The sequence below is a fragment of the Lactuca serriola genome, chromosome 8, assembly GCF_051521515.1.
Source record: "Lactuca serriola cultivar US96UC23 chromosome 8, Lser_US96UC23_V15, whole genome shotgun sequence".
NCBI classification, from domain to species: Eukaryota; Viridiplantae; Streptophyta; class Magnoliopsida; order Asterales; family Asteraceae; genus Lactuca; species Lactuca serriola.
In genome coordinates, this window is record NC_136415.1 from 220638621 (window position 1) to 220710709 (window position 72089).

Sequence of the window (72089 nt, forward strand, 5' to 3'; positions counted from 1 at the left end):
CATAACTATATTTGGTATGTACTTGACCCGACCCGGCATGGTCCATTTGGGTTGCACTTCACAGGCACAATTTATATGGATAGTCTTTTTGAGAATAGTATATTTATGATTTATATTAATATATTATAAGTTCTAATATATTAATATAGAATCATATTATTTAATTAGTATTGATCAAGAATTAATTCAGAATTAATTAAGTGATCAACAGGAACTAATTAAATATGGACTATATATATATATATATATATATATATATATATATATATGGAATGGGCCAAGTTCATTAAGGTTGCGCTAAGCTATCATGGATAGTCCATTGAGTTTTAACCCATGGATCCTATGAAATGAAAGGTCATGGGTATTCGGGTTTACATGAATGTAACCCTAATCCTCCATACTATATAAAGAGGCCTTTGGCACAAGAAATGGAACTTGTGTGTGAGGACATAAGACTGGGCCGATTTTAGTGTGCATACATTTTCCCTCAAGTTCTTCCAAGGTGTTTTGGTGATTTGTGATTCCACTTGAGGCTTCCACAATATTGGGGCTAAGCTCTTAAAGCTTGAAGACATAAAGCTACATCGAAAGGTATGTCATCTACCTAGAACTTTGTAGTATAGGTGCTTCATAGTATGCTAGTTAGGATGAAACCTTGGAATATTTAATATTTGCATGTATAATAGAGAAAACATAGATCCAAGGTTTATAGGGTTGCATGTTCACCATAGGACTGTTAGAATGCTCAAAACCTATCAGGGACCGCTGTGGGAAATGCGGTAGGTCACATGAGGTACTTTACCGAACTGGGTCGGGATCAGGCTGCTATAAGTGCGACAAGACTGGGCATTTTGGCAGGGATTGTGTTGCTCCAGCCCCCACTATTCAGATGTCAGACCTGATTTGCTTTCATTGCAATCAGAGGGGCTATAAAAAGGTCAACTGCCCTAGGTTGACTGTGTCAGCAGCAGCGCCAGTGGTGGCGCCAACTTCAGCGACTACACGGGTTACGGATAACCGAAAGGTCAAGTCAGACGCTCCAGTGGTGAGGAGCCGAGCTTTCCAGTTGACAGCTGAGGAGCGCTACTTGGTAGATTTGGTTCCCATACCATTGCGGCGGAACAAGTTTATTATAGGGATGGATTGGTTGAGCCCCAATGGGGCAATGATTGATTGTGCGCAACATTTGGTTCGGATCAAGACCCCAGGTGGGGGAGAGTTGGTGATTCATGGAGAGTGGCAACAACACAGAACGACTTTATGTTCAGCAATGAGGGCTAGGCGCTACCTCCAACAGGGTTGCACGGGGTATGTTGCCTATGTTATGGATACCTGAGAGGCGGGTAAGGTGACGGTGAGTGATGTGCCAGTGGTACGGGAGTACGTAGATGTATTTCCAGAGGAGCAGCCTAGGATACCTCCGGAGAGACAGGTAGAGTTTAGGATTGACCTGGTCCTTGGTGCGGCTCCAATAGCCAAAGCATCGTATCGGTTGGCTCCTCCTGATATGCAGGACTTGTCTACACAACTACAGGAGCTGTTAGACAAAGGATTCATCAGACCAAACAGTTCACCTTGGGGAGCCCCGATAATATTTGTGAAGAAGAAGGACGGGTCGCATCAGATGTGTATAGATTACCAGGAGCTGAATAAGGTAACGGTGAAGAACCGTTACCCACTCCCGAGGATTGATGATATCTTTGACTAGCATCACAGAGCATCTTGGTTCTCCAAGATTGATTTGCGTTCAGGATATGATCAGATGAGGGTCAGAGAGGATGATGTGCAGAAGACTGCCTTTCAGACATGATATGGTCACTATGAGTTTGTGGTGATGCCTTTTGGGCTCACCAATGCACCAGCTGCGTTCATGGATCTCATGAACCCTGTGTGCACACCGATGGTAGATTGATATGTGATAGTTTTCATTGATGACATCTTGGTCTATTCCAAGACTTGGGAGCAACATGAGGAGAACTTGCGGGAGGTGTTGGATACCCTGAGGAAGGAGAGCTTGTATGCCAAGTTCTCCAGGTGTGAGTTCTGGTTGTGCGAGGTGCAATTTCTTGGGCACCTTGTCAACCAGAACGGGATTTTGGCCGACCCGACCAAAGTGAAGGCTGTGATGAGCTGGGAGGTCTCGAGGCCTCATCTGAGATTCGGAGCTTCTTGGGACTGGCAGGTTATTATCGGAGATTCATTCAGGACTTCTCCAAGATAGTCATGCCCTTGACCCGGTTGAGAAGGAAGATTGTGGTCTTTCGTTGGGGGCCTGAGCAGTAGGCCGCATTCGACATATTAAGACAGAGGTTGTGAGAGGCACCAATATTAGCCCTACCAGAGGGCGTGGAGGATTTTGTTGTGTATTACGATGTATCCATCTCAGGCTTGGGCGCAGTATTAATGCAGAGGGGCATGTTATCGCCTACGCTTCGAGGCATCTGAAGCCTCATGAGGCGAACTATCCAACTCATGACTTGGAGTTGGGGGCAAATGTTTTCGCCATCAAGATTTGGCGTCATTACCTCTATGGGGTCCACTATAATATTTACACGGACCATAACAATTTGAGGTACCTTATGCATCAGCCGAATTTGAACATGAGGCAGCGTCGGTGGCTTGATGTGGTGAAGGAATACAATTGTGAGATCCTCTACACCCCGGGGAAGGCCAATGTCGTGGCCGATTCGCTTAGCCGCAAGGTACCACCGATCAGAGACATCTGCATGAGGATGACCGTGGTGACTCCGCTGTTGGAGCGGATTCGAGAGGCCCAACAGGAGGCCATGAAGGAGGAACATCGTAAGAGTGAGCGTATTGTCGGCCAGGTTTCCTCCTTTGATTATGATAGTCGTGGATTATTGACTCTACACCATATAGTGTGGGTCCCATATCATGGAGGTATGCGCCTGAAGGATTTTGAGCATTCTAACACTTCCTAAGTGTACATGCAACCCTAATAACCTTGGATCTATGTTTGTCTAATTATCATGCAAAGTTGAATTCCAAGGTTATATTCCTATCTAGCAAACATGGGGAACAATTTTAACTTGAATCATAGATAGAATAACTTACCTTGTTGTTGCTTGTGTTCCTTGAAACCTTGTGAGCCTAGCACCCCAAGTGTGATGCCTCAAATGCTTCACACAACACCAAATGCTCTTGGAAAGACTCTTGAGATAACACACACTTCTCAAAATCGGCCAAGCCCTCTAGTTTCTTAGTGTTCAACTTGTGTAGCCAATTTTGTGGAGAATGGGACTCTTATATAGTGTTGGCACATCTAGGGTTACACCATGTAAACCCTAATGTGTCATGACTCTTCATTTCCATGACCCATGGGTTTGTAACTCCCATGGAGCATCCATGGAGCATCCTATGGGTAGAACCTAACTTGATAATCCATGGAGCCTCTTAGTCCACTATACAAGATATGGATGATTTACATAACCAACCCATATATTTAATTAGTTATCCTTTGATCACTTAATTAATTCCAAATTAATTCTTTGATCAACTAATTAAATAATATTATTAATATATTAGAACTTATAATATATTAATAATCTCCAAGTGTTATTTCTCTCATTTAGTCTATCCAATTGCATGGTGCCATGCAACCCAAATGGACCATGCCGGGTCGAGTCAAGTACAAGCCCGAAATAGTTATGGACTTAGACACCTTATCCAACAGCGCCAGGTATTGATGGAGGATGCACATAAATCCAGGTTTCTATCTATCCCGGGGCAACGAAGATGTATAGGGATCTTCGTCTTGATTATTGGTGGCCCCGCATGAAGAGGGATGTAGCTTGGTTTGTTGAGAGATGTCTGACCTGTAAGAAGCTCAAGGCCGAGCACCAGAGGCCACACGGCAAAACCCAACCGTTGGATGTTCCACTGTGGAAATGGGAAGAAATCAATATGGATTTCATCACGAATCTTCCTAGGACAACGCGGGGAGTGGATTTGATTAGGGTCATTCTGGATCGATTAACCAAGAGCACCCATTTCATTCTGATTTAGGAGAGCATTTCGGCCGATAAGTTGGCCGACATTTATATCAGAGAGGTTGTGGCTCGACATGGGGTGCTAGTTTTGGTGATTTACGACAGGGATGCGCAGTTCACTTCCAGGTTCTGGAAGATGTTTCATGACGAGCTGGGTACTCATCTACATTTTAGCACTGCTTTTCACCTGCAGATGGATGGTCAGAATGAGCGAACCATTCAGACTTTGGAGGATATGCTGTAGGTGTGTGTTTTAGACTTCGGAGGTAGTTAGGATACTTACCTTCCTTTGGCTGAGTTTTCCTATAACAACAACTATCATATGAGTATCGACCATCCTCCCTTCGAGATGGTGTACGAGAGGAAGTGCAGGACCCCGATATGTTGGGGTGAGGTTGGCCAGAGGGTCATGGGGAGTATCAAAGTGCAGGCTTCAGACTGCTCAAAGTTGGTAGAAAAGTTATGCCGACAGGTGTCGTTTAGACTTGGAGTTCTAGGTCGGGGATATGGTGCTCCTGAAGGTGTTTCCTTGGAAAGGCATCATTCGGTTCAAGAAGCGGGGCAATTTGGGCCCCAGGTACATTAGACCTTTCAGGGTCGTCGCCCGGGTGGGCAAGATGACGTATAGGCTGGACCTGTCAGCTGAACTCAATCAGACTCATAGCACTTTTCATGTCTCCCAGTTGTGGAAGTGTTTGGTGGACAATTCAGTAGTGGTGCCTTTGGAGGATATTCAGGTGGATGACATCCTGAAATACATTGAACGGCGTATCACGATCCTCTACAGGAAGTCGAAGGATCTAAGGAACAAGAGGGTGGAGCTGGTGAAGGTGCAATGGCAACACCACAAGGGCTTGGAATGGACTTGGGGGCTGGAGGACGAGATAAGGGAACACTACCCCGAGCTTTTTTAGGACGCAATAACAGACTTCGAGGATGAATTCTAAAATAAGTGGGAGAGATTTGTAACACCCACTTCCTAGTATGTATTTAAATTCAAGTAACTCCATGTTTTGCTCTGAGACTCGGCGAGTCGGAGGCCTAACTTGTCGAGTAGACTCGACTTTCTATTGGGGGGTTAAGTGACCTACTCGACGAATCGAGAGACCGACTCGACGACTAGGACTGTCTGGATGAAACCCTAATATTTGTGTTTGCACCCTATTTAAACAACTAACAACACCACAAACCAACCTCCATTGTCCCTCCCAACCCAGAGAAAAACTTAACTCGAAACCCTAGCCATTATTGTGTGTTCTTCAGCTTGTTGGTACCATTTTGTGTGTTTTTAAACTTGGAAAGGAGGAAGGAAGCTTGGGAGTTCAAGTAGAAGGAAGATGATCCAGAGGTTTTTCTCCATTCTCAGCGCATTCAAGGTAAAATGCAGGAAACTTAACCATCTATCTCTAAGAATTTGATTGGAGGATATTTCTACCCTTTTTATGAGTTTAAAGAAGCTAAAATAGGATTTTGTGGGTGTGCTTGGAGTTGCATCGGGTCTGGAACTATTGGGGGTCCTTATGGCATAAATGTGCGAACTTTGTTGCCATAAGCACCCCATGCATCTTGTAGACCTCTTTTTATGGCCTTTTGAGGCAAAGTCCCCATACATGGACATCAAGTTTGTAGATTTACGTATAAAATGGACCCTAGGAGGTCAGATCTATGCTTTTGATGCGTTAAGACCCATTATGATCGACTGAGTTGTTGTGGACAAAGAAGGACTCGACGAGTTGCTTGGGTGACTCGGTGAGTCGGGTTGTAATTTCCCCCAAATATCTTCTGGTAATGGTCTTTGGTTGAGTGGGAGGAACACTCAGTCTGTAAGGGGTTTGTCATGGACTTGAAGATCGAAGGACTCGACGAGTGGATGAACAGACTTGGCGAGTTCAAGACAATATCCCAACCACATGAAGATGAACTCGATGAGTTCAAGGAGAACTCGGCAAGTCATAGACTGTGACAACCCGATATTTCAGCTCTTTGTGATGACCTAAAAAGTCAAGTATTGTAACCACTTTTGAGTTAATAAAATTAACTTTGATAATAAAATGTCCAAAAAGTTCTATTTAAATTCTTTCTATGTTTAAATGTCATTAAACCATGATCGTATGTAAAAAGAGCGCCCAAATCCGACTTCATGTATTGAAGTTATGATTTTTTTTCAAGTTCAGCTTAGCAACAGACAGCTAAAAACTCGAATCGGAGATCGAGCGACTTTTGGCCGGAATGACCTAAACGAGAATCGAAGGTCTCATCAATGGTATTTCAGCGGTAAAAAGTCTGGCAAAAACCGACGTCAGATAAAGAAGTTATGAATTTTTGAAGAAATTCATTAGTCACGTTATTTTAATAAATAAATAATAAAAATAATATCATAATTTGCCAACGGAATCTAAATGAAAGTTGTAGATCTTAGTCTCACCTTCGCGTGGATATCAAGAACGTCGAAAACGGAGTTCGTATGAAGGAGATATGAATTTTAGAAGTTTATTTAAAATAAATATAAATTTAATTATAAGCTCCTGGTATTATCCGAAGGGGAGTCATCGGATAGGACCGGAGTACGCCCTGCGTACCTTCGTACGCCCCGCGTACTCAGATCAAGGGCCTTAGATCGTCCACGTCCCCCTATGCGAAGCTTCCGACCCGCCCCATTCCGACCCGCCCCATCCGACCCGTCCCATCCGAAGCCGAGGCAGTCGAGGACTCGCTCATGCATGACGTACGCGTACGCGCTGCGTACGAGGCTTCTCAAACCCCCCTATAAATAGAATGTGAGGCTTTCTAAAAAAAATGCTCATTTCTCTCCTTTCTCTCACGATCTTGCCTCGATTTCCATGCATGTTCAAACCCGAAGCTCTGGTCTTTTTGCTCAAGTCCCGAGGGTCGGTTTTACTCCAGAGATTCCTGAGAATCCCGAGAAAAATCCGTTTCCCGAGATGAAACTCTGCCCGGTTTTCCATCTCGCTATCTTCAAACTTTCAAGTGAGTTCATACCCCTAATCAATGTTTTAAATGATTCTAAATGCTTTAGTAGGGGGGGAATACAAGTAGAAACAAACATGTTATTAAATAATTGATACGTAATTTTATAAACAGTTTTCACATACTACAAAATGTGATGCATGAATTGGTTTCAAATCTTAAGAACACATTGTTATCAAAGGTTTTACCTTGAAGTGTATATTGAAATGACCTCAGGTTATTGTTAATCATTGTTTCAAAACACATAAGATGTCTTACAAAACCATTTTTCATTCTTGAACTAAACTATGCATATACACTTATACCCTTATATATGTATTGATGTTATAAGTTGCATCTTTCATTTAATTTCCCCACACCCTTGAGTAGTAAGAGTGTGTAAACTTACATGATCAACTAGTTAGATTACAGTAAATTATCATAGGGATAATTTGAAATAACAAAACATTATTACAAGGAATCACACAAGAGTCAGTTCATTCATGAGTCTTTACTAGTACCTTACCTGATACATGAGTACCTTTACATATGTTTACCTGATACATGAACACATTACATGAGCACCTTTATGTTGATACCTTTACCTGTGTATACTTATTTGAATATTTGTATCATAAATTGCGAGGATAATTTATTAGTACCTTATCTGTAAATTATCCTGCATATCCCCAGTACCTCGGGATATCTAGAATAGGGCTCTATCCCCAGTACCTCAGGATATATGGACGGGACTAACCATTCCGGAACCCATCTGTTAGCAACAGTGGGTAATGAACATCTAAAGATGCCTACGGTTATTACTTATACTAGGAGTATCTTTACAGGGACTAGCCCTTCCTCCCACCTGCTGCTGCTACAGAGGACAATTGGACAATCTTCGGATGTCCATTAGGTTATATGTCATATGTTAGCCCTAGTACCTCGGGTCAACATTTACATTCATCTTGTTAGCACCAATACCTCCGGCTAATACTTACATGATTATATTTTTCCTGTTTACTTTATTTTGTGATATCTTTCACATAAACGAGGAGTTAGACTAAGTACTTTGGTACTAGTCAATAGAAAGGAAAAACTATCATTTTACATAGTCATAACAAAACATTCAGGTCTTGGTAGAAGGCTACACTTCATACCTACAAAACATTCGGGTCTTGGTAGAAGACTACATTTCATACTTATAGAAAATAAGGGTTTTTCTAAGGATTTCATACTTAACACAACATTTTCATTCAAAGGTTTACATGGCTTTCATAACAGATTTTCACAACCAAGGCAATGACACTTATATACTTATGAATTCACCAGCTTTAAAGCTGATACTCGCTTTCAAAATAACTTGTATTCTCAGGTCATCAGTAGACAGGTACAGAGGCCAGGTTTTGAGAAGACGGAGCAGACAAGTCTCATCTTTTATTTTGATGTTATATTTTTGGTGTCTTATTACAATGAAAGAACACACATGTATTAAACTTTACTTACAATGCCATGAATGATGTTTTTGCTTGTTTATTATATTACACTGTTGTGATACTGTATATGACGTCCTCCACCCCTGAACATTTCCGCCGTTTGTGGTTTTGGGGTGTGACAGATTGGTATCAGAGCATTGTTTATAGTGAATTAAGTATATCAACCCATAAAAGATATACTAACTATAAATATATGGGATCAAAACACTCTGTCTAAGAGTTATACTTTTAAATAATAAAATATTTAACAAAGTATACGTGCCTGCATTCATACTAAAATCAGTGTCACAACGACAAGAACAAAAGTATTACGATTGTTGAATATTACAAGTAAGCCTGGGGATATATGGTCAATCTTGGGAATGGCATAGCTTGATCAACTATGCTGGTCCGAGGAGTGATTAGAATATGCCCAAGAATGGTTGTAATATGGAAACAAGTCTAAAAACCTACTAACACAACCATAAAGAAATACCATATGGGTATTTGATCTTACTATAAGTACCTTAGTCAGTCATCTATCTTAGCTATTCCTTCGGTTGTTGAACTATAGGGATTAGTCCATGGGACACATTCATTTATCATTTATTCTTATCCATGTCGTCATCTTTTAAACGTATAGTTAAAGATGCCGCCACGCAGAAGTACAAGGCGTAATCCAATCAACGAAACACCGATACCACCACCTCCACCACCGCCTGTACCTGTTCAACCACCTAACCCTTTTGATGCCAGCATGCTCCAGGCAGCTTTCACAGCAGCAGTTGCAGCTGCTGTGTCAGCAATCAACGCTCCTGTCCCTAGTGGATCGGGAACTGGTGCACCTCCCTCGAACCACGGCGAAAGCCATGGACACCCTCGGGAATGCACTACGATAGTTACTGGTACGTTCCTCCTCGATAACTCATATGCTTGCATACTTTTTGATAGTGGAGCCGAGAAAAGTTTTGTGAGTCACAAATTTGCACACCTGCTTAAACAAAAACCATGTGCATTAGATAATCCATTCACGGTAGAAATGGCTAATGGGAAAACAGAGAGTACAAACTGCATATACGTAGGTTGTGCTTTAACTTTAGATGGCCATACTTTCAAGATATATCTCATGCCGGTCACAATTAAATGTTTTGACGTTATCATCGGTATGGATTGGTTGAGTCTTCTTCGTGCAGATATTATGTGCTTTGAAAAAGCAGTTCGTCTTAACCTTCCTAACAACGAAACTTTAATTATCTACGGCGACAAACCCAGTACGAGCCTTCGCATCATTTCGTGCATTCAAGCCCAGAAGTGCTTGCGGAAGGAGTACCATGCATTTCTCGCACACGTCGTCGATACCAGTCAAGAACTGAAAGACATCCAGAAAATCCCAGAAGTACGCGACTTTCCTGACATATTCCCAGAAGAACTTCCCGGTTTACCACCACAACGCCAAGTCGAGTTTAGAATCGACTTAGTGCCAGGGGCTACCCCCGTAGCCAAATCCCCGTATCGTCTAGCACCGGCTGAAATGCAGGAACTTTCCAGTCAACTTAGCGAACTTCTCAAGAAGGTATTCATTCGACCAAGCTTCCCACCATGGGGAGCACCGGTCTTGTTCGTCAAGAAGAAAGATGGATCGTTTCGCATGTGCATCGACTATAGAGAACTCAACAAACTTACCATTAAAAATCGTTATCCCTTGCCCCGCATTGATGATTTATTTGATCAACTTCAAGGAGCCAACTACTTCTCGAAGATAGATATGCGATCCGGATACCACCAACTACGAGTGTTAGATGAGGATGTTCCCAAGACAGCCTTCCGAACTCATTATGGGCACTACGAATTTGTAGTGATGCCATTCAGATTAACTAACGCGCCCGCAGTATTCATGGATCTGATGAATAGGGTGTGTCGTCCTTACTTAGACCAGTTTGTCATCGTCTTCATTGATTACATACTCATTTACTCTCGAAGTAAGGAGGAGCATAGTCAACATCTTTGTAAAATCTTAGAAACATTGCGATCGGAGAAGCTCTACGCGAAGTTCTCAAAGTGAGAATTTTGGATTCGGCGAGTCGAATTTTTGGGTCATGTGGTTAGTGAAGAAGGTTTACACGTGGACCCCTCCAAGATCAAAGCCATTGAGAACTGGACAGCACCAAAGACACCTACCGAAATTCGTCAATTTCTAGGTCTCGCTGGCTACTATCGCAGGTTCATTCAGAACTTCTCCAGCATAGCGAAACCTCTTACAACCCTGACCCAGAAGGGCGTGGCCTTTGACTGGGAAGAGAAACAAGAAAGAGCGTTCCAAACACTCAAACGAGCCTTGTGCACCGCCCCGATACTATCCCTTCCCGAAGGAATAGAAGACTTCATTGTCTATTGCGATGCATCCAATCAAGGACTCGGATGTGTTCTGATGCAGCGAGGTAAAGTCATCGCCTATGCCTCGAGACACCTAAAGACACATGAGGTTAACTACACAACCCACGATCTTGAACTAGGAGCGGTGGTGTTCGCTCTGAAGATCTGGCTACATTACCTGTATGGTACGAAAATCACGATCTTTACAGACCATAAGAGTCTACAACACATTTTCGACCAGAAAGAGCTCAACATGAGACAAGGACGGTGGGTCGAGCTACTCAGCGATTACGAATGCGAAATTCGTTATCATCCGGGTAAAGCCAATGTAGTAGCCGACGCCCTAAGTTGGAAAGAATACTCTGGTCGTAGGGTCAAATCTTTGACTCTAACTATCCATTCACACTTGTCCACGCAAATAAAGGAGGCTCAGCTCGACGCTTTGAAACCTGAAAACGTGGCTAGTGAATCCCTTAGAGGGATGGATAAGAACCTAGAAGCCAAGGGTGGCGGAGCCTTATACCTCATGGATCGGATCTGGACACCGAAACACGGTGGCTTCAGAGACTTGGTCATGATTGAAGCTCACAACACTGGTTATTCCGTCCACCCACGTTCATATAAGATGTATCTGGATCTTAAAAAGTTATACTGGTGGCCTAACATGAAAGCAGATATTACTACCTTCGTGAGTAGATGCCTTACTTGCGCGAAGGTCAAGGTTGAATACTAGAAACCCTCCGGTCTCCTACAACAACCGGAGATACCAGAATGGAAGTGGGAGCGGATCACTATGGACTTCATAACCAAGTTGCCCAAGACAACGGGTGGACTTGATTCCGTACGGGTCATCGTCGATAGACTGACCAAGTCTGCACACTTCCTACCGATCAAAGAAACAGACAAGATGGAGAAACTTACCAGAACTTACATTAGGGAGATTGTAAGGCTGCACGGTGTCCCTTTATCTATCATCTCAGACCGAGATAGTAGATTCACTTCGAGGTTCTGGCAGTCATTACAAAGTTCCCTAGGAACTAGGCTGGACATGAGTACAGCCTACCATCCACAGACCGACGGGCAAAGTGAGAGAACTATCCAAACCTTAGAAGATATGTTGCGTGCATGTGTGATTGACTTTGGAAAAGCTTGGGATACCCATTTACCTCTTGTCGAGTTTTCCTACAACAACCGTTATCACACGAGCATAAAATGGCCGAAAGTGCAGATCCCCTCTGTGCTGGGCTGAGGTGGGTGATACCCAGTTAGCTAAGGGGCGAGCTCCAGAAAGCACTCTCACGGGTCTGGAGATCATTCGGGAAACGACAGAGAAGATCGTTCAAATTCGTGAACGATTGAAAGCCTCTAGAGACCGACAGAAAAGCTACGCTGACAAGCATAGGAAACCATTAGAGTTCCAGGTAGGCGACCGAGTCCTACTGAAGGTCTCACCCTGGAAGGGCTTGATACGCTTTGGAAAGCATGGGAAGCTAAATCCAAGATACATAGGTCCCTTCGAGATTCTTGCGAGAATCGGTCCTGTAGCATACAAACTCAATCTACCGCAAGAACTCAGTAACGTACATCCTACCTTCCACGTGTCAAACTTGAAAAAGTGTCTGTCCGATGAGACTCTTGTAATCCCGCTCGACGAGATCGAGATCAACGAGAGCCTCAACTTCGTGGAGGAGCCAGTAGAAATCATGGACCGAGAGATCAAGCAAACCAAGGAAAGTCGCATCCCTATCATGAAGGTCCGCTGGAATGCAAACCGAGGACCTGAATTCACCTGGGAACGCGAAGACCAGATGAAACACAAGTACCCACATTTGTTTCCCTAATCCACAAGTGTTTTCTTACTTTAAATTTCGGGACAAAATTCCCTCTAACGGGGGGATGATGTGACGACCCGATATTTCAGCTCTTTGTAATGACCTAAAAAGTCAAGTATTGTAACCACTTTTGAGTTAATAAAATTAACTTTGATAATAAAATGTCCAAAAAGTTCTATTTAAATTCTTTCTATGTTTAAATGTCATTAAACCATGATCGTACGTAAAAAGAGCGCCCAAATCCGACTTCGTCTATTGAAGTTATGATTTTTTTTCAAGTTCAGCTTAGCAACAGACAGCTAAAAACTCGAATCGGAGATCGAGCGACTTTTTGCCGGAATGACCTAAACGAGAATCGAAGGTCTCGTCAATGGTATTTCAGCAGTAAAAAGTCTGGCAAAAACCGACGTCAGATAAAGAAGTTATGAATTTTTGAAGAAATTCATTAATCACGTCATTTTAATAAGTAAATAATAAAAATAATTTCATAATTTGCCAACGGAATCTAAACGAAAGTTGTAGATCTTAGTATCACCTTCGCGTGGATATAAAGAACGTCGAAAACGGAGTTCGTATGAAGGAGATATGAATTTTAGAAGTTTATTTAAAATAAATATAAATTTAATTATAAACTCCCGGTATTATCCGAAGGGGAGTCATCGGATAGGACCGGAGTACGCCCTGCGTACCTTCGTACGCCCCGCGTACTCAGATCGAGGGCCTCAGATCGTCCACGTCCCCCTATGCGAAGCTTCCGGACCGCCCCATTCCGACCCACCCCATCCGACCCGTCCCATCCGATCCGTCCCATCCGAAGCCGAGGCAGTCGAGGACTCACTCATGCATGACATACGCGTATGCGCTGCCTACGAGCGTACGCCCCGCGTACGAGGCTTCTCAGACCCCCCTATAAATAGAATGCGAGGCTTTCCAAAAAAAATGCTCATTTCTCTCCTTTCTCTCACGATCTTGCCTCGATTTCCGTGCCTGTTCAAACCCGAAGCTCTGGTCTTTTTGCTCAAGTCCCGAGGGTCGATTTTACTCCCGAGATTCCCGAGAATCTCGAGAAAAATCCATTTCCCGAGACGAAACTCTGCCCGGTTTTCCATCTCGCCATCTTCAAACTTCCAAGTGAGTTCATACCCCTAATCAATGTTTTAAATGATTCTAAATGCTTTAGTAGGGTGGGAATACAAGTTGAAACAAACATGTTATTAAATCATTGATACGTATTTTTATAAACAGTTTTCACATACTACAAAATGTGATGCATGAATTGGTTTCAAATCTTAAGAACACATTGTTATCAAAGGTTTTACCTTGAAATGTATATTGAAATGACCTCAGGTTATTGTTAATCATTGTTTCAAAACACATAAGATGTCTTACAAAACCATTTTTCATTCTTGAACTAAACTATGCATATACACTTATACCCTTATATATGTATTGATGTTATAAGTTGCATCTTTCATTTAATTTCCCCACACCCTTGAGTAGTAAGAGTGTGTAAACTTACATGATCAACTAGTTAGATTACAGTAAATTATCATAGGGATAATTTGAAATAACAAAACATTATTACAAGGAATCACACAAGAGTCAGTTCATTCATGAGTCTTTACTAGTACCTTACCTGATACATGAGTACCTTTACATATGTTTACCTGATACATTAACACATTACATGAGCACCTTTACAGTAAATTATCATGAGTCTTTACTAGTACCTTACCTGATACATGAGTACCTTTACATATGTTTACCTGATACATTAACACATTACATGAGCACCTTTACGTTGATACCTTTACCTGTGTATACTTATTTGAATATTTGTATCACAAATTGCGAGGATAATTTATTACTACCTTATCTGTAAATTATCCTGCATATCCCCAGTACCTCGGGATATCTAGAATAGGGCTTTATCCCCAGTACCTCGGGATATATGGACGGGACTAACCATTCTGGAACCCATCTGTTAGCAATAGTGAGTAATGAACATCTAAAGATGCCTACGGTTATTACTTATACTAGGAGTATCTTTATAGGGACTAACCCTTCCTCCCACCTGCTGCTGCTACAGAGGACAATTGGACAATCTTCGGATGTCCATTAGGTTATATGTCATATGTTAGCCCTAGTACCTCGGATCAACATTTACATTCGTCTTGTTAGCACCAGTACCTCCGGCTAATACTTACATGATTATATTTTTCCTGTTTACTTTATTTTGTGATATCTTTCACATAAACGAGGAGTTAGACTAAGTACTTCTGTACTAGTCAATAGAAAGGAAAAACTATCATTTTACATAGTCATAACAAAAGATTCGGGTCTTGGTAGAAGACTACACTTCATACCTACAAAACATTCGGGTCTTGGTAGAAGACTACATTTCATACTTATAGAAAATAAGGGTTTTTCTAAGGATTTCATACTTAACACAACATTTTCATTCAAAGGTTTACATGGCTTTCATAACAGATTTTCACAAACAAGGCAATGACACTTATATACTTATGAATTCACCAGCTTCAAAGCTGATACTCGCTTTCAAAATAACTTGTATTCTCAGGTCATCAGTAGACAAGTACGGAAGCCAGGTTTTGAGAAGACGGAGCAAACAAGTCTCATCTTTTATTTTGATGTTATATTTTTGGTGTCTTATTACAATGAAAGAACACACATGTATTAAACTTTACTTATAATGCAATGAATGATGTTCTTGCTTGTTTATTATATTACACTGTTGTGATACTGTATATGACGTCCTCCACCCCTGAACGTTTCCGCCGTTCCTGGTTTTGGGGTGGGACATAGACTAAACACCTTCATATGGATGAATATGAACTCGACGACTTTAAGGACGAACTCGACAAGTTGATTGAAGATTGTCCGATGTGTTGTTCACGGCGAACTCTTCGAGCTCTCGCTAGACTTGATGAGTAGGGACGGGATTATGGCAATTTGTGGATATGGGGACTCGACGAGTTGGTGGACCCACTCGGTGAATCGAGTCAACCAGATGTTGACTTTGAACAGGTGATTGACCATTGACCAAGGTGTTGACCTTGACTATGTTTTGGACTGGAGTTGACCCCTTTTGAGGGTTACGAGTGTGGATTGATAAGTTAGAAAAGTTGTTTTGTAGGGATTAAGGATTCGAGGAGAGTTAGTATTCATATCGAGATCAGTGCCGACACTATGCGACTTTGAGGTGAGTTTTCTCCTAGTAGGAGTGGGTCTACGGCCACAATGATAGCCCACAAGTTAGAGTGCTGCATAGATGATTGTCTTTATGATAATTATCTAGTGTTGATGTGAGATACGATTATTGTGCTTGATATCTTTGTTGTGCTTGATATGTGTTAGCAGTAGTAGGGGTGAAATAGTCTCCGATTACCGATTGAAAGATACCGAAGGGGAGGGTAGCTCCCAGTTACCGGTTGAAAGATACCGAAGGGGAGGTTAGTTCCTGGTTACCGGTTGTAAGATACCGATGAGGAACCTAGCTCCTGGCTATGCCCGACAGTTACGGTTGAAAGATATTGAAGAATTATGCATTATTTGGTATGGGTATAATGGGGGAACACACTAAGCTTTGTGCTTACGGTTTTTAGTTTTGGTTTCAGGTACCTCTTCGTCTAAGGGGAAGGAGCCGGCGGGGTAGCAGCACATCACACATTCACACATGATATTCCGCATTTGAGAAACCTGGGATTGTACTCTAATATTATACTATATGCTAATATGGTTTTGAGAGTTGTGATTTGTGACTTTATGTTTGAAAGGATTTTGAATGTTGTTTTCCGTAAACTAATTTATAAGTAATATACTTTAAAACAAAAAATTTTGGGATGTTACACCGTTTTAGGATGTTGAGTGTAATCTTTGGTGATATTGTTTTTATTGGCAACTGTCCAGTTATGTTTTAGAATTCCGAAAACGGTTCTGAACATGATTTTTTCAAGTTCAAACTGAGTTTTAGTTGAAAAACCGTTATGGAGTTGGGTATATTGATTTGAATCGGTATGAGTTTGATCAATTTGGACCGATAAATGAAACATTTTCCTTTTAGCATATACATTTGAAACTTCTATGATTTTTCAAATCGTTTCTAAATATTATAATAAGTTACCTAAACATAAAATTATAATTGTTTGAAAAATGAATTTGATTCAAAAACATGAAATATATACAAACCGGGTTTCAGTAGAAAAAATGTTATGTAGTTTGGTACATTGAGTTAAATCGGTCCGAGTTTTATCAATTTGGACTGATAAGGAAAGCATTTTCCTGTCGCCACCAACATTTGAAACACAATGATTATGCAATTTTTTTCTAATAATATTATTATTAAGTTACATAATGCTATATAAATATAAAAAAAATCTACCTCAATATAATATTATAATTGTTTTGAAAATCACTTTGATTCAAAAGCACGAAATATATACTCGATTATATTTTATAAATGAGTTCATTTTATAACGACCCCTTGAATCATGAAAATACATACAAAATAATTTTCTATATTAAGTACCTAAATGAATTTATGATTTTAGGATTTAACAAAAAGTTATTCAAAAAATCTTACCTTTTTTGTTAGCAACTTACAAGATTACTGAAAAACAGAACTATTAAACAATAAATTTTCTAGATAACGTTTTATTTTTATTATTTAATATTTTGTTTAACAAAATGAAATTATTGGAAAATAAAGAAAGGAGTTTAATTAAAATGTAATCATCCTACATCGATGGTGAGAGTAAAAAAGAGAATGTATCCTCCTTTATAAATAGGAATGTTTGTGAAATATTTCAAGGGGACTAAGCCATGAGATCTTTGGTGCGCCTACCTTTGTAGGACATTAGGGTATTCTTTGGTAGGATTATCTTTATTGATAAGTGTGATGGGTTTGAGCCATAAGAACATTCCTATGTGCACATACAAACCCTAAGGCTTGGATCTAGGTTTCTCTAACGAACATGCTTTCATCCAAGACATGTAAACCCTAGATCTATGGTATAGAATTCAAAATTTACAATATAAAAGAGATCTAGATGATTACCTCTTCTTGGAAGCTTGAACCGTGTTGTCCTTGGAGCTTAGAGTTACAATTGCCACTCCTCTAATGGCTTACAAACACCAACTAGCAAGAGAGTAGTATTTGAGAGAGGGAAGAGGCACACAAATCGGCTCTAAGGTTCTAGGAAAGCCAGTGGCCGATTTTTGTAACCTAGGGGGTCTATTTATACTATGAGCAGCTAGGGTTTCAGTCAAAACCTTAATGGATAGCTTAGACATTAAGCAGCCCATGGAACCTTCTAAAATAAGGCCATTGACAAAAATATGATGGACTCCCATCATAATTTTGTTCACCCCTTAGACCATTAGGTTTCCTAGCCCAAAATACTGTTGGATAAGGTGTCTAAGTCCATAACTATTTCTGGTATATACTTGACCCGACCCGACATGGTCCATTTGGGTTGCATGACACCATGCAATTGGATAAACTAAATGAGAGAAATAACACATATGGTTTATTAATATATTATAAGTTCTAATATATTAATAATATTATTTAATTAGTTTGATCAAGAATTAATTTTAGAATTAATTAAGTGGTCAAAAGATAACTAATTAAATATATGGGTTGATTATGTAAATCATCCATAACTTATATAGTGGGCTAAGAGGCTCCATGGATTATCAAGTTGGGTTGGACCCATTGGATGCTCCATGGGAGTTACAAACCCATGGGTCATGGAAATGAAGAGACATGACACATTAGGGTTTACATGGTGTAACCCTAAATGTGTCAACACTATATAAAGACCATGTCTCTCCCAAAATCAGCTACACTTGCTACACATGCACACTTGAGGGCTAGAGCCGATTTTTTGAGTGTTATACATTCTCTCCAAGTTTACTCCATAGCATTTGGTGTTGTGTGAAGAATTTGAGGCATCACACTTGGGGTGCTAGGCTCACAAGGTTTCAAGGAACAATTACAACAACAAGGTGTATTTCTATCTATTATTTAAGTTAAAATTGTTCCCCATATATGCTAGATAGGATCATATCCTTGGAAATCAACTTTGCATGCTAATTAGACAAACATAGATCCAAGGTTATTAGGGTTGCATGTACACTTAGGAAGTGGTATTAGAGCGTAGGCTTGTTTGTTTGTTATTTGTGCAAGAAAGTTGAAAAAAGTCAAAAAAATTGCTGTCTGCCTGATGAACTCGTCGAGTCCATGGGGGGACTCGCCGAGTTCATGTGTATCTTTAACCTAGTCGCCGAGTAGGTTCATGCACTCGGCTAGTAGAAGCCTCAGAATGCAGATTTTCGACTTTAGTTGCTGGAAATGGACTAGAAACATTACCCTAAACTGTTTTGGTACTTGAAAACTCATTTTAGATGGTGTAATGTGTTTGCTAATCCATTTACAACAATAAGTTATCAAAATTACAAAGTTTTAAATGTAAGTTTTGATTCATGAAAGTGTTCATGTTCATGTTCTAGATGTTATTATGTTTAGATGATCATAGGAATTATTTGTAACCTATGTGGTGGATTAATTCATGATCATAATGTGTTTTAATGGAGTCCCTAACTTGTCCTCAAGTTATGGAAAACCAAGTCACTTTGTTTTAAGAACCATTAAAAGAACACATGGGTTATAAAATGAAGAGTCTTCATTTTAATACCCTAATAAAGTCATAAGTTACAAGAAATGAAAAGTTTTAAAAGTTTACAAAACTTGCCCTCAAGTTTTGGAACAAGTAAAGTCTTGATTAAAACTTTAGTTCCAACCCTTAGAATTTTAAAAGTTAAAAATCAACCCTTATACTTATAGTATTATGACTTAATAATTATATATATATATATATATATATATATATATATATATATATATATATATATATGTATAAGTACAAAGTCGTCTTACCGCTAGTACGCCTCATTTACGAAGCCGGTCTATAAGGTGGGTATAAGGTTGTTGCCTATAAAATGGCGACTTAATGGGTATCCACTCTAACCCACCAGTTGCTTGACTGGTGGAGGGTCATTAGCCGAATGGGTAAGACAAGGACTTATAAATTCTCATTAAAAGTATAATGATTATTATATATTGTGATTGGATCCTAGCCTTAATATTACATTTGGGTGTTTTATTAAGGACTATCCCTATATCTAAACTAAACTTACTTTCTTCTTTTCAGATGACTTCCAACAATGTTACTCCTGGCTCGAATCCTACAGGCTCCTTCTCTCTCATGAGTCTTTGTGGGAGAGTCATCTTTGATGGATCCAACTTTACTGACTGGATCAGAAACATCAGGATGGTCACTAGTTATGAGAACATGGAATATGTTCTTGACAAGGAGCTCAAGGTGCCTGAGCCAACTGCTACTCCTGAGGAGTTTGCTGAATATGAGGCACATGCAAGATATGCAACCAAAGTGGCATGCATCATGATGGCCACCATGACAGCCGACCTCCAAAAGTCCTAAGAGGACTACTATCCTTTTGAGATGCACCAGGATTTGATGGACCGCTTCCATCAGAGTGCTCGTCAAGAGTGATATGAAATCATCTCCTGTATGATCACAACCCAGATGAAAGATGGCGAACCCATCACATGCCACATGCAGAAAATGCAAAGGTATGTGGACAGATTGATGAAGTTGAATGTGAACTTCCCTGAGGAGTTAGCAATAGATAATATTTTGCACTCCTTACCTTCATGTTATGATCAATTCCGCATGACATACCACATGAATAAGGAGGAAGTTACACTTAGCAAACTTCAGGAACTCCTAAAGACCGCAGAATCAGGTCTTAAAGGTAAGTCGGTTGTGACCACTCCTGCTACTACTCCAAACTCAGCACCTGTCCTGGTAATCGGGAAAGGTAGAGGGAAGAAGAGAAAGAACCCTTCGAAGGGTACCAAGGGTAAGACCCTTGATGGCTCCTCTTCTAGCGGAACCAAGAAAGGTTTCGTTACACCTTCTTCTGATCCCAAAGAGGCTAAATGCTTCTACTGCCATGAAAAGGCGCACTAGAAGCATAACTGCCCAAAGTACCAGCAAGACTTGAAGGATGGGAATGTTAAACCCAACCATGCAGGTATTAAAACTATTTCATCTAATAATTCACTCTATTCTAACTCTTGGGTCCTTGATACCGGTTGCGGTATTCATATTTGTTCTGAATTGCAGGGACTAAGAAGAAGTGAGAATGTGGAGCATGGAAAGATAAACTTGATCATGGCGAATAGGAAAGTTTCACCTGTCACCAAGATTAGAGTTTATACTTTGTTGCTTAGTAGTGGATTTACTTTAGAATTGAATAAATGTTGTTATTCACCAGAAATGGAAAGAAATGTTATTTCCTTTCATGCTTTGTATAAACAAGGTTTTACCTTTTCTTTTGATAATGAAACTGGTGGAATAAATGCTTTCTTTAATAATGTGTTTTATTTTAAAGCATTACCTTGTGATGGTGTGTATAAAGTTGTGTCTGTTGTAGATAACTTAGGAAATAATGTATTGTGTATTGATTATACTAATGATAATAACTTGGATAAAGCATCATTATGGCATTGTCGTCTTGGACATATAAGCAAGAAACGCATAGGCCAACTCCAAAAGGATGGAGTCTTGGAGTCATTTGACCTAAAGTCAGATGATAGTTGCGAATGATGCTTACTTGAAAAATGACAAAGTCACCCTTCACTGGTTCTTGTGAGAGGGGTGAAGGTTTGTTGGATCTTATACACACGGATGTGTGTGGACCCTTCAAACATGCCACAAGGGATGCTAATCGTTATTATGTGACTTTTACAGATGATTATATATGTCTACTTAATCAAGCATAAGTCAGAGACTTTTGAAAGGTTTAAAGAGTTTAAACAAGAAGTCGAGAATCAATTGGGTAGGAACATTAAGATGCTTCAATCCGATCGTGGTGGTGAGTATCTTAGTACTGAGTTCCTCGACTATCTAAGGGAATGTGGGATTGTCTCACAATTAACACCTCCCAGGACACGGCAGTTGAATGGTGTGGCTGAGAGGCATAATCGAACCTTGTTGGATATGGTTCGTTCCATGATGAGTCGAGCTACACTACCAATCTCATTTTGGGGGTAGGCCTTAGAGACTGCCACCCGTATGCTTAATCTAGTCCCTACAAACAAGGTTGCCAAAACACCTCACGAGATGTGGACTGGAAAAGTTCCTAGTCTAGCCCACATCGAGGTTTGGGGTTGCGAGGCTTTCGTGAGACGCGAGACTCGTGACAAGCTCAAACCTCGAAGCAATAAGTGTATTTTCATCGGCTACCTACAAAAATCCTTTGGTTACCTCTTCTACAGACCTAGTGAGAATGTGGTCTTTGTAGCAAGGAGGGCTGTCTTTCGAGATAGAGAATTTATAAGCCAAGGAGACAGTGGGAGGCTAATTGATCTTGAAGAACTTCAAGAGTCAAGTGGTGAAGGAACCTCAAACCCTAGCAGTCAACTTGAGGAGGAACCTCCTGTTGATCAAATTATACCTCCAGTTGTACCTCTGAGGCGTTCCACAAGGGTTAGGAATGTACCTGAGCATTACTATGGTTTCCATATTACTGCAGAAGGTGAGACACTTATTAGTGATGAGACACTAGTAGGTCTGGATGAACCTAACAGCTATGCGGAAGCCATGGCAGGCCCTGAGTCTGCTAAATGGAAAGAGGCAATGGACAGCGAGATACAATCCATGTATGACAATCAAGTTTGGAACTTGGTTGAGAATGTACCAGGTCGTAAGACTGTAGGGTGCAAATGGATCTTCAAGAAGAAGACCGACATGGATGGTAATGTACACACTTATAAGGCTCGACTCGTAGCAAAGGGCTTCTCTCAAACTCCTGGAGTGGATTATGATGAGACCTTTTCACCAGTAGCCAAGATTAAGTCTATTAGGGTATTGTTAGCCATAGCTGCATTTCATGACTATCAAATATGGCAAATAGATGTCAAAACCGCTTTCCTTAATGGAAAATTGGCTGAGGATGTTTACATGAATCAGCCAGAGGGTTTTGTCAGCACAGAGTACCCTAATAGAGTGTGTAAGCTTGATAAATCCATCTATGGATTAAAGCAAGCACCTCACAGATGGAATCTTTGCTTTGATGAGAAGGTTAAAGAGTTTGGCTTCTCTAGGAGTGAAGATGAATCTTGTGTATATATAAAGGCTAGTGGGAGTATAGTTAGCTTTTTGGTACTGTATGTGGATGACATACTACTCATAGGAAGTGACATCCCAACTTTGCAGGAAGTTAAGTCCTGGCTTGGGAAGTGTTTTGCTATGAAGGACCTAGGAGGAGCTGCCTATATTCTAGGGATAAGGATCTTGAGAAACCGAAGTAAAAGACTAATTGGACTTAGTCAAAGTACCTACTTGGACAAGGTGTTGAAAAGATTCAGCGTGCAAGATTCCAAGAAAGGAGAGTTACCCATCCAGAGTAACACTACACTGAGTAAGACACAGAGCCCGAGTACCGAGGATGAGATAGTAGAAATGAGTCGAATATCTTATGCTTCGGCAGTAGGCTGGATCATGTATGCTATGACCTGTACTCGTCTTGATGTAGCCTTTGCTTTAAGCATGGTTAGCAGATATCAAGGGAATCCTGGTAAGGCTCACTGGACAGCGGTAAAGAACATTCTCAAGTACCTATGGAGGACTAAGGACTGGGTCATTACCCTTAGTGGGAGTGATGACTTGAGAGTTGTAGGGTATAGTGATGCTAGCTTCCACACTGATAGGGATAATTTCCTCTCTCAGTCGGGCTGGGTCTTTACCTTAAATGGAGTAGCAATCTCTTGGAAAAGTTCCAAGCAGGAGACAGTGGTTGATTCAACTTGCGAATCAGAGTATATAGCGGCAAGCAAAACAGAAAAAGAGGCTATATGGCTAAAGAACTTCATTGGAGACCTTGGAGTTGTACCAACTATATCGAAGCCCATAGAGATTTTCTGTGATAGTGAAAGTGTAGTTGCCTTAGCAAAGGAACCAAGGGATCATGGGAGATCCAGACACATTGACAGAAAATATCATTTCATCAGACATCGTATAGAAGAAGGACTTCTCGTGACAAAGAGAGTATCATCAGATGAGAACCCGGCAGATTCCCTCACGAAGGGACTGGGTAGGGTTAAGCATCTCCAGCATGCTAGGAGCATAGGGCTGAAGGATGTTATTAGTTTTAGTAGTTAGATAATTTTGAAATTTGTAAATGTAATTGACATTTGATGATGAATAAAAGTTGTGTTTACTTATGATTAAAGTGTTGCTATCGCTTGTCAATCGTTTACTATTATTTCTTTTGCATGTTTTGACTTCCAGAATATTTATGTTGTTTTACATATTATTGAAATTATCCACAGTCAGTCATATGTTGGAAGTAGATATGAAGTAAGACTGTCATGAGTTGGTTGTAAAGGTCTAAGATGTTGGACATGGCCTCAACACTCGTGAGTGCTCATAAGTTCTGAGTATTGGATTCAACCCACGCTCGCTGGTATCACTTAATGGAATTTATCTCAAGTGATCGCGAGACAGTAATATCATATAAGTCTTCAAACCTAGAGATATGACTTGTTAACTATGAGTTAGTTATACATTGATCATGTGAAAATGCATTGGTAACTCGATGTTATAAAACGAGCGTTTGTGTGTAATTTAACAAGTAGTAGAACAAGCATATGAGTCGAAGTTTATCTGTTCCTTCTTGGATTAGAAGCTGATATCTGGGCCCCTCGATAATTTTGTTTTGACCTATGTACCGGGCCCGGTCAGAACTAAGTTGCTGTGTTCAATTAAGTTCTTTGTCAAACAAATCGGAAATCGGGAAACAAACTGCTGGACAATAAGCAAGACTATGTTCCATGTGTTTGTCCGGCTGATATCTAGAACAGAGGATTATATGATCCCTTATCTGAAATGGCGTACCATCATCTTCTCAATTCCGAGAAACCTTGAAATGAGCTACGATTGCCGATCGGTTCCTGAAGTGATACTTGCAGTTATAGTTATTAGACTTATCCAAGTGGGAGACTGTTGGATAAGGTGTCTAAGTCCACAACTATTTCTGGTATATACTTGACCCGACCCGGCATGGTCCATTTGGGTTGCATGGCACCATGCAATTGGATAAACTAAATGAGAGAAATAACACATATGGTTTATTAATATATTATAAGTTATATATATTAATAATATTATGTAATTAGTTTGATCAAGAATTAATTTTAGAATTAATTAAGTGATCAAAAGATAACTAATTAAATATATGGGTTGATTATGTAAATCATCCATAACTTATATAGTGGGCTAAGAGGCTCCATGGATAATCAAGTTGGGTTGGACCCATTGGATGCTCCATGGAGGCTCCATGGGAGTTACAAACCCATGGGTCATGGAAATGAAGAGTCATGACACATTAGGGTTTACATGGTGTAACCCTAAATGTGTCAACACTATATAAAGACCATGTCTCTCCCAAAATCGGCTACACTTGCTACACATGCGTACTTGAGGGCTAGAGCCGATTTTTTGAGTGTTATACATTCTCCCCAAGTTTACTCCATAGCATTTGGTGTTGTGTTAAGCATTTGAGGCATCACACTTGGGGTGCTAGGCTCACAAGGTTTCAAGGAACAATTACAACAATAAGGTATGTAGTTCTATCTATTATCTAAGTTAAAATTGTTCCCCATGTATGCTAGATAGGATCATAGCCTTGGAAATCAACTTTGCATGATAATTAGACAAACATAGATCCAAGGTTATTAGGGTTGCATGTACACTTAGGAAGTGTTAGAATGCTCAAAACCCATCAAATACAACTATCAACATTTGACAGTTTAAGTCTCCTTTATTCATTTAATCTCTCTTAGTCACCAAATTAATTCCTAATTAATCTATGACTAATATTAATCAAATAATATGATTACTCCTTTAATATATTATTCTTATAATATATTAACAACCATAATATCTTCTCTCTCTCTCTCTCCATAAATTACCATGTCAAGGTTCTATGGTGAAGGTAACCAAAAAGGAACATGCACAATTGGGTCAAGTACTTACCAAATGTAGTTACAGGCTTAGACACTAATCCAACAGTCTCCCACTTAGATAAGTCTAGTAACTATAAATGTGAGCACAATCCAATTAGCAATCGTAGCTCTCAAAGACGCTGTCAAACTCTGATCTGATCAGTAAACTATCCTTTAGATAAGGGATAGTATAGCCCTCTGTTCTAGATATCGTGCGGACAATCACATGGAACATGGTCATACTTATAGTCCAGTAGTTTGTTTCTTGATCTCAGATTCATTTGACATAGAACTTAATTGAACAAATCAATTCAGTCTTGACCGGACCCGACACATAGGTCAAATCAAATCATCGAGGGGCCCTGATATCGATTTTACCCTCTTAGGATACAATGAATAGATAAACTTTGAATTATATGCATTTACTATTCACCAATCAAATCATACACAACAATGCGTTTTATGACATCAAGTTACTGATGCGTTTTCGCATTATCAATGTACAACCAATCAGCAAACAATAAACCATATTCTAGGTTTTAACACCATATGATATTATCGTCTTGCGATCACTGGTGATAAATTCCATGAAGTGATTCCAACAAGCGTGGGTTTATTCAAATGCTCAAAACTTGTTTATAAGCACTCATGAATGTTGTAGCAAACCTTTGCTATGTCTAATACCTTTTAGACAATCTATACACCTATTCATGACAGTCTTCATTCATATCTACTTCCAACATATGAACGATTGTGGACTGTTCGAATAATTCTATTATTCTCAAATAACTCAATTATTCAGGAAGTCAAAACATGCAAAGCAAAACAATAGTTAAACAATTAACATAAGACGGTAACTTTACTTATAAATAATACTCCTTTATTTAATCATCAAATGTCAATTACATTTATCTATTAAACATTTCTAAACTATCTAATCTAAACTAATATTGTCCGTCAGCCCAATGCTCCTAGCGTGTTGCAAGTGCTTAACCCTACTCAGTCCCTTCGTAAGAGGATCTGCAGAGTTATCCTCTGACGATACCTTCTTTACTACGAGGAGTCCTTCTTCTACCCGATGTCGAATAAAGTGATATTTTCTATCGATATGTCGAGATCTACCATGATCCCTCGGTTCCTTTGTCAAAGAAACCACTCCTTCATTATCACAGAAAATTTCCATGGGCTCCTTTATGACAGGCACAACTCTAAGGTCTCCAATGAAGTTCTTTAACCATATCGCCTCCTTTGACGCTTCGCTCGCTGCAATGTACTCTTATTCACACGTTGAATCAGCTATGGTTTCTTGCTTGGAACTTTTTTCCAAGGCACTGCTCCTCCATTAAGGGTATAGACCCAGCCCGACTGCGAACGGTAGTTGTCCCTAACGGTCTGAAAACTAGCGTCACTGTACCCTCACACCTTTAAGTCATCACTCCCCCCGAAGACTAAAAACCATTCCTTGGTCCTTCGAAGGTACTTAAGAATGTTCTTGACTGTGGTCCAATGTGCTCTGCCAGGGTTCCCTTGATATCTGCTGACCATGCTCAAAGCAAAGGGCACATCAGGGCGAGTACAAGTCATAGCATACATATTCGAGCCAACTGCGGAAGCATATGGTACTCGGCTCATTTCTGCTATCTCGACTTCGGTACTCGGGCATTGAGTCTTACTCAACTTGGCATTACTTTGGATCGGTAACTCTCCATTCCTTGAGTTTTCCATACTAAAACGTTTTAGTACCTTGTCCAAGTAAGTATTCTGACTAAGTCCGATTAAGGTCTTACTTTTGTCTCTCACTATCCTTATTCCTAAAATATAGGAAGCCTCTCCAAGGTCCTTCACAGCGAAGCACTTCTCGAGCCAGGACTTAACCTCCTGCAATGTCGGGATGTCGTTTCCTATGAGTGCTATGTCATTGATATACAATACGATAAAACTAACTATACTCCCACTGGCTTTGACATACACACATGATTCATCCTGGCTTCGTAGAAACCCAAACTCTTTGACTTTCTCATCGAAGCAAAGATTCCATCTGCGAGACGCTTGCTTAAGTCCATAAATGGACTTCTCAAGCTTACACACTCTATTGTGGTGCTTCGCATTGACAAAACCCTCTGGCTGAGCCATGTAAACATCCTCATCCAACTTCCCATTAAGGAAAGCGGTTTTGACATCCATCTGCCATATTTCATAATCATGAAATGCATCAATGGCCAGCATCACCCTAATAGACTTTATTTTTGCAACTGGCGAGAAGGTCTCATCATAGTCAACTCTAGGAGTTTGAGTAAAGCCCTTCACAACCAATCGCGCCTTATACGTGTGCACATTCCCATCCATGTCGGTCTTCTACTTGAAGATCCACTTGCACCTGGCCATCCTACGTCCGGGCACATGATCAACCAAATTCCAAACTTGGTTGTCGCACATGGACTGAATCTCGCTGTCCATCGCCTCTTTGCATTTTGCAGACTCCGGGCCTGCAATGGCTTCCTTATAGCTGTTAGGTACGTCTAAATTTATTAGTGCACTATCACTAATATACGTGTCCCCTTCTATAGTAATATGAAAACCATATAACTGGGATTAAACTCTAACACTTTCCGTAAGGTCCAAATATGGATCTTCACCAGTAGTTAAACAACAATCAATCACCAGAAGAAAAATAAGATGAAAAGGAACCAAGCTTGCACACGATTGTATTCATAAAATCGTCTGGTACAACTCGATAGGACTCTATGGCATCAACAACCGCCAAAAGACTAACACCTTCACTATATATACAAGACCAGAACCGTAAACAGAGTTTGCGATCGTAAACTGAGTTTACGGCCGTAAACTCAATTTACAGTCGTAAACATCCAAAAAGTCCAACTACCCAACAAACAACCCTTAAACACTATTACAGACTCATACTTAACCAAAATACATTAAAGCCTAGACCAAACCATAAATTGGATCCTTCAATCTCCCCCTTGGTTTGGTGCTAGCTTTGACTCAGTCCTTGTCGACCACCAATACGTCAGATTTCCCCATCGCTCCATTCCACATATTCTTCTCAATAATTTGAGCCACCATCACCGTATATTCTTTCGCAGCGGGCTCATATATTGACTCAGCCACCACAATCTGTTTAGTAGTAAGATGATGAATATCCCATTTGTGAAATTGAAGCAAGTCCCTTTTCTCATAGAGACGAATGCAATCATTCTTTAACTTGATGACCGCAGCATCTGTGGCTTCATCATACACCCAATAAAGCATGGATGCAAGAGAACCATCATGGTAATTTTGAAGAACAGGGACTTGATTAACCTAATGTGACATCCCCTAATTTCTCGGCCAAAAAATACCGATTTAATTTATGCTTTTTAAATTAAAATCAGAGAAATCTTTTTAAAAGATGTTGCGGAATTGGTCCCCAAACAAAATATGATAAAAGATTATCAAAACCTTCTTTAAGAAATGTATAGTTTCATTTCACATCAAAGCCTCGGGATGTCATGTTCCGATACAGATCAAAAGCATAAACAAGACATTATAAGCCTTTCAACAGTTATTTACAACTACTGGCCTATAATGCAAAAATCTCTCATCGTTCTCCAACTATGCTCGGGGTCCACTACCTGTAATCATAAAACTGAGTGGGTCAGGCTTGGGAGCCTGCTGAGCATATAGGGTTTTCAACCCACATTAATAATATACGTATTAAGTTCACCAATCAACAATAACCCTGATTACCCATTCCCGTTGTCCTCACTTTACGTCCCTAAACACCTTTCACAAGGGACCTAGCCTAAGGAATATCATCGGGATGGACACTACTACTAAGGGGTTTCCTCAGCCATACATGTCCTTAAGGCAACCATGAGGGGGATGAAGTACGCCAATGAACATTTAATTCATCAACATCTACAAGTTGCGAACCTGCTAGTGTTCCACTAGACTATCTAGAAAGTCCGTGGTCATTATCTATACTCCTCTAGATGACTACAACAACAACAACAACAACATCGAGGCCTCTCACCATTTTAACACACATCAACTATTTCATCTACCCATGTTCTACCCAACATATTTTGTAGATAAAAAGCATATACAGTTTAAAACTTGTATAAAACATCAATTCAACAGTCACCTCGAATAAACAATTAGCATATTTACACATAACACGTATTTCGAGGTAAATACTTCATATCTATGTGTAAATTGAAAGTAACTACACACTCACGTATTTTGGAGAAAATCGGGCAGCAATTCGTTTCCTAAAACGATCATTTCTAATAAAACCGAGAGTTTTATTGAGAAACCAGGCTCTGCGAAAGGTCGGGCTTCGAAACCGAAAAAATAAATTTTCCGGGCTTCTCGGGCACTTCGTGGAGTATTCCGGGCTTTACAATCGATACCGGGGTTTCGCGGGATGTTAATATGAAAGAAATATGGAGAAAGGGGCTAAAAATGACAATTTTCAAAGTTACCCGGGAAGGCTCGCAACCTTCTATTTATATTTTGGAGCTTCTGATCGAACGGCTGAGAAGCTTCTGATCCAACGGTTGAGAGGCTTCGCAGGGGGGTGGCTCGCACGAGGATGTGCATGGCTCACACATGGGTCGCACCTGCGAGGGCTCGCTGGCAGCTTCCGATTGGACCGCGGCCTACTGGTGCACCTGCGAGGCTCGAAGTTAGGTGCGAGGCTTGGAGCTAGGCTATGCGAGGCTCGGACGGAGAGCTAGCAGCTTCAGATTGGGCCTCCTCCTCGGTTGAATCCGAAGAGGACACGTGGCTTCGCATGACTCAGCAGCCTAGTGACTCAGCAGGACACATGTCACATTCTAAGCGAGGGTGACGTGGCAAGGTGTGACTATGCGAAATTTCTCGATTTTCGCGCCAAAACTTCTAAAATCCATAACTTTCGCATACGATCTCCGTTTTTGAAATTCTTTATATGCACGCGTAGCTAAAATTACGCTCTACAACTTCCGTTTAGACTTCTTCGGATAGTTTTGAATTTAAATTTTATATTATTATTTTTAACAGACCGGGACAGGAAATCCGTTAAAAATTCATAACTTCTTCATCCGATGTCCGTTTTCATCAGACTTTTTACCGTTATGCTCCTAATGACGAGACCTTCAATTCTCGTTTAGGTTGTGTCGGCTAAAAATTGCTGGATCTAAAATTCGAGTTTTTAGATGTCTACTACTAAGCTGAAACTTCGAAAAATCATAACTTCGTCATACGAAGTCAGATTTGGGCGTTCTGTTTATCGAACTTCTCATTTTAATGAATACTACGACTTTCTTTTAGATTACTAAGGGTAAAAAGTAGTTTATCAAAAACTCACTTTTTACGACATTCAGCACCGTGCCGGTTTTGTCGCGAAACTTCGACAAGTCATAACTTCTTCGTTATAACTCGGATTTTGGTATTCTTTATATCCCCGAAATCCTTGTTTCGACCTCTACAGCTTTATGTAAAGATATCGGGCTTATCTCACACTTTAATTTTGACGCTTATTTTTATTCTTAATTAATTAAGCCCTAATAATTAAACATAAAACACATAATTCACAAATATATTCACATAATTCTTTTTCATTTCTTCAAAATGAGTTACAAAGGTTAACCTAGACTATCAACTCAATATAAATGCCTAGGCTAGAAACACAAGTGTTACAATTCTCTCCCCCTTAGGATGATTCCGTCCCCGGAATCACATATCACCAAACAACTGCGGGTAGCAACTCATCATGTCACTCTCCGTTTCCCAAGTGAGATTTGGTCCATTCGTATGTTTCCAACGCACAAGCACTAAATCGACCATCTTGCGTCGCAACTTCATAGTCCTACAGTCAACGATTGCCTTAGGTTCTTCGATCAACCTCTTGTTTTCATCCAGCCTTAACTCAGAAATCGGAATTATGTCGGGCACATCTCCCGTGAAATTTCTCAAGTAACACACATGAAAGGTGTTATTAATACCCTCCAGTTCTTCCGGTAACTCTAGCTTGTAAGCTTGATTCCCGATCTTCTTAAAAACTTTGAATGGTCCAATAAACCTTGCACTCAACTTTCCTCGTTTCCCAAATCTTATAAGTCCCTTCCACGGCGAGACTTTAAGTAAAACCGAATCTCCAACTTCAAAGGTTATCGGTTGTCTTTTCTTGTCAGCATAACTCTTTTGTCGATCTTGAGCAGCTAACATCCTTTCCCTTATCACTTTCAACTTTTCGGCAGTCTGATGGACTATTTCAGGTCCCATAAACTGCTTTTCCCCAGCTTCCAGCCAACATGATGGCGTTCGACACTTTTCCCCATACAAAGCGTGATAAGGTGCCATCTTAATGCTTGAGTGGAAACTATTATTATAGGAGAATTCTACTAGAGGTAAGTGTTCATCTCAGTTACCTTGGAATTCTAGGGTACATGCTCTCAGCATATCCTCCATTGTTTGAATCGTTTGTTCGCTCTGACCATCGGTTTGCGGATGGTAAGCTGTACTCAAACACAACTTAGTACCCAATTCCTCTTGTAGACTCCTCCAAAACCTTGAGGTAAAACGGCTGTCACGATCGAATACAATCGTTAGCGGAACACCGTGAAGTCTCACAATTTCCTTCACGTAAGAATTCACAAGTTTATCCATAGACCATTTCTCTTTGGCTGCTATGAAATGCGCACTCTTAGTGAAGCGATCAACGACCACCCAAATCATGTCGTGACCGTTCCTTGTTCTGGGCAGTTTAGCCACAAAATCCATGGTGATGTCTTCCCATTTACCCATGGGTATGGGTAAAGGTTCTAAACTCCCATATGGTTTCTGATGTTGTGCCTTAACCCTAGCACAAGTTACACACTCGGCCACATACTTAGCAACATCGAGCTTCATCGTCGGCCACCAATAATAGGGCTTTAAATCCCTATACATTTTTGTACTGCCGAGATGAATCGAGTACATGGTCTTGTGAGCTTCTTCCATCAGAAGATCTCTTACTCCGCCCGTCTTAGGTACCCAATTCCTATCTTGGAATACCTTCAACCCTTGGTTGTTTTTACCGAACACTAACGTTTTGCCCAAACGTTCTTCCTTTCGGTCATTTTTCTCCAAAGCTTCCTCTTGAGCTTTCATTATACTTTCCACAATTGTCGAGACAACTTCAATTTTCAACCTCTTGGACTTTTCTTTTCAAGGTTTACCTTCTGACTGTGAGCATCAGCAACAACATTTTCTTTACCAGGGTGGTAAAGTATCTCACAGTCGTAGTCCTTGAGTAACTCTAGCCAGCGTCGTTGCCTCATGTTCAATTCCTTCTGGTTAAAGATATATTGGAGACTCTTATGATCAGTGAAAAGTTTACACGTTGTGCCATAAAGATAGTGCCTCCATATCTTTAGGGCGAATACTACCACTGCCAACTCCAGATCATGAGTGGGGTAGTTCTTTTCATGTTCCTTCAATTGCCTCGATGCATATGCTATCACTTTATCCCTTTGGGTCAGAACACAACCTAACCCAACTCCAGATGCATCACTATAAACTGCGAAGTCATCAACTCCTTCAGGTAATGAAAGAATCGGTGCTTCACACAATCTCTTCTTCAACTTCTCAAAGGCTTCCTTATGCTTCTCATTCCAAGCATAAGTGGCTCCTTTGTCGGTCAAAGCTGTTAATGGAGTAGCAATCGAAGAAAAGCCTTGGATAAACTTTCGGTAATATCCAGCTAATCCTAAAAACTTCGAATCTCCGTAGGACTTTTTGGTTGTTCCCACTTCATTACAGCTTCAATCTTTGCTGGGTCAACCATTATTCCTTCTTGGTTAACGACATGACCTAAAAATTGGACTTCTTGAATCCAAAATTCACATTTGGAGAACTTTGCATACAGCTTCTCCTTTTTCAGGACTTCTAGCACTTCATGCAGATGCTTTTCACGCTCCTGCTTGCTTTTCAAATAAATCAAGATATCGTCTATGAACACTATCATGAATTTATCTAGGAATGGTTTACAAACCCTATTCATCAAATCCATGAAAGTTGTTGGGCATTGGTTAGTCCGAACGACATAACCAAAAATCCATAGTGTCCATATCTCATTCTAAACGCAGTCTTTTCGATATCCTACTCTCTCTCACCTTTAGTTGATGGTATCCCGACCTAAGATCGATCTTCGAGAAATAGCTCGAACCCTGCAACTGGTCGAACAAGTCATCGATCCTTGGCAACGGGTACTTATTCTTTATCGTCACTTTGTTCAGCTCTCTGTAATCGATGCACATTCTCATGCTTCCATCTTTCTTCTTTACAAATAACATAGGAGCTCCCCACGGTGATGAACTAGGTCGAATGAAACCTTTGTCCAATAACTCCTGAAGTTGTGTCATAAGTTCTTTCATTTCGGTTGGTTCTAATCGATAAGGTGCTTTTGCTATCGGCGTCGTTCCTGGTAACAAGTCGATACGAAATTCTACTTGTCGATTAGGGGGCAATCCGGGAAGATCTTCGGGAAACACTTCCGGATGCTCACACACCACCAGAATATTCTGTACCTCCTTCTTTTCCATCTTAGCATCGATCACAAATGCTAGATATGATGTACATCCCTTGGCCAAACACTTTCTAGCTTTCATTAGGGAAATGATTCCAGAATTTACTCTATGTTTGTCTCCATACACCATAAACGACTCTTTCCCTGGCGGGTTTACTTTTACTATCTTCTTTCTACATAATATTTCTGCATCGTTGGCGCTAAGCCAATCCATTCCTAAACTATGTCGAATCCATTTAACTCGATAGGCAATAATTCCTCTTGGAACTTATTCCCATCCAAGTTAATGAGGATGTTTTTCATACGATGGCTAACAGGTACAAACTTGCCACTAGCAATCTCGACTATTATAGCATTAACTAGCATATCTACAGGCAAAGCTAGCTTTCTACCAAATTCATGCGATATAAAGGAGTAATTGGCTCCAGAATCAAACAAAATTTGGGCAGGCAATTCGTTTACGAGAAAGGTACCTGAAGCAACATCGGCTTCTTCTTTCGCAGCTTCGAGTGTCATCTGCAAGGCTCTCGCCTTCGGCTTTGGTGGTAGATTGGGTATTGCTGCGTCCTTCTTCTTCGGGCTGTCCTTCAAAATATGCCTTTATTCATTGCACCCAAAACATACGTTCTTATTGAAGGTGCATTCATTGGCATAATGCCCTGGCTTTACACATTTGTAACAAGTGACTTCCACGCTACACTTCCCAGCATGTTTCTTCTTACACTTGTCACACCACTTGGCTTCGCTTCCTCCTCCAAACTTTCTCGAACTAGTCTTCGAGAATTTGTTCTTTTTATTGGAACCTGAAGTTCCTTCAAACTTTCTCTTTTCGCCAACTTCAACCTTTCTGGCGGCTCTCCCTTTTATCATATCTTCAACAGACTTGGCAGCCCAGATAGCTGCTTCCAAAGTAAGTGTCTGATGTACTGGCACCGCGTACTCCCATGGAAGTCCCTTTGCGTACCTGTCTATTTTTGCCAACTCATCTGGGACAATACGCAAAGCAAACTCCATTTTGTCTGTGAAGTTATTCGTATATTCGTCAACGGTCATACTCCCCTTCTGCAATGTTAGATATTGGTTTTCTAACTCAAGTTTTGGGCCGAGCAGTACTTGCACTTGAAGTGCACTAAGAACTCTGCCCAAGTTAATTGCAGTGGCGCATTAGGGCTTAGGGTTTTCCCCAAAGTGCTCCACCAACGAGCAGCACTACCCCTGAACTGACGTACTACAAAGGTAGTTTGTAACTTTCCTTGGCAATCACAAGTGATGAAAGCCAACTCCATTTCCAAGATCCAGTCCATTACTCCAACATAATCTTGTTTTCCATTGAAGGTCGATGGCTTGCAAGTCATAAAGTTCTTATACGTGCACCCATTTCTCTCCACTCTACCCTCGTGGTTATTTCTCCCAACCACAAGCGGTTCACTATGACCAACCAATCTACTATTGTTCCCTTCTTCGGATCGATCGTCATTTAGTTCATGTTGTTCAACAGGAACTGAAGATTCATCCCTGTCGTTCAGCAACATTTGCCTCAATTCCTCCCTCTATTCAGCCAACATGGTCTGAATCATAGTTCGTACTCCAGCCATGGTGATGGGTTCGGGTGCAGCTCCTACTATAGGCACCTGTTCCACCACTTGAGGTTGAGGTTGTTGGTTTCTGTTTGCATTTCCAGCTCCACTCCGAGTTCTTGCCATTTCAATCTATACACCGAATCAGGTGAATTTAGGTCTTTATTCTTGTTAGACATGTCAATTCACTTATCACTCCGAAATGTTTACATGTTAGTTCTAATTTCGTAATCATACGCTTAGAATCCTACACACATAAAGTTTCCAGATCCGGTTGGCAACAGACCATAGATCCGAACAAATAATGAGACACATGGCAAACACATAACATTTAGCACATAAGGGCATTTTAGGCATCTTCCCTAAAATAAACTAGTGCTCGTGTCTAAAATATGGTAGACACTCATCTCACAATCATCAGTTAGCATTCTAAGTTCATGTCTAGAAATTCTACAATTTCTTAGTTCGCTTAAACTCTAATACAAACTGTGACATCCCCTAATTTCTCAGCCAGAAAAGACCGATTTAATTTATGCTTTTTAAAATAAAATCAGAGAAATCTTTTTAAAAAATGTTGCAGAATTGGTCCCCAAACAAAATATGATAAAAGTTTATCAAAACCTTCTTTAAGAAATGTATAGTTTCATTTCATATCAAAACCTCGGGAGGTCATGTTCCGATACAGATCAAAAGCATAAACATGACAATATAAGCCTTTCAACAGTTATTTACAACTACTGACCTATAATCCAAAAATCTCTCATCGTTCTCCAACTATGCTCAGGGTCCACTACCTGTAATCATAAAACTGAGTGGGTCAGGCTTGGGAGCCTAGTGAGCATATAGGGTTTTCAACCCACATTAATAATATACTTATTAAGTTCACCAATCAACTGTTGGGTTTTGAGCATTCTAACACTCCTAAGTGTACATGCAACTCTAAATACCTTGGATCTATGTTTTTCTCTATTACACATGCAAATAAGAACTTCCAAGGTATTATCCTAATCTAGCATACAAAACAATGACTATAGCAAGATAGAATACATACCTATTTGGTGTAGAAAGTCTTCATGAAGCTGGAGTGCCAAGTGCCCCAAGTGTGACACCTCAAATGGTTCACGCAACACCAAATACACACGGAATGACATGAGAGAAAACTACACTCATGAAAATCGGCTAGCCCTTTTACTTCACACACTAGTGGCCGATTTTGGTCAAGAATAAGATGCTTATATAGTTAGGGTTACACCATGTAAACCCTAATTGACATGGCCTTTCATTTTCATGATCCATGGGTACAAATACACCATGGAGCATCCATGGACCATCCTATGGGTTTTAGCCCAACTTGATTATCCATGGAGCATTAGCCCACTATACAAGTATGGATGATTTACACAATCAACCCATATATTTAATTAGTCTTCTTTTGATCACTTAATTAATCCTAGATTAATTCTTGATTAATACTAATTAAATAATCTTATTATTAATATACTAGAACTTATAATATATTAATAACCATAAGTGTCTTATTTCTCTCATTAAAGTCTATCCAATTGCATGATGCCATTCAACCCAAATGGACCATGCCGGGTCGGGTCAAGTCTTACCAATTATAGTTATGGACTTAGACATTAATCCAACAGTCTCCCACTTGGATAAGTCTAAAACTATTATTGCGCATGACTTCAGGAACCAACTGGCAATCGTAGCTCTCAAAAGCTTCTGTCGAACTCTGACCTTGTAGATGAACTCTGACCTTTGTCAATGACTTGTCCATTATATAAGGGATCATATATTCCTCCATTCTAGATATCATATGGACTGAGACATGGATTAAAATCATTCTCTCTGTCCATTTGTTGTTTCCCGATTTCCGATTTATGACAACTGACTAATTGAACAAATCAAATCAGTCCTGGCCCGACCGAGCACTTCCATTTGTCATCATCAAATCATCGAGGGGCCCACATATATCGCTTTTATCCCGAAGGTAAAAGGAATGGATAAACTTCGACTCATATGGCTTGTTCTACTACTTTTTGAATCATACACAAAGGCACGTTTTATAGCACCGAGTTACCAAATGCATTTTCGTGCAATCAATGTACAACCAACTTATAGTAACAACTCATATCTCTAGGTTTGAAGAATATAAGATATTATCGTCTCATGATCACTCATGATAAAATCCATGAAGTGATTCCAATGAGCGCGGGTTGAATCCAATACTCAGAACTTATGAGCACTCATGAGTGTTGTAGCCCTTTGTCCAACACCTTAGACCTCTACAAGCCAACCCATGACAGTCTTAATTCATATCTACTTCCAACATATGACCGACTGTGGATGGTTTGAATAACTTAGTCATTCTGGAAGAATAACCTAGTTTATTCGGGAAGTCAAAACATGCAAAGTGAAACACAATAATAATTGAATCCAATATGGTATCAAAACCTATGAACATAAATAAAACACCTTTTATTTATCACCATATGATTACATATTATTCATTGTATATTGTTTCAACTATCAACTTTATTCTTGAATTTAAAACAATAGTTGTCCCATGCTCCAAGCATGTACACTATGTTTTTTTTAAACACTAGTCATGCCATACACCAAGTATGCATACTATGTTTGTCTATGATCTTTACTTTGTGAACTAGATCAATTGAATATAACTTCAATGATTCTCTTTTCACACTCCCAAATCCTTACTTCAAATGCAAGAATTCCAAATTCATGCCATTTACAGAAATCTGTTAGATTCTAAACTTATATGCATTGATCCTCTTGTAATGATTATGCACAAAGTCAGAAAGACTTGACAATAATCATTACAGAGCATTCCAAAGGAGATCAGCTCCTTGGAAACATCCTTCTTGCATTAAGTTTCCTAATCTTACACAGATTGAAAAAATTCTAACTTTGAAACATTTCCAGATTCGATTTTGACTTATCACTTCTGAACAAGAGTTGCCTCCTTACAGACTATGTCAATATGGTCCTTCTAGAATTATCACTATACTTTCAACTGTCCTTGAGCAACCAATCTTTGGTAAACCTTAGATTGTCCTCGACAATTGTTTAATCCTTTTAGTCATATCCAGTTCTAAACCTTTTCACTTCTTAATGCCCCAGGCATTTGGAAAATTTTAGAAAGGATGAATATAGCACATGTAATCGATCCTATATCTGAAGCATATGGGACACGATTCATGATGTCTCACATAAAGACTAAACCAGTCTTTTGCTATAACATTTCCATTTCTATTTGCCAAGTTCTCATAATTCAGATTATGAAAAGGAATGTCGTAATCATAATCGAATTTTAGAACGCAAATAATGGACCCATATACAGAATTTCCTTATGTTGAGCCATTCCAACATGAAATTCATATATATATCCTTGACTAAATGATTAAAACCTCATGATCTAAGCTTATAGATTTGAGATAAAGTATAATTTCCTCTCCCTTAATTATAGCAAAACAACTTTTCCCAATTGAAACCTTTTGTTTTCTATAATTAACATTGCTAACTTGCAATACTTATCATAATTATCATGCTCCCACTAACATGATGATTGTTAGCATAACACTTATGCTCCCACTAGCTTTGACATGTACTCAGAAATCAGCTGGACTTCTAGAAATCAATACTTCATTGACTTTCTTACCAAAGTTTAGATTTCTGATACTAGATTGTTTTGATAAAACTTTATCAAAATCATACACCTTCCCTTAGATAGCACACTTGTGTGTCTAAACAATTATGAAGAGGGATGCCGTAATCATAATGGTTAGACCCTTTTGCCACTTCTCACAAGTCCAGGTTAGTGTGCCGGTAAACCACACACGCTCCACTAACGACTTTGAGAATGCAAATATCACAATTGCTATCTAGATAAAATCTACTTAGTGAAAGAGTTTCCTCACCATCATTTTCATAAATCGGAGAGAAACCTTATGACACTTAGATTTATATGGTGTATGAGTTCCTACCCATATGAATTTGTCAAAACCATAATCACAAGACAAAGATAATGACAAATCCAAAACCATATGGATTGAACTCAATCTTAATTTCTTGCCACCTGGCAGCTTAAGGGCCTGCCATTGCTTCCAAGTTGTTAAGCAACCAATTAAGAACTCTAAGAACTCATATGCAAAGCCAACTTTAACTAGAATGGGCACAAATATGTCAACACGATAGGTTATAAACCTCAAATTGTGTGCTAGAGAAGAACTTTAGGTTTTAATCTTGATTAGTTCTTGAGACTTTTAAGACTCCCACTGTCCTCTTGAACTATAAGACTCCCTTGTCAAATATCCAAGAGATAGTGTGGATTCTAATCAAGACAAACACTTCACACAATTGGCCTCAGTTGGTCTTTGTTTTATCCAAAACATCACAACTTACCAAATTCAAATGTACAAGAGTAGAAAACTTTTACTCTTACATTTGACAAGTGTTTTAAACCTTCTTTGAGACATGTCACTCAAGTTACAATCTTGGAGTATGACTCTAAGACTTGTATTGGAACGAGGTATGACTCATCTTCTTGATTTAGCCACTTCACCAATTCATAGCTCCTCCTCTTAGCTATCAGAATGCACTTAGAGGATGAATTGCGATTAGGTCTCTAAATCATTAAGATGATCACAAAACTGATACTAAAGTACTCTCCCATCTTTTCAGATTTGAGAAACTTTTATTCTTCTGCCTAATTTGATTCTTCTTATTCGCTCTGCCTTACATTGGAACCTTTTCCAATGTCTTAGAGTTACACTTAAGCTTGTAAGTATAATCATATTTACTGAACTTTAGTAAACTATGACGAATAGTCTTATCAAACTTTTGTGGTGGACTTAACCAGTGCACAAGACTATGTACTCGATCCCTTAGTCCATTACTTGACTCACACATCCATGTGAATAAGTAATTAGTCTTAATTTTCCAATACTTGAAAGTTCTCATTCATCATGCTATACAACTTGCATGATTCCAAGTTCCGGTCCAATTGAAACTTGGGTGATGAGAATCTTTCCTTATTTGGTAAATTTAGACATTACCACAAATGAAAGAATCAATTTCATATTTCCACTCTTGCTATGAATGGAATCTTATAAGCAACAATTTTTCCTCAAATGCCATTGTAAGGATATTTTAAAATAAATAAAATTAAAAATTTTCTTTTATTTTAAAAACTTTGCGGAAAAACTTATCCTTACAATCCATATGAAAACTTGTTGTTATCTATTCCTAAGCAATATCTCATAACTCCTAAGAAGTAGCTCAAGAAATCCATCTTCAAACTATGCGATAGAAATCCATCTATGCGATCAGATTCAGCATATTCTTTCTTTAAGTTCCTTTACTTTTCTTTGATTCTTAAAACATCACCATGTGACCTAGTCACATCATGTATCAAGAATCTCAGAATAGAAACTTAACAGAGTTAGATAGTGGACTTTACCTGAAGTAGAGTCAAACTTATTGAATTTAACATCCTTAGGTAAATTTGGCAGCTTCGCAACCAATGCCCCTTCCTTTGGCAATATAAACATATGGACCCTTTGATAATGGTACACGAGACTATCACAGACTTAGCTCTTCTCTTTACCATTTGGTCAACCGAGTTGACTATGGCCGATCCCTTTCCATTGGGAAGAGAATGCTTTACTAGATACCCAATGTCATCATTGTCAATGTCCATAAAGTTTTAGGAAGTTGATCTTATCAAATAGATAAGATCATTAAGGGTCTTGTCATAGTCTGTTTCATAGGTGTTCCAAAAGAACTCACTATGTGACTTAGAAAGTAGTTGAACCACCAACTTTCTCAAGACTTTGACACCCAACTCTCCCGGCTTGTCAATATGTGACTACATCTCCAAGATGTGATCACACCTAGACCTTGCCTTGCCAATAGGGCTTGAGTGACCTTAAACTTTACAAGAACTTGTGGGTTGAGGAGAATAATTGGAGGAGGTGAATGAAGTATGATTTCCAAGGGACATCATCTTCATTTAGGAAAGCTTGTTTCAAGAGATTTGGGAAGATCATAAATGTCTAAACTAGACATGATTTTGGGAGATATTCAAGAAAGTTGATTTTTAAAGTCCTTAATATGACACCCAATATGAAATATTAAGTCTATATAGGACCCAACAAACTATTTTATAACTTAGAAGAGGTATGCCGTAATCCTATAAAATATTTGAAGGTAGGTGAATGCCGATTCACCAATTTCCACCAAGATAAACGAAATGTATTATTAGGTTTTAATTGGTTTTGAAACTCCTAGATCTTTGAGATTCATTGAACTGTTCAAAGGCATGTTTCAATCTCGAGTGTGCCCTTCAGGTTTTGTGACTGGGATGCCGAGGATCACAAAACAAGGTGTGAAGTAACCATGCAAGTTACTTGGTACCCTTAAGTGTTTACCCCTTAATCGATGTGCCGGTTAACCACACACACTCCATCGATACCATGATAAACATTAAGTTACCCTTTGCCTACCTCGTTAAATACGCGTTAGTGTGCCGGTTAACCACACACGCTCCACTAACCGACTTAAACAAAGTGCAAAGTGTAATTTCATGCATTAGCACCTTATTCACATTTTTCCTAAGTAACTAAGATTGGGTATTATTAAGAGTTTAGTTACTTAGTATTTATCATTAATATTTTTAATGAAGGGAGAATTATAGTCCTGTCAAACCCGTTCGGCTAACGACCCTCCACCGGTCAAGCAAGCGGTGGGTGAGAGTGGACACCCATTAAGTTGCCATTTTATAGGCAACAACCTTATACCCACCTTATAGACCGGCTTCGTGAATGAGGCGTACTAGCGGTAAGACTGACTTTACTCTTATACATATATATATATATATATATATATATATATATATATATATATATATATATATATATATTATTAACTTATAATATTATAAAGTATAAGGGTTGAATTTTAACTTTTAAAATTCTAAGGGCTAACTTGGAATTAAAGTATTCATAAGTGAAAACTTTACAAATTCCAAAACTTGAGGGCAAGTTTTGAAACTATTCAAAACTAATTAATTCCATAACTTATGTGTTTAAAGTAGTTTTAATCCAAAAACTCTTCAAGTTCCATAACTTGAGGAGTTATGGAAGACTTTAAACTAATAAAAGAATTAACTTTTCTTTATTTTATAACTTATGAAATTAATTAAGGTTACACTTTATTTATTTATTTATTAATGAAGTGACTCTTGAACCTCCATAACTTAAGGACAAGACTCTTCATCTTTTGTAACCATTGCCAACTTTTATGAGTTTTATGAAACTTAAATCTGACTTTTCATATAACTTGAGGACAAGTTACAAAAACACATTTTAGAATCAACTCTTAGATTAATTTGGATTGAAAACAACTATTTCACTCAACTTTTCTATTAATCTAAGCAACTCATAAGAACAAGATAATTCAAATCAAACTTTTTCATGTAATTAGTCTAAACCTTAAACTAATACAAAACATGAATCTATTGACAATTATCTTTGAAATTGGATTAGCATGAACATTACCACATCAACAACAAGTTTATAAGTTCAAAAACATCTTAGGGTAATGTTCCTAGTCCATTTCCAGCCAAAAAAGTCGAATTTATGCTGTCTGGGGGTCCAACTTGTCGAGTGCACGAACCAACTCGGCGAGTTGGATGCTTTTTGCCTTGGACTCGGCGAGTCCATCCATAGACTCGGCGATTCTGCTGGGCAGACAGCATCAAAACTCGATTTTCCAGCTTCTTTTGCAAGTATAACAAGAAAACAAGCCTAGGCTCTGATACCACTGTTGGGTTTTGAGCATTCTAACACTCCTAAGTGTACATGCAACCCTAAATACCTTGGATCTATGTTTTTCTCTATTACACATGCAAATAAGAACTTCCAAGGTATTATCCTAATCTAGCATACAAAACAATGACTATAGCAAGATAGAATACATACCTCTTTGGTGTAGAAAGTCTTCATGAAGCTTGAGTGCCAAGTGCCCCAAGTGTGACACCTCAAATGGTTCACACAACACCAAATACACATGGAATGACTTGATAGAAAACTACACTCATGAAAATCGGCTAGCCCTTTTACTTGACACACTAGTGGCCGATTTTGGTCAAGAATAAGATGCTTATATAGTTAGGGTTACACCATGTAAACCCTTATTGACATGGCCTTTCATTTCCATGATCCATGGGTACAAATACACCATGGAGCATCCCTGGACCATCCTATCGGTTTTAGCCCAACTTGATTATCCATGGAGCATTAGCCCACTATACAAGTATGGATGATTTACACAATCAACCCATATATTTAATTAGTCTTCTTTTGATCACTTAATTAATCCTAGATTAATTCTTGATCAATACTAATTAAATAATCTTATTATTAATATACTAGAACTTATAATATATTAATAACCATAAGTGTCTTATTTCTCTCATTAAAGTCTATCCAAGTGCATGATGCCATGCAACCCAAATGGACCATGCCAGGTCGGGTCAAGTCTTACCAATTATAGTTATGGACTTAGACATTAATCCAACATCAACAATAACCTTAATTACCCATTTCCGTTGTCCTCACTTTACATCCCTAAACACCTATCACAAGGGACCTAGCCTAAGGAATATCATCGGGATGGACACTACTGCTAAGGGGTTTCCTCAGCCATACATGTCCTTAAGGCAACCATGAGGGGATGAAGTATGCCAATGAACATTTAATTCATCAACACCTACAAGTTGCAAACCTGCTAGTGTTCCACTGGACTATCTAGAAAGTCCGTGGTCTCATCTATACTCCGCTAGATGACTACAACAACAAAAACAACAACAACAACAACATCGAGGCCTCTCACCATTTTAATACACATCAACTATTTCATCTACCCATGTTCTACCCAACATATTTTGTAGATAAAAAGCATATACAATTTAAAACTTGTATAAAACATCAATTCAACAGTCACCTTGAGTAAACAATTACCATATTTACACATAACACGTATTTCGAGGTAAATACTTCATATCTATGTGTAAATTGAAGGTAACTACACACTCACATATTTTGGAGAAAATCGGGCAGCAATTCGTTTCCTAAAACGATCGTTTCTAATAAAACCGGAGTTTTATTCAGAAACCGGGCTCTGCGAAAGGTCGGGCTTCGAAACCGAAAAGATAAATTTTTCGGGCTTCTCGGGCACTTCGTGGAGTATCCCGGGCTTTACAATCGATACCGGGGCTTCGTGGGATGTTAATATGAAAGAAATATGGGGAAAGGGGCTAAAAATGACAAATTTTCAAAGTTACCCGAGAAGGCTCACAGCCTTCTATTTATAAGGTGGAGCTTCTGATCGGACGGCTGACAAGCTTCTGATCCAACGGTTGAGAGGCTTCGCAGGGGGGTGGCTCGCACGAGGCTGCGCATGGCTCGCACATGGGTCGCACCTGCGAGGGCTCGCTGGCAGCTTCCGATTGGACCGCGGCCTAGTGGTGCACCTGCGAGGTTCGGAGTTAGGTGCGAGGCTTGGAGCTAGGCTATGCGAGGCTTGGACGGAGAGCTGGTAGCTTCGGATTGGGCCTCCTCCTCGGTCGAATCAGAAGAGGACACGTGGCTTCGCATGACTCAGCAGCTTCAGTGACTCGGTAGCCTGGTGACTCAGCAGGACACGTGTCACATTCTAAGCGAGGGTGACCTGGCAAGGTGTGACTATGCAAAATTTCTCTATTTTCGCGCCAAAACTTCTAAAATCCATAACTTTCGCATACGAGCTCCGTTTTTGACGTTCTTTATATGCACGCGTAGCTAAAATTACGCTCTACAACTTCTGTTTAGACATCGTCGGCTAATTTTGAATTTAAATTTTATATTATTATTTTTAACAGACCGGGACAGGAAATCCGTTAAAAATTCATAACTTCTTCATCCGACGTCCATTTTCGTCAGACTTTTTACCGTTATGCTCCTAATGACGAGACCTTCAATTCTTGTTTAGGTTGTGTCAGCTAAAAATCGCTCGATCTAAAATTCAAGTTTTTAGTTGTCTACTGCAAAGCTGAAACTTCGAAAAATCATAACTTCCTCATACGAAGTCAGATTTGGGCGTTCTTTTTATCGAACTTCTCATTTTAACGAATACTACGACTTTTGTTTAGATTACTAAGGCTAAAAAGTAGTTTATCAAAAACTCACTTTTTACGACATTCAGCACCGTGTCGGTTTTGTCGCAAAACTTCGACAGGTCATAACTTTTTCGTTATAACTCGGATTTTGGTATTCTTTTTATCCCCGAAATCCTTGTTTCAACCACTTCAACTTTATGTAAAGATATAGGGCTTATCTCACACTTTAATTTTGACGCTTATTTTTATTCTTAATTAATTAAGCCCTAATAATTAAACATAAAACACATAATTCACATAATTCCTTTTCATTTCTTCAAAATGAGTTACGAAGGTTAACCTAGACTATCAACTCAATATAAATGCCTAGGCTAGAAACACGAGTGTTACACCTGAGCTGTAGCAGGCGACATCACTGATGTAATTGGCTATTTTGCGTGGTATCAAATACCTTGGAGTGAACCTTGACAACAGACTCTCCAGTCTTCATTGACGGAAACCCCTTGGCCACTTGATCTTCCAAAAATGATTTGAACTGACTTGCCTTGGGATTATTTGTAGGATTGGAGAAGGGAGCCTTAGACAGCTCAACAAGATCAATTTTTGTAAAAGAATTAAAGTCGTGAGCATCTTTGTATAATTCTTTGTTGCCGCTCTTTCTCCTCACCATGAACATATTCATCGTGTCATGGAATCCCCACCCGATGATTCTAGATCTGTCACCATAAGTGTCTCTGAAGTGTTGTGCACCCAAATCTGTGACAGTAACCTGTTATTGATCCCAGGGTGCCTTGTGATCTACACTCCGCTTGAATAGGAGTTAACTTTTCTCAGGTTCCTTGTCCGACTTCTTGCGTTTTGAGGCCTTTCCACGCGGAGCTTGTTCCGGTTCTTTTTCGAAGCGGTTTACGATGGTGGTGGTTCTGATATTTGCAGAGGTAGATGTAGGAGCGATGGGAACATCTTGATTGGGAAGATAAATTAGCAGCTCATCAACGGGAGATCTGAATTCGTCGCCAAATTTATCTTCCAGCTTTTTCTTCAAGTCATAGTAACTGGCGGTCAGAAGGAAGAAATGAGTCTGGAGATTTGTAATTTGTTTGATCTTCGCAACATTCTCTTCATTAAGTTCTGCCATTTGAATACTGAGCTGTGTGTTTTCAGCTTGAAGACCCGCGACCTTAATGTCAAGCTCAATATTCCACTGATCCAACTCGACATTTTTCTGACTCAGAGCAGCAACCTGCTTCTGAAGTCCAGAGAGAGAAGGACTCTCTTCTCCTGAGTTACCTCCCTCTATACAGATTCCTTTGCCATGAGGGGGGTGTTGATAGTTGTTCTCTGGCCAAGAGCGAGGCTAGTCTAACAGAGGTAGCATCGTCCTCTGGCCTAGGAAGGGAGAAGTTTGCTGGAAAAGATGAGTCACCAGTCTCGTAGAGGGTACTAGGACCTTCAGTGAATGGTTCATTTGAGACTATAACTGGGGTTGCTGTTGGAGGAGCAGAAACACTTTGAGTCACCAATCTTCGATCAAGTCTGCGTCTTTTGCTTGCAGGAGGTGTGAATTGAATGGTGGTGGGATCACATTCCACAGGCTCAGAGGTAGGTAAAATAACATCAAGGGGAGGAATCCCTGATGTTACCACCATAGGAGTTGCTATTTCCACCGTGGTGTTGGTTGGAGGAGGTGAGGCTTCAAGAACATCTTCTTCTTCCCTTGTCTCAGTTGTCGGTTCAGCAACTTCATCGACATTGTTGAGCAGCTCATTGATGTTCATCCCTGTCATTAAATCTTCGTTACTCCTAAAATCGACAGGAATTTCATCATTTTCAAATCCTAAGAGATCCAATCCTTCATACAAGTCAGTTTCTGACCCCGACCCCTTGTGAAAATCTTCTTCTACTCGTGCGGAAGTCAATTCATGTTCCTCAGCCACTCGTGTGTTAGCAGCTAGATCTTCTTCTTCTTCATGATCTGACACAGTGATAACATTATCAGAAGCAACCCACTAAGATGAAATTGGCTCAGATGACACTTTGTCGGATGTTCCATGCGACTCAGAAGACTCGTCAATTTCAGCAAAATTTCCAAATTTGACTAGAGGATGTTTGCCTTCAAAAACGACCTTTCCCTTTCTATTTTGCTTGATGAGACCAACTCTGTGAGGGCCCAAGGATTTAATATCCAACTTGTCACCATCCTTCACCACGAAAACACTCACAGCAAGTTCGATCTTTAAAGAAAACGGTTGAAATACCCAAAAAATAGCCCAAAAGTCAATTGAAAAAAGCTTTAACACCGGTTTCTGCTCTGATACCATTTGTAAGGTCCAAATATGGATCTTCACCAGTAGTTAAACAACTATCAATCACAAGGAGAAAAATAAGATGAAAAGGAACCAAGCTTGCACACAATTGTATTCAGAAAATCGTCTGGTACAACTCGATAGGACTCTACGGCATCAACAACCGCCAAAAGACTAACACCTCCACTATATATACAAGACCAGAACCGTAAACAGAGTTTACAAACATAAACTGAGTTTACGGCCATAAACTCAATTTACGGTCGTAAACATCCAAAAAGTCCAACAACCCAACAAACAACCCTTAAACACTATTACAGACTCATACTTAACCAAAATACATTAAAGCCTAGACCAAACCATAAATTGGATCCTTCACTTTCGGAACGTCTAAGAGGTAAGGACTCGTCAATTGGTTCAACCGGAGTTTCCTCCTCGGGTTGAGCGCCAGCGTTAGAGGTTCCTTCATCGCTCGACTCTTGAATCACTTCAAGATCGATTTGCCTCCCACTGTCCCCTTGGCTTATGAGTTCTCGCTCTTGGCAAACCCCTCTCCTCGCAATGAAGATAACATTGTCACTCGGTCTATAGAAGAGATATCCAAAGGCTTTATTCGGGTAGCCGATGAAAATACACCGCTCACTACGAGGTTCGATCTTGTCATGAGTATCTCGTCTTACAAAAGCCTCGAAACCCCAAACCTTGATATGTGCCAACGAGGGAGCTTTCCCTGTCCACATCTCATGAGGTGTTTTGGCAACCTTCTTCATATGGACTAACTTAAGGATATGGGCGGCAGTCTCTAAGCCATACCCCCATAATGAGATAGGTAGTGAAGCACGACTCATCATGGAACGAACCATGTCCAACAAGGTTCAATTACACCTCTCAGCCACACCGTTCAACTACGGTGGCCTAGGTGGTGTCAATTGCGAAACTATTCTGCATTCCTTGAGGTAGTCGTGGAATTCAAGACTTAGGTACTCTCCTCCTCAATCAGATCGAAGCATCTTGATTTTCTTACCTAATTGATTCTCTACTTCTTGTTTAAACTCTTTGAACTTTTCAAAGGTTTCTGACTTGTGCTTGATTAAGTAGATATACCCATATCTACTATAATCATCGATGAAAGTCACATAGAAGCAGTTTGCATCCCTTATGGTGGATCTAAAGGGCCCACACACATCGGTGTGTATGAGATCCAATAGACCCTCACCCCTTTCACAAGTTCCAATGAAGGGTGACTTGGTCATCTTTCCAAGTAAACAAGACTCGCACACGTCATCGTCCCTAAGGTCGAATGACTCCAACACACCATCCTTTTGGAGTTGGCCTATGCGTTTCTTGTTGACATGTCCAAGACGACAATGCCATAAGCATGCTTTATCCATACTATTGGAAGAATCCACACACAACACATCATTTCCTAGGTTATCTACAACCATCACAGTTTCATAAATTCCATTACAAGGCAATGCTTTAAAATATAAAACACCATTTAGATAAGCATAAATAGAACCTTTCTCATTATCAAATGAATATCTAAATCCTTGTCTAAACAAACCATGAAATGAAATGATGTTTCTTGCCATATCTAGCGAATAGCAGCAATTATTTAAATCTAATCCTAATCCATTACTAAGCGCTAGAGAATACACTCAAATCTTGGTGACAGACGACGATCTTCTGTTCCCCATGATTAGATTTACCCTTGCACGCTCCACATCCCTATCTCTTCTTAGTCCCTGCAAATCAGAACATATGTGAAAACCACATCCTGTATCAAGAACCCAAGAAATAGCATGTGATGAATCATTAGATTTAATTGTGTAAATACCTACGAAAGATGGCTTGATCTTCCCATCCTTTATGGCTTGCATATATTCTGGGTAGCTTCTGTTCCAATGCCCTATCTTGTGGAAGTGGTGGCACTATGCCTCCTTTGGGATAGAGTTGGGCTTACCAGAACCAACTTTGGTTCCACTAGAAAATTTTCCCTTGTGGTAGTTATTTGAAGGAGCCTTCCTCTTCTTACCCCTCCTTTGCCCAATGGCTAAAACAGGAGCAACGGTTGGAGTGGGACTTGATGCAACAGACTTATCCTTGAGATTGCTCTCAGTAGTCCTAAGCAATCCTTGAAGCTTTCTCAAGGTGACCTCTTCCTTATTCATGTGGTAGGTCATGCGGAACTGGTTGTAGTAGGGAGGAAAGGAGTGAGGATAATGTCAATTGCCAGCTCTTCATCGAATTTAACAATAGTAAGGGTATTTTGAGTTGTAATGAGTAGAAGCCTTTTGCACTCTTCGTATGGTTTATAATGTATTTTACTAAGGCAGTTTTATTCAAAGCTTAAAGTGTTTAGACCTTAGTATATTTTTTATATGCTTTCCTCTCCTATAAATAGGAGTGTTTACTAGAGTCATAGATATGGGTCATTACAGAATTGTCATTTTGTACTCTGTAAAACTTGAAAGCGTAATAGAGCTGAAACAAGATCATATTTACATCTATCTTATAATCTCGTAATCTTACTTTGATCATTAAAACTCTGATTCATTTCATACTTGATCCATTACTTCATCAATTGGTATCAGAGCAGGAATCATATCTCTAATCTGATTTCCATCTTTTCAAAAGTTTTTAAATCAACTTTTTGGTTTAAGAAATTCCACACTTTTTGAAAGTGAAAAATTCATTAGATCTAAGTCTGTGATTCGATTTTGCATTTGAATCATTGAATCGAGTATTCTACTAGTGATTCTGGTTTGAATCATATATTTTGTTGTCAAATTATCAAAGTTTCTTAAAAAATTCTCAAGGTTGTATTCAGTAAATCAATGGCGGCTTTCAATCTTAATTCCATGACTTCATTTTCTCATCTTCTAGGATCATCCACCAAAATTCCTATGCTAATCCCTAAGTATTACGATCAATGGGCTGATCGTATGCAGGATTATCTCAACGGATTGGATGAAGAACTGTGGAATTGCATTTCTGATAATCTCAATCCACCAATGAATATTCAACCAATTGGATCATCTTCTGGAAGTTACGTAGTTGAGAATCAGTCTGATCATCTGAAAAAGCTAGAGAAGAGATGCATGAGAGAGCTAAGAGGAGCTTTGCCTCCAGTTGTTTACAACTATGTTAGGAGTTGTACAACTGCAAACGAAATCTAGAACAATCTCAAGGAAAAATTTCAAGGGAGTGAGAAGACTAAAGTTAACTCTGTGAAGCAATGCTTAGTGGAACTGAAGGACTTCAGACAAAAAGATGGTGAAAATATTGAAGTTTACTACGATCGTCTTAATGAATTAATCTATCGATGCTATCGATATGGAATCACCAAATCAGCCATGTAGTTCAATTTAATTTTTGTTATGGGACTTCGTAAGGACTGGCGTAGTGTAAGCATGATGGTTAAGAATCAACAGAGCTTTGATACGTCAACTTTAAATGACTTGTACAATTAGCTGAAGTCTCATGAAAGCGAAGTGAATGAAATTCCTGAAGAATTGAAGGCAAGTTTAGGAGGGCCACTAGCTTTGGTTTCAAAGATCTCTAAAAGGGAAGCTGAGAAAGATATGTCAAATGAAGACGAAGGGTTAATCATGAACTCAAATGATGAGGCAATTGCTTTCTATTCAAACAATCGTGTGAAAAAGTTCTTCAAAAAGCCATTCAATCTGAAGTCAAAGTCATCTGAGATAAAAGGGAATTTTGTGAGTAAAAGTGTTGTGGATGAGAAGAAGAAGGAAGAGAAGAAAGATATGAAGGTTGTTGAGGGAAAAACAGAGAAGAAGTTGAAGGGAGATGCTGGGATTGATTGTCATTATTACAATGGGGCTAATCATTTAGCTAATGATTGCACGCTAACAAAGAGAGATGAGAAAAAGAATAAGAAGAAGGATGAAGCGTATTACGTGGAAAAGTTGGAAGGGTTGCGTGCGAAGGAAAAGAATCTTTCATTAGTTGCTCATGGTGAACAAGAAGAAGATGGAACTTATCAAATTTGGTCATCTGGATCAGATGATTAGGAAATGCGAAATCCGACCGATGGAGCAATGTATGCAAAGATGGAGGAAGAATTAGATGAGGTGGCATACAAAGTTCATGGGAGATGTTTTGTATCAAAAGCCGCTGACAAATCTCCGATGACCACAAAGGTAGGTAATATTCTTGAATCTTTCAATATTCTAGTTCATGCTTGTAATTCTGAATTAGTATCTTTCGATGAAACTGTTACTTATTTTGATTCAATTGTGGTATCTTCTAGCAATGAGGCTAAGAAGTTGTATGTGCAATTGCTAGAGACACAGAAGAAACTAGATTCGCAAATTACTAAGATAGATTGTTTAGAACTTCAAATAACTAATATCATGATTGATAGGGATAATTTGTCAAGTGAATCTAAACTGTTATTAGACTAGAGGAACATTTACTGTAATTCAGCTAAAAGATTGTATGGGAAATTAACTGAAGTACATCATTCATGTGAAATTAGTAAAGAACAACATAGAAAATTTCTGCCATTTTTAGCTTATGAAAGAGCTACGGTAGATAACATTTCTTATGACTGTGAAAAAGAAATAGCTGATTTTAACAAAGTTCTGAATGATAAGTATAGATATGGAATAGTCAAAGTAGATGAATGTATTGATTCAACTGAATTGGTTAATATTGTAAATGATACTTTGACTAAGTCTGAACAAATTCACATCTTGAAAAAGACTAAGAATTCAACATCTGATTATCAATCTAATTTTGCTGATATTAATGATAATTCTGACAATATTAGTGAAATCAGTGATATTGAGGATGTTGATTATTCTCAGTTGTCTATTATAAATGTTGCATCATCAGTTAATGGAAAAGAAAAAGGTAAGGATTTGTTGGTTGAGATTGACATTGATCAACCTTCAACTTCGAAGGTTTGTGATGTGGACTATGTGGAAGTCAAAGACAGCCAAACAGATAATAGTGATGATGAGAAAGAAGAGAAACAAATGAAGAAAAAGGAAGTAACCAAGGAAAAAGAAATTCCTCGAAGCGAATACGGTGGTTTACCCGATTTTCAAGTGTACTAATGATGTTGTTTTTCCAAACCAAGTCTTCGTAACAACTGGAAACATTGAAAATATCAAACCGAAATTCAAGAAATTGGTGGAACAAGACAACATGAAAACCTCAGAAGATGGGTTCTTTGCAAATCAAAGTACAACTGAAAACAATCCAACAAAAAATTCGTATGTTTTCCAAAGACAAAAATCAAAGAGAAAATGGATTGAAAAATCAAAATTTGAGAAAGAAGTCGTTAAACCAGTCATTGAGGAAATTAAAGAAGAAGTAAAACTAAATTCAAAGGAATTCAAAGAACAAATTGTCAAATTTTCAAAAGAAAATAACGTTTCAAAAAGACAAGCACGAAAGAAAATATTTTGGCAAACAATGAGTCTCGAAAAATGTCAACTGAATTATCAAAATCAATTAAGTCTGTGAATTCAGATAATCATTCAGACAAAAAGAAAAATTCTAATCATTCAAACAAAAATGTGTCTGAATCAAAGTCATCAAAATATATTTTCAAAGTGAAAAATTCATCTTTTTCAAAAGTAAAACAAGTTTATCATCCAAAACCTCATACGAAGTCTGAAGAGAAAACAAACCCAAAGTTTTCGAAAGAGTTAAAATCTAATATTTCAAGCAAGATTTCTGATAATTCATTGAATTCTCATTCAACAAAGTTTTCTACTCCTCGCGAACATTTTAAATCAAAAGTTGATACTTCCTATGCTGAATCATATGTTTCAAAACCAAAATTTGATTTTGTTCCTCAAAAGCCAAATTTTTCTAAGCATACGAAGAAACAAATATTAAAGGCTTCTCATGAAAAAGGCATCACTTCAAGGAAAAATATAGATCACTGGCTCGAAGGACGAGGAAAAGTTTATCAATCAAGAAAATACTTAGAAGAACAAATAAACGAAGCTTATGAAAACTGTGTCAATACTTCTTCAAATGGAAGTTCATCCTCAAAAGATTCGAACATTTCTATCAAAGCTTAGAGACCAGTCACAAAAGCAAAGACAGTTTAGTCACAACTCAAAATGCGAAGGGTAAAGTTAGTGTACATCCGAAACCAACAAAATCTTATGTTTCGGTTCCTACAAATGATGATGTGGACATTATTAATAGTCTCAAAACTAAAGTTTGTGATTGGGTCAAAAATTCTTCATTTACTTCCATGTTGAAATCTAATTTCCAAGGACCCAAAAAGCCTTAGGTACCTAAATTCTTTCAATGATTGCAGGTACTATGTGACGAGCAATATGATAACAAATGGTATATTGATAGTAGTTGCTCTCGTCACATGACTGGAAAGAAGGAGAATCTACGAGACTTTCGAAGCTTACAAAATGTTGGAGTTGTCAAGTTTGGAAACAATCAGAAGTGCCATGTCAAAGGATATGGGAATATTACAAATGGTAAATTTTCTGTGAATTGAGTTGCTTATGTTGAAGGTCTGCAACATAACTTGATAAGTGTTTCACAACTAGTTGTGGGCACTGGCAATCAAGTTCTTTTCAATGAAGAAGGAAGCATTATTTTGAATGTCAATACAAAAGAGGAAAGGTCATATGTTTACATTGAATATCAATCCAATTGTAGGCAAACCTGCTGTATGCCTTCTTTCGAAAGCCACATCTGATCTAAGCTGGCTATGGCATCGACGACTTTCACATCTTAACTTCCGAAACATCAACAAACTTGTTATTCAAGATCTGGTAAGAGGTTTACCTGTGCTTAAATATGATAATGATTCTTTATGTGCAGCTTGTGAGGTTGGCAAGCAACATAAACAAGGTCATCCGATAACAATTGACTCAAAGATTGTTAAACCTTTGGAACTATTACATACTGATTTATGCGGTCCTTCGATTGTTTCAACACTCAACAACAAACGGTATATTTTAGTTATTGTTGATGATTTTTCTAGATTCACATGGATTTATTTTCTCAGACAAAAATCCGAAGTGGCACAAATCATGATTGATTTTATCAAGAAAATGGAAACAATATTGAAAAAGACTGTATGCAAAATCAAGAGTGATCATGGCATTAAATTTAAGAACAATGTTCTTGATTCATTCACTATGCGAAGCAGCAAGAACCATGTTGGCATATGAGAATTTACCTCAATATCTTTGGGCTGAGGCAATATCCACTACATGTTTTACTTAGAACAGATCTTTCATACACAGACGTTTTAATATTACACCTTACGAAATTCTGAATAATCGTAAACCTAATGTGAAATTCTTTCATGTTTTTGGATGTAGGTGATTTATTATGAATCTCAAGGATCATCTTTCAAAATTTCAAGCAAAAGCTGATGAAGGGATTTTTCTTGGATATTCGCACAATTCTGTTGCATATCGTGTGTTAAATAAGCAAACACGAAAAGTGGAAGAAACTTTCTATCTCACATTCGATGATTACTATGTCAAACAAAATGAGCATACATTCGCAAATCATCCACTTTTACAAGAAACACAAGTTGAAAATGAATCTTTACAAATGAATGATTGATTATGATTTGATTTTTGGAATTTCAGATCATGTGGTCGATGCTGAAATTCATGCTCCTGATAATCACATACCAGAACTTGCAAAGTTTACTGATGAATCAACATCAACTCCTCAAGAAATAGACAAACGTATACAAAATGATCTAGTGGAGGGGGATCATGTGGATTCAAATACTCTAGTCGAGGAGGAGCATTCATTCATGGGGGAGAATGAGCAAATTGTTGATGTTGTTGAGGGAGGGCATGTTTAAAATGATGAATATTTTCAGGATCTTAACGATGTTGGTTCGATTGCCGGATCAGAAAATGATGAAATGTTCGAAGATGCATCTTTGGATTTTGATCCAACATATCCTCCAATGGAAAAATGGACTAAAATTCATCTGAAGGAACAAATCATTGGACATCCACAAGAAGGAGTGTTGACAAGAGCTCAGCTTTGTGCAAAGAATGAGGTATTAAATACTCATCAAGAATTTTGCATGTTTAATGTTTTTATATCTAAGATTTAACCAAATAATGTTAAGGTTGCAATGGAACACTCTGATTGGGTTGTTGCAATGCAATCTGAGCTTTCTGAATTTGAAAGAAACAAGGTTTGGAGATTAATCCTAAACCTGAAAATGCTTCAATTGTCGGATTAAAATGGATTTTTAAAAATAAATCTGACAAAGATGGAAATATCATTCGCAACAAAGCCAGACTTGTTGTTAAGGGATACTCTCAACAAGAAGGAATTGATTACGAAGAAACTTTTGCCCCTGTCACAAGACTTGAGGCTATTCGTATATTTTTGGCTTATGCAGCACATAAAAACTTTGATGTTTATCAAATGGATGTGAAGTGTGCATTTCCTAATGGAAAACTTGAAGAAACAGTCTATGTGGAACAACCCCCAGTTTTTGTAAATGAAGAACATCCTAATCATGTTTATATTCTAGATAAGGCAGTTTATGGGTTAAAACAAGCTCCACAAGCCTGGTATGCAACTCTTACTTCATTTTTGAAGCAATCTAAATTAAAACAAGGATCAGTTGATCCCACATTATTTTGTAAGAAAATTGGGAATCATCTAATGCTTGTTCAAATTTATGTTGATGATATCATATTTGATTCAACTGATCCTGCTTTGTCTAAAGAATTCGAATAGTTGATGAAGAGCAAATTCGAAATGAGCATGATAGGTAAAATTAACAATTTTCTTGGTTTAAACATTCGTCAGAATAGAGAAGGTATTTTTATAAATCAAGAAAAATATACGAAGAATTTACTGGAAAAGTTTGGGATGATGAATAGCACAAAGTTACGAGTACCCATGGAAACAGTCATAAAACTAACTCCTTTGTTAGATAAACCATCTGTTGACCTAACTCTATACAAGAGCATGGTTGGATCTTTACTTTACTTAACAGCAAGTAGACATGATATCATGTTTTCTGTGTGTTACTGTGCTAGGTATCAATCAAATTCTCGAGAACCACATCTCACTGCTGTGAAGAACATCTTTCGTAAGGATTGTGGTATCCTTTGAATACTGGGTTCTTTATTCAAGCATATTCAGATGCAGATTTGGGTGGTTGTACTTTGGATAGGAAAAGCACGACTGGAGGATGTCAGTTACTTGATGGTAAATTAGTGAGTTGGCAATCAAAGAGGCAAACATGTGAATCCATCTCAACGGCCGAAGCTGAATATGTTGTTGCTGCTGCTTGCACTTCACAGATAATTTGGATTCAAAGTCAATTACGTAATTATGCAATTAATATGAAAAATATTCCTTTATATTGTGATTCACAAAGTGCAATAAGAATTTGTCATAATCCTGTGCAGCATTCGAAGACTAAACATATAACTCTTCGTTATCACTTCATCAAAGATCACGTGGAAGACAGAAATATTGAAGTACATTTTGTAAAAACAAATGATCAATTAGCTGATATTTTTACAAAAGCTTTGGATGAAAAATCGTTTGTATGAATTCTGGAAGGACTAGGAACGATCGATGGAAATTCAACTCCATGCGAAAAAGGAGAATAGTGACAGATTGAGATAGGTTCAGAGGCTTTCAATCAGTGATAACATGTCATCATTCAGTGTTCAGAGGTTACTGTTCATAGTCAACTCTTGGAACGCTTCGCATTCAAAAACATCAAAAATATTTTTATTTTCTTTTGTTCTTGATTTTCGAAAAATCAAAAACATCAAAAAGATTTTCATTTTATTTTGCTCTTTATTTTTTAAAATTCAAAACAACCAAAAGATTTTATATTTTTTTCTTTTAAGTACTTTGTTGCAGATCTTTCAGAACGAATGAAGAGGCACATGCTTGCAAATCTAGGGTCAGGTAAATGAATCTTTCAACTCTATACATTTTATTTACTTTGCACTAGTTAAGATGTTCCTAGAAGCATGTTGTTGCATGTTGTCCGAAGCCTCAAATGACTCAATGTGTGTGTACAAAAGCCTTAATGAACTTTTCATATGATAATTTCTTCCCAATCAGGCTTGTATTCACATTAGTCTCATGAGCTACCTGACTCTTCTCATATGAGTAAAGAGTTTACTGTTTTGTCCAAATATAAAAAAGGTATATTTCGGATCTTCACCAATCTTTTTCATCTAAAATTTCTTTCACGATCACACACGAATACATATGTCCAAGAGGTATTTGATCAAACCAATCAAGACTTAGACATATCAACAATCTGTGTTAATGATCTGACATCATGACACCGTGATGAAAGTGAAACCCAAATTTCTTGAAAATTAAGGAATTGACGGGGAACTATGTTCTTGACTTTATGAAACTTTTGTTTCAGTACCTATTTTCAAAACTCCAAATCATATTCATTTCATATGAGTGATCTTGATCAAACATTCGAAACCCACGGTGTTTGTTACCCAACAAGATCCAGGAATTTTTTTTTTCATAAATATGATTTCCATGTGAGTTTACTTCGAATCCCAAAGTTACATTCAATATTTTTCAAAGCACACTTGTCACTGACTAACCTGGTAAAACAAGTAATTTCTGTTACAGTTACTCACCTTATGTTAAGGCTGATATGTAACGAATTTTATTAAGTCACCTATGTAGCCTTACAAAAGATACCCTTCGAAACTTCTCTACAAGTTTTTGATTGTAATTCACATGAACATACACAAGCTGTTGATCTTTTCTCTTGATGATTAATGAAGCAACCTTTGCCCAGGGTTTAACTGTATTCGTGTCAAATTAACTTCTTGACATCACAGAATCCCAAAATTTTTATTTCATTGTTTCTTGTCTTACTTTCTTTGGAACACTGCACTCACGAAATCCTTGAGGTTCTGAGTAACACCAACTTAGGCTGATGATTTCAAACATCTGGCATATGACTCCGCCTTTCATCCAAAAAGTGAAAGAGCCTAACTTCCATCCGAAGGGGTTCTAATGGTTACAATTCCATTGGGTCAATAAATACAGGCTCTTTGAGGAGACGTTTTTTATTACTTCCGGTTTTCAAGACGATGTGAGAGTTACTTTTTGACACATGGTTACTTTATCATCATCATGATGCACTTTTCTCGGTGACACGTCAGCAAGCATTAAATGCATATCCCGCTTTGATTTCAAATTTAAGAGTTGCATATAAATGGGGATTCAAGGGTTCATTATCAGTTGACGCTTTCATCTTACTAAAGTTTCTATGATAATCATCTACTTTCAAACCCTAAAAATGGCGACTGCAATTCCTGATGCTGATCTTTCTCACACAACTGATGATGTTACTTCTCTGCTGATCATGAAGATTCAGGGTACTAATTACCAGGTTGAATCAAATGTTTCTCTATAACTTGAAGAATTGAAAATGCTGGTGGTTGCTCTGCAAAACTCGGTATTATCAAAAGCCATGTTCAACTCATTTTCTGTTCCTCTTTCTTGGTTATCTCAAGCCGTTTCAACTGCAACGTATTCAAAAGCTTTGGAAGCTGTTACATTCAACCTCATCAATGATAAAAAGGTAAGATTATCAAAGAAGCTTTTCTTCCAAATCCATGTCATACCTAATTCAACACCATATATTACTTTTACCTTTCCACAAATCGTACATATGTTCAATGAAATGGGTCATCAACCCCAATTGAAAAAGATTGGTGATTTCAAGAAGTCAGGGCTACCAAGTGTATGGAATTTTCTGTTTGAGATTTTTCTTCGGTATTTAACTGGCAGAACGGTTGCGCTAGATAAGGGAAGAATGGAGGTGTACGCCATGGTTGTAGGGTTATACTATGATCTTCAAGTCGATTACTCCACACAGCTATAAAACGAGTTCCAGAAGAGTATCGAAAACACGAATGCTATTCATGTCATTTCGTGTGCTCGATATTGGAGTTTGATTTTGCAATATTTCTATGAAAAGGAAGGAATTTTAGTTCCAGCAGAAGAAGAAAAAGTTGTGCTTCACACTTATGGGTGTCCGAAGGATGTTACAGATGACTTGGATGTATTCCCTTTTGTTGCTCGTATCCCTGATGTTATGCTGAAAAGAGTTGATTCTAAAAATCTTGTATTCATTACTTATTTGAAATCAATAGATTCTTCTGTGGAAACAGGTGTTCTTTTGCCACAAACTAATGAGAAGAAGTCAAAGATGTCGAAGAAAACTGATATTGGGTCTTCGGGTACCAAGGTTAAGCCAACTAGTTCTTCTAAAAGTCCAAAGCAGGTTCCTCTTATCGAAGCTGAGCCAATCCAACTGGATCCTATTATCGTTGATACCTAGTTAACTAAAAAGGAAGTTATTCCTTTGAAGACTGGTGTATTTTGAAGAATTAAAATTAAATCAAAGTCGAAGCGTAAGGGACGATCCTCTCTTACGAATATTGTTCGCAAACCTCAAGTTTCACATCAAGGGGTAATTTTTCATGAAGTACCTGCTTCTACTTCACCGTCTTCGAAAGAGCGAATAGCTGCTGACATGACAAAACAAATCTCACAGAAGAAACAGCATTAGGTGATTCTTTCTTCAGACTCTACTGCAGATGAGGGTGAGATTATTCCCGGGACACCTGAGGAAGCTTTGATTAAAGATTCTTCTAAACTGGATACTTCTGTTAGTACACCACCCAAAGCTTCGATTGCTAAAACAGTTATTGTGGAGGCACGAACTTCAGACATCCCTGTAAACATATCTGATATGGATACAAATGTCATCATGGATGAGGACAATTCGAATAAAATAGCAAAAGGTAGCCCTTCGAGTGTTGTTTCCGATTCTTTCATTTCTTTACCTCCACAGATTACTCCCATTGTTCCTATAACATCCACAACTGATTCTCTAACCATTGCAAACATTATTTCACAACCTTTCACAACCCTTTTTCCTTCACAATCAACTGATCCACCAACCACTACTTCTCCGATAAAAGATTCATTCATGGATACGGAAAATGAGTCTGAAGGTTTTGGAGGAACCTTTGAGAATCTGGAGTTTGATGATGAGGAAACAGACTTCCCAGATCATATGTTGATGACGATGAAACAGTTCAAAATCTTGAATACGAAGCTCAATTCGATTATTCAATCTCAAGCTGATCTTGGGGGAGGTCATTTTGTATCAAGTCTTGAAGTTGATGGCATGTTGTCCTTACTTGAAGGAAGATTAACCACAAAAGTCTCTGGAACGTTGAAAGATTCAGAGTCTCGTTTGTTGGAGAAGATTGATCATTGCAATCAAAATAATGAATTACGAGTGAATTCTCAGAAGTCTGGATTTGCATCTGACTTGAAAGCATTGAAGACGGTTGCAAAAGAGAGGCATGTGTTATTTGTTCAGGATGTAAAGAAGGTGAGAGAAATAAATATCGGTTGTTAGAACTGAGTTTGATTCCATCAACAAAAAGGTGGATATTATTTGTGAGGCAGTTACGAAATTTGCAAAGTTATAAGAAAGTCTGAGCCCTCAGATTACTCAGCTTTCAACTAACGATAACAAGAATTTTTTGGAGGTGTTCGAACTCTTGAAGGAGCTTGAAAGTCTATCTTCAAAGCCTACTTCGTCTTTGTTATCTTCCGAAGATCTGATCCAAAAATTTTCTAAATTTGAAGAATTTCTTGTCCAACACCTAGCCCCTTTGTCACGCATCTCTAGTCTTTTTCCAACTACTTATGCCCCACATTCTACCACAGGGGTGCAAGGGGGAGAAAAAATATATGCAGGTTCGAAGACTAGAGGAGAGGATTCGAAAGTAGTGGGGAAGGTATTTTCTTCAAAAATCCCAACAACAAAACCGATAATGGCAACAGCTGGTCAAATCACTTCGACAGTTGTAACACATATGCCAATCACGAAACCGAAAGGAATTGTGATTGGTAAAACTGGAGACATTGGTGGAAGTGATTCAAAGCCTAGAGATGATGTTGTTGAGTCTAGTTCAAAATCAAAAGGTAAAGAGATTTTGACTGAAAAATCCAAAGATGAAAAGAAAACAGGGGCAGAGGCTGAGGTTAAGAAAAGGAGAATGATACAAAGTATTATGACTTAAAGGGCCAGTGACCCTCCGGGCTTGAATAAGGGTGATCCTTTGAAACATTACAATTACGAAACGATTGAAGCCAAGGTTGCATTCAATCACATGTATGCATTAGAGAAAAAGCCCAAGCAGAGTTACATTATCACAAATACAGATGCAGGCCAGCTGGATTTTCCTTTAAATGAGATGATGTTTATCATGCCTCAATTTAAAGCTGAAAGCAAATTTAACGAAAAGGATGAAGGAACACACATGAAGATCAGATTTCATGTTGTTCTTGCAAATTCTGCTGAGGAGGTGTGGTCTTTGACGAAGATCAAGAAAGTTATAAGTATAAAGAAGGATGTGATCTTCGAAGACACAGTTCAAAATTTGAAGTACGTGGTGGTAAGGGCGAATGGAAAAGTGTGTGAATTTATAGTTGCAGACTTTCCATTGATGAACTTGTATGATCTTATACAAGTTGCATTAATTCTGAAGGAAAGGTCATTTTTCTTATCTACAAAACACTGAGCCGGATGAGTTTAAGTTGGGAGTTACTCACATCAAAATCTTCATTGAAAATTATTACGAATGTATGGCAATGACAAATATGGAGTTAGCTAGAGCGAAGGGTCTTGAAATCATTGCTCCAATGAATCCTTCGAAGTCACAAGCAGAACTTAAGAAATATGCTGATGGGGAAATCTGCTTGAAACCTTTTGGTTTAGTCTTTTCTGGGAAGGACAAGTCTGGAAGGTCTAAGAAATTTTTTTTCAAGCAAGTAAAGTAGAAAGGTATTCAACTTCGCAATATACGAACTTAATTGTTTGTATAAATCATTGAATGAAGAATAATGAGGGAGACAAGAAGGAGCTAAAAAAGATAATCAACTGGTATTCATAAATACGAAGAGTTATGTTGTATTCAATTCAACTTCTTACAAATTGAAGTCTTTAACTCTGTTTACGAAGGGCGAGATTGTAAGGGTATTTTGAGTTGTAATGAGTAGAAGCCTTTTGCACTCTTTCTATGGTTTATAATGTATTTTACTAAGGCAGTTTTATTCGAAGCTTAAAGTGTTTAGTCCTTAGTATATTTTTTGTACGCTTTCCTCTCCTATAAATAGGAGTGTTTACTAGAGTCATAGATATGGGTCTTTACAGAATTGTCATTTTATGCTCTGTAAAAACTTGAAAGTGTAATAGAGTTGAAACAAGATCATATTTACATATGTGTTCTAATATCGCAATCTTACTTTGATTATTAAAACTCTGATTCATTTCATACTTGATTCATTGCTTCATCAACATTCCACTTCAGCAGGCGATCAACACATCTCTGCATCATTTGCAGATGAGTGGTAAGGGACTCTCCATTACCCATTTTGGCAGTGATCATCAAAGTGATGATCTCATAACTTTCTTGCCTCTCACTTTGGTGGTCCTGGTCCAGAAAGTCTAAAAAAGAAAAGAACAAAGTTTGATTAGAAATGAATCCCTAATAAAACACCCAAAATGAGAAATTAGGGCTAGGATCCAACAACATTATTTACATATTAGAAAAAGGATGATGTAATCTAACATGCAAATAATTTGAAGGTAAGTGAATGACAATTCACTAATTCTTCACCATGAAAAACAAAAGCGATTAAGTTTTAAATGTATTGAAAAAATCCTAGATTCCTTTGAGATTCATTAAACTTTTCAATGTTATGTTTCAATCTCGATATGCCCCTCAAGTTTGTGACTGAGATGCCAAGGATCACAAAGCGGTTGTGAATTACCATGCAAATGTACATGGTGCCCTCATTGTTACAGTCACCTATTTGATGTGCGGGTTAACCACACACGCTCCATTAAACTATGACAAATAATGAGTCACTGTTTGCCACCTTTGCTTAGAACCAATTTGTGTGGCGGTTAACCACACATGCTCCACTAACTTCTTAGAAAGGGTACAAAGTGTAATTTCATGGGATTACATCAATTCACTTTGCTGAAAGTAACTAAGATTGGGAATTTTGTAAAAAACTTTTAGTTACTTTATATAGATTCACTATACTTATTAATGAGAAAGGTTGGCCATATCCTACCCGTTCGGCTAACGACCCTCCACCAATCAAGGAAGCGGTGGGTGAGAGTGGACACCCATTAAATGGCCATTTTATATGCCATAACCTTATACCTCCCCTTATAGATCGACTTCGTGCATGAGGCCTACTAACGGCAAGACTAGCATTTATATATATATATATATATATATATATATATATATATATATTAATCTTATAATATTATAAAGTGTAAGGTTGAATTTTAAACTTGTAAAATTCTAGGGTTTGAAATTTATATAGTTCAAAATAAACATTTTAATCACAAAATTTATATTTCAAAACTTGAGGACAAGTTTTGAACTTTTCAAAACATAAGGATCAAATAGCAAATAATTTTAAATAAACAATTAATTTATTGATTATCTAGATTTGACCTAATCAAGATTAAGATAATTCACCAAAAAATTCAAATAATCAAATATTATAAAATAAGGAATTTATCATTCAAATAATTGGCAATTATCTTTTGTTTTGTTAAGGATATTGACAAAAAGGTAATAAAATTCAGATTTTATTGAACCAAAATGATTTAGGTAAGTATCCTTAATCAAAACAACAAGAAATCCCGAAAATCTTTTTGTCTGACAACTAAACTCATCGAGTCCACATTGCAACTCGTCGAGTTCAACCTATTCGTCGAGTTCCTCATGGAACTCGTCGAGTTCATTAGGTAGTAAGTACAAAAACAATAAGCAAGAATCAAAGAACAAAACATCAAATTCAAGAGAATCCAATCAAGGCTATGATACCACTGATGTGTTTGAGCCATAAGAACATTCCTATGTGCACATACAAACCCTAATGCTTGGATCTAGGTTTCTCTAATGAACATGCTTTCATCCAAGACTTGCAAACCCTAGATCTATGATATAGAATTCAAAATTTACAATATAAAAGAGATCTAGATGATTACCTCTTCTTGGAAGCTTGAATCTTGTTGTCCTTGGAGCTTAAAGTCACAATTGACACTCCTCTAATGGCTTACAAACTCCAACTAGTAAGAGAGTAGTATTTGAGAGAGGGAGGAGGCACACAAATCGGCTCTAAGGTTCTAGGAAAGCCAGTGGCCGATTTCTATAACCTAGGAGGTCTATTTATATTGTGAATAGCTAGGGTTTCAGTCAAAACCCTAATGGATAGCTTAAACATTAAGCAACCCATGGAACCTTCTGGAATATGGCCATGGACGAAAATATAATGCACTCCCATCATTATTTTGTTCACCCTTTAGTCCATTAGGTTTCCCAGCCCAAAATACAACTATCAAACATTTGACAGTTTAAGTCCACTTTATTCAATTAATCTCTCTTAGTCACCAAATTAATTCCTAATTAATCTATGACTAATATTAATCAAATAATATGATTAATCCTTTAATATATTATTCTTATAATATAGTAATAACCATAATATCTTCTATCTCTCTCTCTCTCTCTCCATAAATTACCCTGTCAAGTTGCTATGGTGAAGGCAACCTAAAAGGACCATGCACAACCGAGTCAAGTACTTACCAAATATAGTTAGAGGCTTAGACACTAATCCAACAAAGTGACCAATTAAGTTTTAGAATTTAAAAAATGATTTTGGATTCAATTTTTTAGGTTTGGATTTAGTTTGATTAATATTCTAGTGTCTTTTGCCTGAGTTAGGAAAACTCGCTTCCATTGATGGCCCAGTTTAAGTAACGTACTGAGTATTTGGTTGTATTACCTAAGTTTTACGACCCTGTATGTAATACAATTTTAAGTTCTAACCTTATAAAATACAGTGCTATTATCATATGTTCTACATTATTATAGTAATATATTTTAATTTACTATTTAAGATAAAAATATCTCTATTATCATGTGTTATACATAATAATAATATTTAAAATAGATAAAAAGATGTCTATATTATCATATGTTCTACATAATGATAATATTTAATATAAACGTTTTAATTTAATACACTACTAGAAAAATGGTGCAATGGCTACATCACAATCCGTAGCTATTTCGTAACTATAAGCGGATAACTACGGAATTGCTACGGAAAAATGTCTGTAGTATAATGGTCCGTGGCTAAATTATAGCTACAGATTAGCTATGGAATAGCTACAAAATTTTCCGTAGCTACCATAGTCACGGAAATAAATAGCTACGATTTTTTATAATATAACTACAGATCTAAATAGCTACGGAACTAAATAGCTATGGAATTGCTATGAAAGTAAATAGCCACGAATTTTCTGTACGTAATCCATAGCTAATTACCTTTCATATAAAAAAACAGTAGAAATTTATAAAAAAAAACCCAGATTTTTCTATCCAAATTACTGAAAAAAAACCCTTAACATTAAACTTATAATAATATTGAAATTCAACTACAAAAAAATAACAATATAATAAAACTAATAAACCTAAAAAAGTATCAAATATAAACACATATTACTAATGAACATTGTCTAATAATACATTAAATATGTCTAATAATACACATTAAAAGTGTCCACAACAAATGTTTAGATAAGTGCTTAAAAAATAAAATTGAGAATTATTTAATGGATTACTTGGCAAATTATCGAGTAAGTTGAATCGATAAAGGCTGACAAGTGTTCTTCAATTTCAGTTTCGAATCAAAGGCCGCCAACTGTTCCTGTTTCAGCACACCATAAACAATGACAATATATATATATATATATATATATATATATATATATAGTAATGTATTTCCATTTATTTGCAGGTCCGATCCATTGCTTTTTACTACCCGAGGCGAGATAAGAATTTTTATGCCCCTATATATAAAAAAATTAGAAAATAAAAAATACAGTAACTTTTATAATCAAACAAACAATACAGTAGAAACAAAAACCTACAAAAATTATCTAAAATGATGTCTTCGTGCATTTTTTTAAGCAAAAACATATCTTATTTTACAATAATCAATATTTTGTAAAAAATTACTTTCAATACTTAAAATTGATAATCCATTCAATCTTTCTTGAGTCATAGTACTTCGGAGATACGATTTCAAAAGCTTCAATTTTGAAAAACTTCTTTCCGCGGAAGCAACCATAACTGACACAGTCAACAAGATCCTATATGCAACCAAAACATTAGGGAACATATCCATTCTTCTTGCATACTCCATTATTTGAACAGATGTCCAAGGGCTTTCACATTTGTATGCTTCATTTGGTAATATTCTATGCAAAATTTGTAACTCAATTAATAAACCAATTCCATCAATATGACATTCTTCACCATTTGTCAATTTTGACTCAAGATTTAAACAATAATTTTTAATTCATCATGATCTAAAGAAACTAATTTGAATCATCAAATAAAAAACCAAATATAGATTCAAAATATTGCATTTTGTGCAAATCTACTTTTCAATTGAAAAAGATTCATATCTACAATAACAATAAAATAAACTCTTTTAAATGTTTCTTGAGAAGATTGGAGTTCTCTTTCGGTATTTGAAATTTCATCAAATTGTTTTTTTTGTTCATAATCATGTTTTTTAAAAAATTCGGGTTTAACTTTAACAATACTTGCTATTTCTTTAGCTTCACTAATAACAAAGTCAAACCCACTTTCCCTATATCCTTCAAAATAATTAATTAACCCTCCAAATTTTTTACGGCAACATCACTAAGCATTTCTTTGGATTGTAACTTTTTTACTTACCAAATTAATTTTGTACAAAATTCCATACCATATAACTAAACTTAAAATAAACTCAAAACTAGAAAATTCACCATTTACTAGTGAATCAGCATCTCTACACACTCGTCCATTATCACTTTCTTTAGATAATTTTTTTAATGATTTTCTTATTTGGGAAAATTGTGTGTTTATTGCTTTAACACTTTCAATATGACTTTCCCAACGAGTAGATGCTAATGATTTAAGTGTTAGGTCATCTATAAATTGAAGTAAAACACTCATGTTTTTGTTGAATTAGAAAAAACATTATAAATCATTTGACATGTACCAAAAAATGTTTTTGCCTTGTGACAAGAAATTGTGATATCACACAAAACCAAATTTAAACTATGACATCCATAAAAAGTCGTTTTTGCACACCTTGGTGTTTTCCTTTCATATTTGCCCAATTATCGTACCCTTGACCACAAATATAACTAATATCCAAATCAAGAGATTTTAAAGCATCTTGTAAAACATTAAAAAGACCTAGACCGGATGTATCTTCTACATTTAAAAACTCTAAAAAAAACTCTTATACTTTTAATGGAACACTTTCCACATCTACACATCTTATAATCAAAGTCATTTGTTCTTGATGACTAGCATCCAGAGTGCAATAAAGAATTACAGAAAGATATTCTGCCTTTTTTATTTTTTTTAATAATTGCACTTTTTACCTCGGATGCCAACATTTCAATTAATTCATTTTGAATTTTATGATTAAGATAAGGATTATGTGTTTCTTAATCATTCGAAAATGTTCTTTCATTACCGGATCCCACTCAACAATTGATTCAATTACCATTTGAGTTTTCATAAATTTTTTCATTTGTACCACAAAAAGCTAAGTTATTTTTTGCTAAACATTTGACAATAGAAATAATTCTAACCATAACTTCTTTCCAATGTTCGTTATCTTTTTTAATCATTTCTTGTAGCTCTTTATCAATTGTTTCATTTTTATTTAACCTAATACACGTTTCAGTCGAAGTTCTTAAACAAATCATATGATCAAAACTATTTTCATGTTGTTTTAATGTTTCACTAAGATGCTTCCAATCTTTAATTCCTTCGGTTGCCAAATTACTTTTAGTTCGAACGGTTTTAAATAGCTTACAACAAAAACAAAAAACTTTATCAAGTTCTTATGAATACACTAACCATTTTCTATCAAAACAATCACCATTTTTTAATTTACGTATAAAAAAATCACAAGAAAAATGTCTACCAAGTGCATCTTTTGGAAAAATTATGTATGTATTAATTTCTCTATTTGATCATTTTTCTATTAGTAAATCTTTCATTTTTGTATCTAAATCATCCCATACTCTAGGATCAAAAATATTAAAATCACTTGGTTTGTCTTTCTCAACAAAGTTATTATTTTCAAAATCATTAGAAATATCAACCGAATCATTGGAAGTACTTGGTGGAATATTAAAATTATCATTTTTTTCAAAATCACTAACATTTTGATTTCTAACCAAAAATTTATTCAAAGACCCTCTTAATTCATTAGCCTCTTCTTGTTTCTTTTTTTTTCGTTTTCTATTTTGTGCACCGGATGGTTGTTTTCCGGGAATCATATTTAAAACACAAAAAATCTAGTTATAAACACTAAGCAAGGAAAGATACAACATGAGCAAGAACTCATAGCAGCAAAATTTGAGCAAAGTTCATAGTTGTCAAATACCAAAACAAAAAAGCCTCCTGAATCCTGATTCACATCAGGAAAACAAAAACAAAAACACAAAAAGTTTACAAAATCGAATTACATTAATTAAAATGAAACAGTAAAATTAATTAAAATGAAACAGTAAAATTGAAATAACAAGAAAACTAGAAGAGTCGTAAAGAACTCACCCAAATCAGAAAGCAACAATAGTATCAAGCCAGCAACAAATTAGGAGCAAGAATAGACCAATCCCACAAACCAAATTACAGCAATCGGGAATAATGGGACTGCAGTAAATGATATTGTACAGTAAATAATACTGAACATGTAAAAATCAAACTTTAAAACATTTTCGTTAGATTTTCATGGCACGACATTGTATTCAAATGATTAAAAAACTCAGATTAATATATATGTTTAAAGATGCTTAGTGGATGATGCCATCACTTGTAAAAGTCAAACATTACAAGTTTACTATATTAGAATCAACGAAATTGAGTCACAAATCTTAATGCAATCATCAATTTCTTGAAACCAAAGAGAAACCCATTTCAATCTTGAAGATAAAACCAACGATTTTGAACAAAACAAAATCAAGAACAAGTGAAGTAATTAAAAGGTAATAGACTAATAGACTTATAGAAACGTAATTAATATGTAATAGACTTATAGAAACGTAATAAGAATCAAACAAAAGAAAAAAAATAGAACCCAAATCAAGCACAGTACCTTTGAACCGTTGATAGAACTCGGAATGAAGGAAAAAATCGAGTTTAGTCGACTGAAATTAAGAATGGAACGTTAGCAGCAGACCAACAGTAATCGATTTACATAAAATGGGATTTGGGAATAAGTTAGAAGAGATAGAGAATAAGACCATCAATTATACCCACTACATACCACATATGTGGTGGGTGTCACATCAGCACCACATTCTCCTACCACTAGCATGAGATACCTACCACTAACACACCACTCCACCTCATTTTTTATTTAAATTTAATTCAAAAATACATTAAAATAATTTTTTTAATACTAGTTTTTCTATTGAATTAAAATACCAAATTACGTTAAATAAAAACTACATTAATTGAAAAAAAACTAACAATATGTGACATTCCCAATTTCACGGCCAGAAAAGACCGATTTGTTTATGCTTTATTTATTTATTTTTAAATCAGAGTAATCTTTTAAAGAAAACAGTTGCGGAATTTGTTCCCAAAATATGATAAAGATTTATCAAAGCATTTCTTTAAAAAAAATGCATTTTCATTATATAATAAAATTTTGGGATGTCATGTTCCGATACAGACACATAAGCATAAACAAAATTTACACTATTTAAACTAAAAATTTTACATCTCATTTAATCTCTCTGTGAAATATATCTTCGTATCGATACCTATGATACAAAGAATACTAAGTGGCTCAGGCTTGAGATCCTGGTGAGCATATAGAGTTTTTGTAACCCCTGTGTTTCTGGGCTTGCCATTTTTAGCAATGTAATAGTCTAGGTTAACCTTTGTAACCCAATTTGAAATAATAAGAATGTATTATTTGTGAATTATGTGTTTTATACTTATCTGCTTAATTATTCGATTTGATTTAATCAAGAATAAAAATAAGTGTAAAAATGAAATGTTATATAAACCCGATATTGATACACTAAGATGTAGTGGTTGAGGCGAGGTTTCCGAAAATATAAAGAATGCCGAAATCCGAGTTATAACGAAGAAGTTATGACCTGTCAAATTTTCGCGACAAAACCGGTGTGGCACAACGTGACGTAAATAGTGAATTTACGAAGGAGTGATATTTAGCCTTACTGATCAACACGAAAGACGTAGATAATGTTAAATTGAGAGCGTGCGTAAAAATAACGCCTAAATCTGACTTCGTATGAGGAAGTTATGATTTTCTGAAGTTTCAGCTTAACAGTATACAGTCCGAATACTCGATTCGGGATCGAGTGATTATTGGTCAAAATAATCTAAACAAGAATTGAATATCTCGTTGATAGTAATGCATTAGTGAAAAGACAGATGAAAACGGACGTCAAATGAAGAAGTTATGAATTTATAACGGAGTTCTCCTGTCCCGGCCTACTAAAAATAAATAATAAAAA